Genomic DNA, 63,758 nt, shown 5'->3' with positions numbered 1-63,758 from the left:
ATTATATCAGCAAATTATTCTTTGTCATCATATTATTTTGCCCCAACCTTCTCCTTACACATATAATTAGCTTCCTCTGTATCCTTGCGGAAAACAAATCTTCTTGCTACCCTGTCGGGTAACACTACATAATCTGATTTGGACTTCATATTTTCCCTTCCCTTGCAGTCTTTTTTTAGATGCAACCCAAAGTGGCTGACTACTATGGATGGAGGGTCAATGGTTCGCTGATAAAGTATAACTGACTGGCTAACAGCACACACATCCATATAGTTAAAATATATATAATCGCCTGTTTAACGTCATCCCTCATCTTCTGCAGGAAATGAAGAATCCCTGGACCTCCACGTTTGCTATTAGATATCTAATTTACTTTGTACACACAGTGCTAATCTGCACTAATGAATTCTGCCACCCCAAGCTAGATCGAGATGACTTAAAATTATTACCACTTCCACAGATATGCCTTTCCTCATTTGAGGCTCAATTTGGCGAGCTCGCAAAAACAGTCTGTCACACTAAGATACTAATAATTAGGGGTTTAAGATGATTAGTTTATCTCTCTGCACTTACAGTACTGCTGCCTCTTATCCACCATGGCCAAAACTTAATAAGAGTCTCCAAGTTTTAAACAGCCAACTCCAAATTACCAAGAAATTACAGAAATAATGGGCTGGAGCACATGCCAAGGAGAGAGAGAGAGAGCTCAGAGAGACAATAATTCAACTGTGAAATAGAACACAAAGTCTGGTAATCAATAAAAAAAATATGCAAGCTTCTAATGCCAAAATACTGTTAAATACGTATTCACCCTGACATTGTGGGTCACTCATTTACCTTCAAAGTTCACCCTGCTTTTTTCCCATCAAGTTGTCACATAAGTAATTAAATTGGGAATTATTCTGAGTGATAGCAGCTAATGGTAGCATATTCCAGGGGATAAGATAGAGATTTCACATTTTGGGGAATGACATATTAATATACAAGTCGAGCATAAGCCCCGTCACCCAGGTTTAATATGCATATTACATTTCTCATTAAAGTAGAGAACATTTCCAACAAAGGGCGCAGAGAGGTCAAGAAGAGTACTGGGTCATTCACGTTTGTTTTGATTGAGAGTCACCTTTAAGGAAGATCTGGGTCACTAGTTGTGACTTTCACCCCCGTGCATATTTTGGACGTCGGTAAATAACCATATTTGCTGTCTTCCAATCAGTATAGTCCAGAGAGAACATGCACACATGTACCGTTGTCGGTCACATCCTGCCATACAGAAATCAATAGGAATATAGCCAGTATATACCCGTATAGACATAATTAATGTAGATTATTGGTCTGGCAATCAAATGCAACTAAAAAAGACTGATTTACTGAATGAGCAATTTAAGGGGAGAGGTTCCTTTGCCAATGCCAAGGGCTATACAAGATTTGCATGCTAATTATTCTAATGATAATGTGATGCCCTCGGCTATTTGAATAAATGGTGAACCATTGGTCACAAAATAGAATGCTTATCTTCCCGAGAACACGGCATAAATAACATCGACAGATATTTTTCATCATTGACTTGCCACTTCTCTACAATTACTAACATTAGTTTTGCCTGAATTTCTAGATCGGGAAAGCCAAATAGTTATTAGGGATAGTTTGAAATGGACTTCTCAGAATCAACTCAAAATAATGTTTACGACCACATATAACAATAACTGTAGTGACCGTGTGTTTATAAACGTGGATATTGACTTTGTCACTTCAGCATGCTTTTGTGGCACCGTCGATTCCACACAGGGCAACGGGCCAGAAGGTTGAGGATTCGCTGACCACAAGCTAACTCTCTCTGCCTTGTTTCATTACACTACGGCTGCAGATAATGATCAGCTAGGTAGAAATCAGATTTTCATATTTATATTTATTAATTTATAAAATATATGCAACACATTTTTGATCAACAGGTTTATGTGACAATATAACACACAATCAATAAGCAAGGCATACAGACTTTGGGCGTTTCAACATCATGGTTTGGGTTTGATACGCCACAATCAAATAGACTATGTCAATCTCAACAAACAGAAAATAGGCCCACTCCACTGGGCACAGATGTCAGTTCAATGTCTGGTTTGAATTTACATTTGGAGGAGTTGTCAGCTAATGTGAAATCAACAAAAAAAATCACCATATTATTGGATTTAGGTTTAAAGTTGGATGAAAAAAAAATACAAAATGCCCTTATGTTGATGACTTTTTGCAAATTCAATCACTTTTCCACGTTGATTCCACATCATAACATATTTCTTGGGTTGAAATGACGTTGAAACAACATTGATTCAACCGGATTTTGCCCAGTGGGACATCCCTCCCTACCTTGTAGGCCTACTCAGTATCGAAGGCTTGGCAATCTCCAAATATCATTACACTTTTTGTTTCTTTGTAATAGATGTCTTTTCCCATTCATTTAATGGCCTCTGCACAGTTTATATTTTGGATGAACGTGCTCAGGTAGCCTACATGAGACTTTTGAAGCAACAAAATCTACTCAAACAATGTGACTGATTCTGTGAGTGCCACACATAAACACAACCAGTCACGAGGAATAGAAGAAGGCACACCATGTCATTTATATGGACATTTGGTTCATATTTGGTTGAGATGTTGATCAATGAGATTTCAACCTTCATTCACCCACTCAAAAAGACAGCCAGAAGTGTGTTGAATTCCTAATGTGGAATCACTAAAAGCACAACCAAACTACAATGGAAAAACAATGTCTGATTATTGGTTTACTTGTCATCTAAATGTGTTAACATTGCGCTTTCAATCATTTAAAAGCACAACAAAGTTCAAATGGGAATGCAATGTCAGATATTTAGTATTTATACAACAGCTTAATGTGTTATCACGGTGCTTCATCTACACTGAACTAAAATGTAAACGCAACATGTAAAGTTTCATGAGCTGAAATAAAAGATCGCAGGCATTTTCTATACCCACAAAAAGCGTATTTCTCTCAAATGTTGTGTACAAATGTGTTAACATCCCTGTTAGTGAGCATTTCTGTCTGTAATAAAGCCCTTTTGTGGGGAACAACTCATTCTGATTGGCTGGGCCTGGCTCCCCAGTGGGTAGGTCTATGCCATCCCAGGCCCACCCATGGCTGCGCCCATAGATTACGGCCTAATGAATTTATTTCAATTGGCTGATTTCCTCATATGAACTCTAACTCAGCACATTCTTTGAAATTGTTGCATGTTGCGTTTATATTTTTGTTCAGTATAATAGCACAACCAAAAGACCTGGATTGAAGTTGTGATTACATTGAAAGTACATAGTGCAAGTGATCAATGCTGTTCGAGATTCTGTGCAGATTATAATAGCAATTGTGAAGATCTTCACACTGCCCTACCAAGCAACAGAGCAGTAACTGCTCATAGAGTGAAACTGAAAAAAGTGTTTTATTGTCCAGCCAAATTAATTGTAGGCAGATAATTGGAAATGTGGTTATCTGTTGTTGTCAGAGTTGTGTGTGTGTGTATAGGTGGCAGGGAAGTCAGGCACAGGAGAATCAAACTGAGTGTAATAGAGTTATTTAATAACGATAAACGAAACATATTCCAAACACTAAATGTAAACAAATAACAAAGTGGGTACGAGGACCCGTCGCGCACCAATACAAAAACCACCACAACACTGAATAACAAGCAATCTCTGACAAAGACGTGAGGGGAATAGAGGGTTAAATACACAACAGGTAATGAATGGGATTGAAACCAGGCGTGTAGGAGGAAGACAAGACAAAACCAATGGAAAATGAAAAATGGATCAATGATGGCTAGAAGACCGGTGACGTCGACCGCCGAGCACCGCCCGAACAAGGAGAGGCTTCGACTTCCGAAGTCGTGACAGTCGTATTACTATGAGGTTATTTTTTATTCATATTGACCCTGACCTCTGACCTTTGACCCTAGACGGCAATTTCTGCCTTCTTCCTTGTAACACCCACTGGAATGTTTCCATGATGATTTTATTTGAATACAATCTTGTGTTAGTATATCTATTGGCATGTGGCTGCCAGTGTCATATAGTTTGATACTTGTATCAGCAAAAAAACAATAAATAATACCAAGATTTACCGTAGACATTGCAGCCCAAAGATCAGTGAAACCAAGGTAAAATGCAGTAACTGACATATGTGATGGCAGTTACTGCCTTTTTCCTTGCATTCACTTTAACTTTTTTCAGTTACTGCAAATATGATCCCCAATTTTCTCCATAATACAACACAATTGAGGTAGGATATGTGTCCACATAATAAAGCATGTATTTAACGTATAGAAAAATGTGAATAACATATTTTTGACCAAATATGCAGTTACTGCTCTTTTGCTTGGTAGGGCAGCACAGACCTGCGACCTGCATGCTGTCTTGAACATGCACACTTTCTATGCTTACTTAACAATGGTCCTATGTGGCTCAGTTGGTAGAGCATGGTGCTTCCAATGCTAGGGTTATGAGTTTGTTTCCCACGGGGGACCAGTATGAAAATGTATGCACAGTATATCCCCCCCAAGCAGACACCACGACGGCCCTGAAAGAACTTCATTGGATTCTATGTAAACTGGAAACCACATATCCTGAGGCTGCCTTTATTGTAGTTGGGGATTTTAACAAGGCTAATCTGAAAACAAGGCTCACAAAATTTTATCAGCATATCGAATGCGCGACCCGGGCTGACAAAATTCTGGATCATTGCTTCTCTAACTTAGGTGACGCATACAAAGCCCTCGCTCTCCCTCCTTTCGGCAAATGACCACGACTCCATTTTGTTGCTCCCAGCCTATAGACAGAAACTAAAACATGAAACGCCCGTGCTCAAGTCTGTTCAATGTTGGTCCGACCAATCTGATTCCACGCTTCAAGATTGCTTCGATCACGTGGACTGGGATATGTTCCGGATAGCATCGGACAACAACATTGATGTATACGCTGATTTGGTGAGCGAGTTTATTAGCAAGTGCATCGGTGATGTTCTACGCAATTCAATGGCTCAGACACAAGACGTATGTGGCAGGGTCTACAGACAATCACGGATTACAAAAAGAAAACCAGCCCCATTGCAGACACCGATGTCTTGCTCCCAGACAAACTAAACAACTTTCTCACTTCCGTCATCATGAAGTACTTTGAGAGACTAGTCAAGGATCATATCACCTCCACCCTACCTGACACCCTAGACCCCCTCCAATTTGCTTACCGCCCCAATAGGTCCACAGACGACGCAAACGCAATCACACTGCACACTGCCCTAACCCATCTGGACAAGAGGAATACATATGTAAGAATGCTGTTCATCGATTACAGCTCAGCATTTAACACCATAGTACCCCACCCTGGGCATCTGGGTCCTGGACTTTCTGACGGGCCGCCCCCAGGTGGTGAGGGTAGGAAACAACATCTCCACCCTACTGATCCTCAAAACTGGGGCCCCACAAGGGTGCGTTCTCAGCTCACTCCTGTACTCTCTGTTCACCCATGACCGCATGGCCATGCACACCTCCAACTTAATCATCAAGTTTGCAACACTACAGTGGTAGGCTTGATTACCAACAATGAAGAGATGGCCTACAGGGAGGAGGTGAGGGCCCTCGGAAAATAAGCTCACACTCAACATCAACAAAACAAAGGACAAATATTTTTCTGAGGTCTTGGCTGATTTCTTTTGAGTTTCCTATGATGTCAAGCAAAGAGGCACTGAGTTTGAAGGTAGGCCTTGAAATACATCAAATCAAATCAAAATCTAATCAAATCACAAATCTAATCAAAGCAAATCAAATCTGGGTCTCTGGACCCACTCACTGTCACAGTCATACGCTGGACCTAGTTTTGTCCCATGGAATAAATGTTGTGGATCTTAATGTTTTTCCTCATAATCCTGGACTATCGGACCACCATTTTATTATGTTTGCAATTGCAACAAATAATCTGCTCAGACCCCAACCAAGGAGCATCAAAAGTCGTGCTATAAATTCACAGACAACACAAAGATTTCTTGATGCCCTTCCAGACTCCCTCTGCCTACCCAAGGATGCCAGAGGACCAAAATCAGTTAACCACCTAACTGAGGATCTCAATTTAACCTTGCGCAATACCCTAGATGCAGTTGCACCCCTAAAAACTAAAAACATTTCTTATAAGAAACTAGCTCCCTGGTACACAGAAAATACCCGAGCTCTGAAGCAAGCTTCCAGAAAATTGGAACGGAAATGGCGCCACACCAAACTGGAAGTCTTCCGACTAGCTTGGAAAGACGGTACCATGCAGTACCGAAGAGCCCTTACTGCTGCTCGATCATCCTATTTTTCTAACTTAATTGAGGAAAATAAGAACAATCCGAAATTCCTTTTTGATACTGTCGCAAAGCTAACTAAAAAGCAGCATTCCCCAAGAGAGGATGACTTTCACTTTAGCAGTGATAAATTCATGACCTTCTTTGAGGAAAAGATTATGATTATTAGAAAGCAAATTACGGACTCCTCTTTAAACCTGCGTATTCCTCCAAACCTCAGTTGTCCTGAGGCTGCACAACTCTGCCAGGACCTAGGATCAAGAGAGACGCTCAAGTGTTTTAGTACTATATCTCTTGACACAATGATGAAAATAATCATGGCCTCTAAACCTTCAAGCTGCATACTGGACCCTATTCCAACTAAACTACTGAAAGAGCTGCTTCCTGTGCTTGGCCCTCCTATGTTGAACATAATAAACGGCTCTCTATCCACTGGATGTGTACCAAACTCACTAAAAGTGGCAGTAATAAAGCTTCTCTTGAAAAAGCCAAACCTTGACCCAGAAAATATAAAAAACTATCGGCCTATATCGAATCTTCCATTCCTCTCAAAATGTTTAGTGAAGGCTGTTGCGCAGCAACTCACTGCCTTCCTGAAGACAAACAATGTATACGAAATGCTTCAGTCTGGTTTTAGACCCCATCATAGCACTGAGACGGCACTTGTGAAGGTGGTAAATGACATTTTAATGGCATCGGACCGAGGCTCTGCATCTGTCCTCGTGCTCCTACACCTTAGTGCTGCTTTTAATACCATCGATCACCACATTCTTTTGGAGAGATTGAAAACCCAAATTGGTCTACACGGACATGTTCTGGCCTGGTTTAGATCTTATCTGTCGGAAAGATATCAGTTTGTCTCTGTGAATGGTTTGTCCTCTGACAAATCAACTGTAAATTTCGGTGTTCCTCAAGGTTCCGTTTTAGGACCACTATTGTTTTCACTATATATTTTACCTCTTGGGGATGTTATTCAAAAACATAATGTTACCTTTCACTGCTATGCGGATGACACACAGCTGTACATTTCAATGAAACACGGTGAAGCCCCAAAATTGCCCTCGCTAGAAGCATGTGTTTCAGACATAAGGAAGTGGATGGCTGCAAACTTTCTACTATTAAACTCGGACAAAACAGAGATGCTTGTTCCAGGTCCCAAGAAACAAAGAGATCTTCTGTTGAATCTGATAATTAATCTTAATGGTTGTACAGTCATCTCAAATAAAACTGTGAAGGACCTCGGCGTTACTCTGGACCCTGATCTCTCTTTTGAAGAACATATCATGACCATTTCGAGGACAGCTTTTTTCCATCTACGTAATATTGCAAAAATCAGAAACTTTCTGTCCAAAAATGATGCAGAAAAATTAATCCATGCTTTTGTCACTTCTAGGTTAGACTACTGCAATGCTCTACTTTCCGGCTACCCGGATAAAGCACCAAATAAACTTCAGTTAGTGCTAAATATGGCTGCTAGAATCCTGACTAGAACCAAAAAAATTTATCATATTACTCCAGTGCTAGCCTCTCTACACTGGCTTCCTGTCAAAGCAAGGGCTGATTTCAAGGTTTTACTGCTAACCTACAAAGCATTACATGGGCTTGCTCCTACCTATCTCTCTGATTTGGTCCTGCTGTACATACAGTGCCTTGCGAAAGTATTCGGCCCCCTTGAACTTTGCGACCTTTTGCCACATTTCAGGCTTCAAACGTAAAGATATAAAACTGTATTTTTTGTGAAGAATCAACAACAAGTGGGACACAATCATGAAGTGGAACGACATTTATTGGATATTTCAAACTTTTTTAACAAATCAAAAACTGAAAAATTGGGCGTGCAAAATTATTCAGCACCCTTAAGTTAATACTTTGTAGCGCCACCTTTTGCTGCGATTACAGCTGTAAGTCGCTTGGGGTATGTCTCTATCAGTTTTGCACATCGAGAGACTGAATTTTTTCCCCATTCCTCCTTGCAAAACAGCTCGAGCTCAGTGAGGTTGGATGGAGAGCATTTGTGAACAGCAGTTTTCAGTTCTTTTCACAGATTCTCGATTGGATTCAGGTCTGGACTTTGACTTGGCCATTCTAACACCTGGATATGTTTATTTTTGAACCATTCCATTGTAGATTTTGCTTTATGTTTTGGATCATTGTCTTGTTGGAAGACAAATCTCCGTCCCAGTCTCAGGTTTTTTGCAAACTCCATCAGGTTTTCTTCCAGAATGGTCCTGTATTTGGCTCCATCCATCTTCCCATCAATTTTAACCATCTTCCCTGTCCCTGCTGAAGAAAAGCAGGCCCAAACCATGATGCTGCCACCACCATGTTTGACAGTGGGGATGGTGTGTTCAGGGTGATGAGCTGTGTTGCTTTTACGCCAAACATAACATTTTGCATTGTTGCCAAAAAGTTCAATTTTGGTTTCATCTGACCAGAGCACCTTGTTCCACATGTTTGGTGTGTCTCCCAGGTGGCTTGTGGCAAACTTTAAACAACACTTTTTATGGATATCTTTAAGAAATGGCTTTCTTCTTGCCACTCTTCCATAAAGGCCAGATTTGTGCAATATACGACTGATTGTTGTCCTATGGACAGAGTCTCCCACCTCAGCTGTAGATCTCTGCAGTTCATCCAGAGTGATCATGGGCCTCTTGGCTGCATCTCTGATCAGTCTTCTCCTTGTATGAGCTGAGTTTAGAGGGACGGCCAGGTCTTGGTAGATTTGCAGTGGTCTGATACTCCTTCCATTTCAATATTATCGCTTGCACAGTGCTCCTTGGGATGTTTAAAGCTTGGGAAATATTTTTGTATCCAAATCCGGCTTTAAACTTCTTCACAACCGTATCTCGGACCTGCCTGGTGTGTTCCTTGTTCTTCATGATGCTCTCTGCGCTTTTAACGGACCTCTGAGACTATCACACTGCAGGTGCATTTATACGGAGACTTGATTACACACAGGTGGATTGTATTTATCATCATTAGTCATTTAGGTCAACATTGGATCTTTCAGAGATCCTCACTGAACTTCTGGAGAGAGTTTGCTGCACTGAAAGTAAAGGGGCTGAATAATTTTGCACGCCCAATTTTTCAGTTTTTGATTTGTTAAAAAAGTTTGAAATATCCAATAAATGTCGTTCCACTTCATGATTGTGTCCCACTTGTTGTTGATTCTTCACAAAAAAATACAGTTTTATATCTTTATGTTTGAAGCCTGAAATGTGGCAAAAGGTCGCAAAGTTCAAGGGGGCCGAATACTTTCGCAAGGCACTGTACCTACACGTACGCTACGGTCACAAGACGCAGGCCTCCTAATTGTCCCTAGAATTTCTAAGCAAACAGCTGGAGGCAGGGCTTTCTCCTATAGAGCTACATTTTTATGGAACGGTCTGCCTACCCATGTCAGAGACGCAAACTCGGTCTCAACCTTTAAGTCTTTACTGAAGACTCATCTCTTCAGTGGGTCATATGATTGAGTGTAGTCTGGCCCAGGAGTGGGAAGGTGAACGGAAAGGCTCTGGAGCAACGAACCGCCCTTGCTGTCTCTGCCTGGCCGGTTCCCCTCTTTCCACTGGGATTCTCTGCCTCTAACCCTATCACAGGGGCTGAGTCACTGGCTTACTGGGGCTCTCTCATGCCGTCCCTGGAGGTATTGCGTCACCTGAGTGGGTTGATTCACTGTTGTGGTCATCCTGTCTGGGTTGGCGCCCCCCTTGGGTTGTGCCGTGGCGGAGATCTTTGTGGGCTATACTCAGCCTTGTCTCAGGATGGTAAGTTGGTGGTTGAAGATATCCCTCTAGTGGTGTGGGGGCTGTGCTTTGGCAAAGTGGGTGGGGTTATATCCTTCCTGTTTGGCCCTGTCCGGGGGTGTCCTAGGATGCGGCCACAGTGTCTCCTGACCCCTCCTGTCTCAGCCTCCAGTATTTATGCTGCAGTAGTTTGTGTCGGGGGGCTAGGGTCAGTTTGTTATATCTGGAGTACTTCTCCTGTCCTATTCGGTGTCCTGTGTGAATCTAAGTGTGCATTCTCTAATTCTCTCCTTCTTTCTTTCTCTCTCTCGGAGGACCTGAGCCCTAGGACCATGCCCCAGGACTACCTGACATGATGACTCCTTGCTGTCCCCAGTCCACCTGGCCATGCTGCTGCTCCAGTTTCAACTGACCTGAGCCCTAGGACCATGCCCCAGGACTACCTGACATGATGACTCCTTGCTGTCCCCAGTCCACCTGGCCATGCTGCTGCTCCAGTTTCAACTGTTCTGCCATACTATTATTCGACCATGCTGGTCATTTATGAACATTTGAACATCTTGGCCATGTTCTGTTATAATCTCCACCCGGCACAGCCAGAAGAGGACTGGCCACCCCACATATGCTCTCTCTAATTCTCTCTTTCTTTCTCTCTCTCGGAGGACCTGAGCCCTAGGACCGTGCCCCAGGACTACCTGACATGATGACTCCTTGCTGTCCCAAGTCCACCTGACTGTGCTGCTGCTCCAGTTTCAACTGTTCTGCCTTATTATTATTCGACCATGCTGGTCATTTATGAACATTTGAACATCTTGGCCATGTTCTGTTATAATCTCCACCCGGCACAGCCAGAAGAGGACTGGCCACCCCACATAGCCTGGTTTCTCTCTAGGTTTCTTCCTAGGTTTTGGCCTTTCTAGGGAGCTTTTCCTAGCCACCGTGCTTCTACATCTGCATTGCTTGCTGTTTGGGGTGGGGTTTTAGGCTGGGTTTCTGTACAGCACTTTGAGATATCAGCTGATGTATGAAGGGCTATATAAATAAATTTGATTTGATTTGAAATACATCCACAGGTAAACCTCCAATTGACTCAAATTATGTCAATTAGCCTTTCAGAAGCCTCTAAAGCCATGACATAATTTTCTGGAATTTTCCAAGCTGTTTACATGCACAGTCAACTTTGTGTATGTAAACTTCTGAGTCACTGGAATTGTGATACAGTGAATTATAAGTGAAATAATATGTCTGTAAAAAATTGTTACTTGTGTCATGCACAAAGTAGATGTCCTAACCGACTTGCCAAAACTATAGTTTGTTAACAAGAATTTTGTGCAGTCGTTTAAAAACTAGTTTTAATGACTCCAACCTAAGTGTACGTAAACTTCCGACTTCAACTGTAGTTACAGTAACCTCAAAATGTGGCCATGGATGTGTTACACATTTTAAGGTTGAATAAAAATAATATATTAGTTTGTAAGATATTGATAAGATAAGATATTGTACGGCTATTTACTGTATTACAAAAGTTTTATCATCGACTCTTGTCACGCCCCGAGAGAGCCTTTTTATGTCTCTATTTTGGTTTGGTCAGGGTGTGATTTGGGTGGGTATTCTATGTTCTGTTTTCTATGTTTCTTTATTTCTATGTTTTGGCAGGGTATGGTTCTCAATCAGGGACAGCTGTCTATCTTTGTCTTTGATTGGGAATCATACTTAGGTAGCCCTTTTCCCCTCCTTTCAGTGTAGGTAGTTGACTTGTGTTAGTGGCACTTAGCCCTCGTAAGCTTCACGATTGTGGTTTGTTTCGTTGGTGACATTTTGTATACATAAAAGGAAAATGTACTCTCACCACGCTGCACTTTAGTCTACTTCTTTCGACGGCTGTGACAACTCAACTAAATATCAACATTTGGAGGTGATGCATCTTTTGTGTCACTTAATTAGTCTGTCTTTAATTCCAATTTGCCTCCAAATTAATAATGAATATGTTGGATTCACATTTCCATCTGAACCAAAAATCTAAGTTACAAAATAGGACTAAATCAAATCAAACTTTAAATAGTGCATTTAAGGTTGTTGATTTAGTCCTATTGTTTCACTTAGATTTTTGGTTGAGATGGAGACGTGAATCCAACATATCAAGGTGAATTTGAAACAGGCTGCTGTCTCAGGACATGTAAAGTGCAGCTTCATAAAACAAAAGCACACTTGATGATAGCAGCATGGCTCTGGAACTGGCACGAAAGATATACTGTATACTACCCCACCTAAAAGCCTGCATCAATGACTACTGTTCTGTCACAGGCCCACTACGGTACAGCTCATATCTGTATCTGCTATGTTAGGCAATAAGAGAGTCAGAGTAGAGTGAGGAGGATGAAAGAGGCCAATGATCGGATTGTCTCATGGGAGATCAACCACCTGCCACATTTTCTAAATCTGTGGGCGGCAAGTCAATACAAATGTATCATTTTTAACCAAAAAATGATTGGTTAGTGTTTATGGCTTTGAGTCTGAAATTGAATAGGTAAACATTGTATTTACTATATTGCCCTAAAAACACCACTCAAATGTATCATTCCTCTCTTACTATGTTTTCTACAAACCTTCCAGAAGCCATGAGTAATGTTATACCTTGTTGAAGGCCAAGTGCCGTAAGTTTCCTGTGTTTTGTATCATTATCGTACAACAGCTGATGAAATTAACACTGTAAAAGTGTGAAAAAAATGTGATCAGTGTTATTTCCTGCTAATTTGTGGCTAAAAATATCATCTACACACAGTAGTGGTGTGTGGGTAAAATCACTGGGGAATGATGTGGCTGTCCTTGGTTCTGATATCTGTGTGTGTACGTTCGTGCAAGTAGAAAAACATGTTGACTCACTACTTGTAGAGGAATGCCAATGCCATCCTCTAATGTTGATGCAACGGTCTATCACTTTGTCATACAGTACACACTTTTATTTTTGTTGTTGTCCTACGCTACCTGGCTAAAATGCTTGATCACTAGCCTAACTTCCATTCATGGGCAACATTAGCTAGTTAACATTAGCATTATACATCTAGCTACATATTGAACATCCATCCTCTCAGGCCAGGGGCACAACAATGTATGAATTAATGGTTGGATCAGAATCACTGTTATAATCATTGGCCAGTACGGAGAATTAAGTAAAACCACAAGTCCAAATCCCTATCTCCATCCATGGCTAATTTAGGAAAGGGACATTTTTAGCTTGCTGGCTAGCTAGCCACCGAAGGACAACAACACAACAAGATGCAACAATTCAAGTTTTTCTGTCAATTACATAATGCTTTCATTTGGATTGGATAGGAGTGACACCAAATCCAAGTTGGCATCCCTTGAAACTTTTTTTGGTGCGCCAGGACCATTCACAGTTGAGCTCGCCCAGTTTAGCTCAAAACTGATTGGCTTATTTTGTATACTTTGTCAAGGGCGACGAGATACTCACTGGCTTCCCTTACCTTCAATGCTATGGGCGTCAACAATGTCATACTCGTTTAGACAGACGGCATCTCTACACGTAGAGAGACTGAGGGATGCTGTTTCGCTCGCTCGGATGCTTTCTCCTGTGAGTTACATTCAGCCTCTTCCGAATTTAAGGAAAATTATGAAAAACAGGGAGACAAAATATACATTTTTCAAAAATTATTTTTTACCATTTTTTTTGGGGGGGGGGAAGCCTGGCTTCTCTTTGTATCCATGAATATATGTCACTGTCTACACAGAAACTTCTAATCAGCAGGTTTGCATGAGTGGTGTTTTGGCTTGCCTGGTGACATCACCAGGTGATATAAGTTAATAGACCAATAACAAATAGAGTTCCACCTCTCTGACAATAATAGCTCGTTTTCAGGCTACATATTTCTCCTATTAGGCCTCTCCGCTCGAGTGGATTGATACACACCAAAAAGGAACGGGAGAAGCGAGAGGGATAAATGGGCCCAAAACCTGTCTTCTCCAGCAGGTGGCGATTTTGATTTTTTTTTGTTCACCAAGCGAGGAGTTTTTGTTAGGGAATTGAGGGTGTCGAATTTGGCAAACAAAAAAATGTAATCGCGTATTTGCTACATATGGCTGATTTGATCGAATAGAAGTTTCGTAATGATTAAGTTGTTACGAGTGTACTGATATAAGTAGGACACGTGACATACCGGCAACTTTGAGAGAAAAAACACTTTATATCAGACTTGCGCCTGGTCGTTACTCGTTACCACAGCCACAAAGTCATAAAACCCGCCTACAATTTATCTTCTAAATATGTGATTTTAAACCTTGCTTGAGAAATTTATTTTTTTCAAAGTTTTTTTTTTTTTTTTTTTTACAATTTTAGTGGAAAACAATTACAGTAAGGTACTTAAGTGTTACCAATATAATTTGGTATTGAGAACTTGTTTTTAACACACACACAAATACAGCTCCATATGTTCTGTAAAATGTAGGAAAATACGGCTAAGCCCGTAGACAGTTAAACTGGCAGACTGTATTGTCTTGTGGTATAGTTAGCGCTCGGGAAAACGTAGTACAACACAAGGAAAGTACCAAAACAGCTTGATTTAAAGTGCATTCGGAAAGTATTCAGACCCCTTGACTTCTACATTTTGCTACGTTACAGCCTTATTCTAAAATTGATCAAATTGCTTTTTGAATGCCAAGAGTGTGCAAATATGTTTCAAGGAAAGGGTGGCTACTTCGAATAATCTCAAATATAAAATATATGTTGACGCTTTTTTGGTTACTACATCATTTCATATGTGCTATTTCACAGTTTTGATATCTTCACTTTTATTCTACAATGTGAAAACATAACATAAAGAAAAACCCTTGAATGAGTAGGTGTGTCCAAACTTTTGACTGGCACTCTAACTGTATACATATCTGCCAACATTTCTAGAAACCTGTTTTCGCTTTGTCATTATGGAATATTGTGTGTAGATTGATGAGGACATGTTTTTATTTAATCCGTTTTAGAATAAAGCTGTAACGGAGCAAAATGTAGAAGTCAAGGGGTCTGAATACTTTCCGAATGCACTTTAAATCAAGCTGTTTTGGTACTGTCCTTATGTTGTACTACGTTTTCCCGAGCGCTAACTATACCACAAGACAATACAGTCCGTAATAACATTTGGGTCTGAATACTTTCCGAATGCACTGTAGGGAAGGGGCATGCAAGCAGATGAGGAAATGTGGCTAGAATGGAAGAAAGTATAGTGAACACCTAGTGAACACCTGCATAAGGGCGAAGGTAAACCAAGGAGAAGACTCACTATCCTCCCTGTGCCTAATAAAAAAACACAACCCTCCCCAAAGCATTGTTTGGGTTGTGACAATTCTACCCTTTTTTGGCAAGTTATCGCCCTACAATTCTGTTAATTCTACAAGGGACAAGTGTTCAACATCTCTGTAATAATCTGAGATGCGCATTGCAATTGTAGCCTAATAAAGACGACCTGGAACGCAACCACGGGGTTTGGCGCATCGATAGAAGAACAGTTCTCATTGGTAGAAGTGACATTGTTTTACCCAATCAGAGCGGTTGTTTTTCTTAAGAGTCATAGTGTCCACCAGGAAGTGAAAAGGTTTACAATCTTTGATTTTGTAAAAAAAAAAAAAAAGGTATAACAGTTTGTTTTGGATTATGACTAACACGTCATAACCCGAGCATACATCGTTGTTGATTTGCCCTTCTCAACATGTATAGCGGACTTTTACCGAAAGGTCTGACCGATGCAGAAATTAGTTCAGATGATGAAGACGACCAAGGTGTTGCAAATCAAGAAATAGCCGCCGCTAACGTTCCAGGTCCTGCAGTTGGACTTTCGCGTGGTCTTAAGCAAAATTGTGTTACACTTGGAGACACAAGTTATTCTTGTATCCAGCCCTTCATAGAAAATGACCTGTGTTTGGACTCCTTACCCGGGATTTCCGATGAGAATTGGCAAGAATGTGAAGTGTTGCACCACCTTTCAAAAGCAAGTAAAATGTGGATAGGCTACTCATTTGAAAAGCTACATTGTACGTTTTAAAGTGACTAAAGACACTAACGTGATATACACATCACGCAAACATAATTTGTTAACTGTTAAAAATGAGGGTTTTCATGATTTGGGTTAAATGCTTTTGTTATTTGCTAATTGTGAACGGTTGCACTTCATGTTCTTTAGAAATTTAAAGAGCAACAGAAGAACAAATGTGAGATCAACACAATGAAGCTCCCCCAAAAAAGACAGAGAAAAGGACGATATAAGAAAGGTCAATTGCACTTTTTAACACATACCCACAATAGCCACTGAAGATAAAGATCAATGAAATCTTTGCTCTGGTCAGATGTAAGCCTAACCTACTTGACCTATCTATCACAGAAATAATGGAAAAGGGAAAACCAGAGCAGAGGGGTCATCCTGTGTCCAAGTGTCTCATGATCCTTGTTTTTTAAAGTGCCTATTCACTGACTTTCATTTGTCCTTGTTCAATTCTGATTCTGATTATAATTTAGTTAATAGTCTTCTAGCTATAAAGGTTGAACTGGAATGGATCCACGGGAAGCATAATTAAATTATATACAATTCCATCAAAAGTCACTGAAAAAAAAATAGTCAACCAGTCTACCCCTTTTCATTGTTTTTGAAGGGATATAACCACAGTGCCGTTTATATTTCTGAGGTCATGAGTCATGACACAATACAACAAAGGGTGATTTTTGGAGTTTACTTGACAGTTCACAGGGAACCAAGATTAATGTCTTTGTGTTTCACGTCACTAAACAGATGAAAAATCAGCAACTAAGAACATGGTATCAAACAATGAAAGGTAATGTAGGCTATATCTATTTTTGATAATGTAATTGTATTACATACAGTTGAAGTCGTAAGTTTACATACACTTAGGTTGGAGTCATTAAAACTCATTTTTCAACCACTCCACAAATGCCTTGTTAACAAACTATAGTTTTGGCAAGTCGGTTAGGACATCTACTTTGTGCATGACACAAGTAATTTTTCCAACAATTGTTTACAGACATATTATTTCACGTAATTCACTGTATCACAATTCCAGTGGGAAGTTTACATACACTAAATTGACTGTGCCTTTAAGCAGCTTGGAAAATTATAGAAAATAATGTCATGGCTTAGAAGCTTCTGATAGGCTAATTGACATCATTTGAGGTGAACCTATGGATGTATTTCAAGGCCTACCTTCAAACTCAGTGCCTCTTTGCTTGACATCATGGGAAAATCATAAGAAATCAGTGAAGACCACAGTTGTGATCCTAACTGACCTAAGACAGGGAATTTTTACTAGGATTAAATGTCAGGAATTGTTCAACTGAGTTTAAATGTATTTGGCTCAGGTGTTTGTAAACTTCTGACTTCAACTGTAGTTCTACAATAAACTCTTCAATGCTGAGTCCCAGTACTTCACCCACTACAGCTCGCATACTTTCTTCCATGGATTTTAGAATCATGGAAACTCGCTCTAGTCCATGCTTAGGCTACACCAATCCTATGCTTTTTAATCCATGAAGGAAGGTGTTCAAGTGCAGACTTCTGAAAAATGGTGGTGAATCGGGACATAGCCTTGTTGGTGTAGGCCTACCTAATAGCCTATTTTACTAGGGCTTTCTAAAAATTGGATGGGTACTTATCACCCATGTATATTCTAAACATATGCTGTAGTCTTGTACTGAACCGATAATGAACATGAACACCATTTTTTTTTCTCAGCAGAGAACCTCAAGCGGAGCATGAAAGGCATTGGGATGGGCTTACGCAGTACTTTGGCATCAATGATAGATTTCAACCCCCTGCCTGTAGCAAGCCTGCTCCCAAGGTAACAAAGATGTCTGCCACATTACTCGCCTGCCTGTCTGTGTTTAATGCCGTCAAGTTATGGTAAAAGCATCGAACGTGTTCTGTCTTTCCATATCCATGCATGTGTAACTTCTCATTGTTTTATCAAATATGACAGGTGGATTAAGAGGTTTTTAGACTCAAATCTGACGTTGAGTAAAATATAAAAGATAGTGTTAAATGTAATGATGAGATTACCTTAATCTTGGCATTGGGATGATTCTCCACTGTCCTTTTAGGTTGAGATTAATGTAAGATGTAGATTTGCTCTAGAGAGAAGTGTATGTACTGAATGTCTGTACAAAGACCTGACAGCTCCTGCACACCTTGTTACTGTTTGTGGAAAGCTCCGTATACAACAATAACATAGCCTTTCACACTTTGAGTAGCCTAATTGTCAGACCCATGAATCTAGCCTACAGGGGCATGGATCTAGCCTGCAGAGCACTAGCTTAGGCTATATTTTTGGGAAATGATGTATGGAAAATGGAATCACAGACAGTCACCTGCTTTTGTTTTTGTGTGGAAAGTGCTGGCGAATAGCTGTAGTGTGTGTGTCATAAGATGAGCAACTCTTGGAAAAATGAGTTTATTTCTAAATGGATTCAAGTAAGAAATTAAGTTATGTACTTGATAAGTCTGATGTAATAGAACAAGAAAGAGATATACATATTTTTATATGTAAATTGCCATGTAAGCAAAGTGGTTGCAAATATAATAATGGTGTATAAGATGGAGAATTTGTCCTAATTCAATTGGAAGTTCTAGTAATGCTTATTTGGAGTGTTATTTGAATGCACTATCTCAAAGTACCATAAAATTGAATTTTTGCTGCGTTTTTTTTTCTCATTCTCAAAAGAGGAGGCCTACTTTGAGTGGATAAGATATAATTAACAAGAAGCTGAATTAAACAGAACTTGTCAAGTCAACATAACGAGAAGGTCTTGCTCCTCCATGTTCAAACATTCTCATTAGTGATCAATGTCATTTAGACATTCATATTACATTAACAAATGTTAAGTCAATTACACACTAGGCACAAAATATTTTCTTTGGGACATGCACATTCAGTCTATAATTCAGTTCACATTGCCAGCAAAAAGGCTACTGTAAAGTTGTGGTGGTAGTAGAAGTTTGTATATATGTAGTTATTACTACCATCTTTCATTTCATTATTAGGTTTTTCCAAATTCATTTGAGGGATGAGTGTCCGTCCATAAACAACTTTAGTCTTTATATATATATGTTTATATATGCCATTTAGCAGACACTTTTATCCACAGCAACTTGCAGTCATGCGTGCATACATTTTATATATATGTGGGCCCAGGAATCAAACCCACAATCCTGGCGTTGCAATCGCCATGCTCTACCAACTGAACCACACAGGGCCATGAGTCCTTGTATCATTTTTTTGAAGATGCTTCAGAGCAGGCTCCGCTAATATAGAAGTATAACATCTTGCCTGTCATGTGCCCTGTGAAAGATTTTTGGAGAAATGCTCTTTACTGTACTACTTCAGATAAGTCTCCTTTTTTAGGGAACCACCCTGCCATCAGTGACCAGGGGCATCTTTGCCCTCTCCCCTGCCCCAGTCTGTAATGGAAATGTACAATTAAAGAGCCACATTTATGTTTGGTGGTAACCCCCCCCCCCCAAAAAAAAAAAAAAAAAAAAAAAAAAAAAAAAAAAAGATTTCCCTTCTAATATCCAATCAAAAAGGTTTTCATTTGTGAAAGAAAATCTACATATTTGTATTAATAGCAATCCTATAAAAAATAAGGCCCGGGGGAAGTTACTCTTAGATCCCCCCCCCTTTCTATTTCTAAAATCACAAAATGTTCCCCTTCTCTCCAGTCCAGCCTAGAAAAGAGCATAGAGAGCGCCATCGCTGAAGGGGACTTTGGGAAGGCGGAGGAGATGAGCGACAGACTCGCCACTCGAGAGGTACGTTGCACTGATAAGAGATCTTTGGGGCGCTCCCGCTGTGACAAATCAAACTAATGGATCCGTGGCCATTTCTTCCTGCAAAGACATAGGGGAACAAAAACACACACAGGCACACTTGATTGAGAAGTCCTGCAGCCCTTTTCCATTGAGTTAATGGAAATCCCTCCCCCTTAGTTTTGAAGTGTGGCAGTGTCTAAAGGACTTTTGGCTCTGCTTTTAATGAAGGGGTACATTGCCTTCAAGCCAACTTTTAAAACATTCTCAAGGTGCAAGTTTCATACCTTTGAAGTGCACACGTCCCTAAATGCAATGCCTGCAGTTTTGAAACCACTCGTCTCGGCAGGCATCATGGATCAAGCGGTTTGAAGCTAATTTAGTAGAGAATGTAGCCCACGCACCCATAATTGCAGTTAAAAAGACACAGCTACTACTTTTCATAGTTGGGGATTACAGTATGTTCAATTGTCACAACTAGAGGTGAGAGATGTGATGCTCTTATAGAAGCAGTGATATTCATGCATCTGTACAGCATACACACTAAAGTCTGTCAGCCATGTACCTAAACCTTAATTCAGATAAACACTTGAATTTCAACAAAGGTTAGGCAATGCACAATCGTCATACTCTATCAAACATTAAAACCTAGTTCTCTATTAAAAATGTTGATGAGGGACACGCAGGGTAAGTGATTTGATTTTACATGCCAGCAGACTGATGTTGAAAGCTGATTCTTGTACCCAGCATAAAACAGATGATAAAACACAATAATGCAAATGGACAAAAAAAAGGTTAGAGAAATTAAAATTAAAAACTTGCTTTGTGGCTGACAAAGTGGCACCTGTAGTTCCAGAAAGCCTCTTAGAGTACTAGTGGATTTGGGCAGACTTAGCTGAGGTTCTTTGCCTCTCTGTCACCTCCCTTGTAGCTTGCCAGGAACATGAAGGATGGGCTTGACAGCAGTCTGGCAGCCATAGCTCACTATGTATCTGTGTTTACCTCATGCTCAGAACAGTGAATTGACTGAAGTTTTCAAGAAATTCTCACATACAACAAAATTGGTGAGTAAGAAACTGCATTCATTGTTCTGTAATGCCTGGTAACATTTAGCCCAATATCAGCCTGTCTGTAAAATTGTCTAAATGACAATGAGAGCTAATGACAAGTGACCTACAAATTACACCGAGTTCTTGTAAATAGATATGAAAATACAGCAGCATACAGTACCATGAATGAGTAGGAAATAGACATTTCACCATTTATTCTACTGTAGTATGTTGACCATGTTGCACAGAAGGGGATACTGATGTGTTACTGCTGCAATATCCCTTTTCAAATATGTTTTCCTCCGTCTCTTTAGTGGATGTTGTACCAAATATATTGTATCTACGGTAGAGGATAAACTTGAGAGAAGTGTAGTTTGCTACAGATGGCTCAAGTGGTGGCTGCTGGCAGCGTCAAGGTTGCGGCTTCATTTCCTAGATAAATAATAGCATGTGGCATATTAAACATGCTCTGGGGAAATGTGCGTAGAAGTGGAGCGTTTCATACCCACGTCTAATTCTTCCTGAGTTCAACCTCATTGCACTTTGCAAATGATGATTGAGACACTAGTGTTGACTCTGGACAGTCCTATGGTGACAAACATTTAGTCGATCAATATTCCCAACTGTGGTCAGAATACATTTCAAGGTTATTATTGAAGCGTCTCATTTGATACTGTATGTAATGGCTTATTTGTTTACAGTCATAACACTTGAGACATTATTATGGCAGGCTTTTTAGTGGAGGAATAGTACCATGTTTTCGTAATGGAAAGAATGGAAAAGGATTTAGACAGCTGTGAATTACTAAAGAGAGCTGTGTCTGTCCCCCAGGGCATTGATTGTAAAGAAACACAGTTCACAGTGTACCAGGTTGTCACAGTATTTCAATTCTCAATCTACCAGCATTGCTTTTCGAACCAAAGTGAAATGTCTGACGATGTTCCTCCAATAAAGGAATTGTTTGTTTCTGCTGTGTTTTGAGCTCGCGACAATCAATTCATTATTCTTTTGTTGACTTTGAATCTGAATATTAAAACAATTTGGTAAAACCCTTTTTTAAGGCTTCTTAGAAATTCTCTGATACATGTGCTTTCATCTGTTCGAGTTCTAAAATACACTGCTAGAATATTACAGGTTGCTTTGAGATTGTCTCCATTAAACTATATATTTAAATATTCTCCAAAGTCTGAAATTCTTTGTTTCAAATACTTTTGAAAGCTCGGTTCTTCTTAAAAGTTCAAGTTAAGTATTAAGTCCACCAAAATATGACACAAAGCAATCACATTTCTTCTTAGGTATCTGTTCATATTATTAACTGGTACCTTACTGAGGCAGTGTTGTTTCGAAGGAAGCTCTTTCGTTTTCATCCCTAATAACCTTTACATTTTAGAAAACCATTGTTTGCAGATAGGTTTGGCAATGTTTCTTCTTTTCTCACGTGCAGTTTGGTTTGTTGATCTTTTGCAGAGCTGTACTTTTCTTGTTGTTTCTCAAAGGCTGGCTTAGAAGTCCCAAAATACTAGGAATAGCTTCTGGCCCCTAAAGTACTTCTTAATATTAGTTCAGTAGATTGAGTGGTGCAAGTCTTCCAATTAGGGCACTTGCGACGCCATCCTTTGATTATTGAACATTATTTTACACAGCTGTAAGTTGCATATGGAGTAATTAATTTCCTTAATTAGCATAATATTAAGTGCTATATATAACTCGCTCACCCTCTGTCAGGAGAGTTGATAGGATCCTGCAGCTCATATTTAAAAGATGGATTCCAGAAAGCATTCCTAAAAAATCAAACAAAGAAGACTGTAGTCAGTTAAAACATATATCCAATAATACAGAAACTGTTATAAGCATTCATAACAGCTCATAGCTTCTTATAACTGCCTACACAAGTGCATAAATGCCCATTATTCATTCATAATACACTATGAATGAGTTTAACAGCTAGCCTTATGTAAAATAGCTAAGCACAACTTAATCCAATGGTGATTGTAATTCACTCTCTTCAGCGGACTTCCATCCTGCAACAATTGAGCACATCCCTCTCCTCTACAAACCGAGCAATAAGCTCCCTTTTTTAAATATTTTGTTTTTTACTCTGAGGCAGTACTTTTTATATAATAAGTGAAAATAATACAAGACAAAAGACTGTCACACCGTGTTAGTGCTTCCAGTTTCCCCTTAGCAGTGATCACAGCTATTAGCGTACATTACCACTTCAAAACAGAAACTCTATATTCTGACACAATAGGGGGGTGTCATGTCCTTTTCATGAGTTCCAGAAGCTAAAGAATATGGAAATGATGGAAAGAAACACCTGCATGGTTCATCATAAACACTTGGCTAACCACTGGTAGTCTAAAGTACAGAACCCAGAGAAATTACACTCTTCAACACACCATAGAGAGATGGTTAGGAGTGACATTTCTGAACACAGAAAGACAAGCCAAATTATCCACAGGTGCTGCTCGTGGCAATAAATAGCAAATTAAGTCACCTGACGTTAGATCATTTTATGACTGAGATATAGGCCTAGAGACATGCAAATGGTGGTTGCCTGAAGGCCCAGATATATTGTGTCCACAGGCTAACTTGCATCTTTACATTACATTTACATTTAAGTCATTTAGCAGACGCTCTTATCCAGAGCGACTTACAAATTGGTGCATTCACCTTATGACATCCAGTGGAACAGCCACTTTACAATAGTGCATCTAAATCTTTTAAGGGGGGGTGAGAAGGATTACTTTATCCTATCCTAGGTATTCCTTAAAGAGGTGGGGTTTCAGGTGTCTCCGGAAGGTGGTGATTGACTCCGCTGTCCTGGCGTCGTGGGGGAGTTTGTTCCACCATTGGGGGGCCATCTTTACTTCTCATACCACTCAAAATGGTATGATATTATTATGAACCTAATTTATTCTACCATTTCAATGAAGCCAGAGATACAGTATCAGTCAAAAGTTTGGACACACCTACTCATTCCAGTTTTTTATTTATTTTAATTTGGACTATTTCCTAGATTGTAGAATAATAGTGAAGATATCAAAACTCTGAAATAACACATGGAATCATGTAGTAACCAAAATAGTGTTAAACAAATCAAAATATATTTTAGATTTTAAATTCTTCAAAGTAGCCACCTGCCTTGATGACAGCTTGGCACACTCTTCGCATTCTCTCAACCAGCTTCATGAGGATTGCTTTTCCAGTCGTCTTGAAGTAGTTCCCACATATGCTAAGCACTTTGTTGGTTGCTTTTCCTTCACTCTGCGGTCCAATTCATCCCAAACCATCTCAATTGGAGGCCAGGTCATCTGATGCAGCACTCCATCATTCTCCTTGGTCAAATAGCCCTTACACAGCCTGGAGGTGTGTTTTGGGTCATTGTCCTGTTGAAAAGCAAATGATAGTCCCACTAAGTGCAAACGAGATGGAATGGTGTATCGCTGCTGAATGCTGTGGTAGCTATGCTGGTTAAGTGTGCCTTGAATTCTAAATAAATCACACAGTGTCACCATCAAAGCACTATCACACCACCACCTCCGTGTTTCACGGTGGGAAGCACACATGTGGAGATCTGTTCACCTACTCTGTGTTCACAAAGACACAACGGTTGAAACCAAAAGTCTCCAATTTGGAATCATCAGACCAAAGGACTGATTTCCACCGGTCTAATGTCCATTGCTTGTGTTTCTTGGCCCAAGCAAGTCTCTTCTTATTATTGGTGTCCTTTAGTAGTGGTTTCTTTGCAGCAATTCGACCATGAAGGCCTGATTCACGTAGTCTCCTCTGAACAGTTGATGTGTCTGTTACTTGACCTCTGTGAAGCATTTTTTGGGGGCTGCAATCTGAGGTGCAGTTAACTCTAATGAACTTATACTCTGCAGCAGAGGTACAGTGGGGCAAAAAAGTATTTAGTCAGCCACCAATTGTGCTAGTTCTCCCACTTAAAAAGATGAGAGGCCTGTAAATTTAAGCAAAAGTACACTTCAACTATGACAGACAAAATGAGGGGAAAAAAATCCAGAAAATCACAAGATTTTTAATGAATTTATTTGCAAATTATGGTGGAAAATAAGTATTTGGTCACCTACAAACAAGCAAGATTTCTGGCTCCTCTGTCCTCCACTCGTTACCTGTATTAATGGCACCTGTTTGAACTTGTTATTAGTATAAAATACACCTGTCCACAACCTCAAACAGTCACACTCCAGACTCCACTATGGCCAAGACAAAAGAGCTTTCAAAGGACACCAGAAACAAAATTGTGGTCCTGCACCAGGCTGGGAAGACTGAATCTGCAATAGGTAAGCAGCTTGGTTTGAATAAATCAACTGTGGGAGCAATTATTAGGAAATGGAAGACCTATACAAGACCACTGATAATCTCCCTCAATCTGGGGCTCCATGCAAGATCTCAACCCGTGGCGTCAAAATGATCACAAGAACGGTGAGAAAAAATCCCAGAACCACACGGGGGGACCTAGTGAATGACCTGCAGAGAGCTGGGACCAAAGTAACAAAGACTACCATCAGTAACACACTACGCCGCCAGGGACTCAAATCCTGCAGTGCCAGACGTGTCTCCCTGCTTAAGCCAGTACATGTCCAGGCCCGTCTGAAGTTTGCTAGAGAGCATTTGGATGATCCAGAAGAAGATTGGGAGAATGTCAGATGAAACCAAAATATAACTTTTTGGTAAAAACAACTCGTTGTGTTTGGAGGACAAAGAATGCTGAGTTGCATCCAAAGAACACCATACCTACTGTGAAGCATGGGGGTGGAAACATTATGCTTTGGGGCTGTTTTTCTGCAAAGGGACCAAAACGACTGATCCGTTTAAATGAAAGAATGAATGGGTCCATGTATCGTGAGATTTTGAGTGAAAACCTCCTTCCATCAGCAAGGGCATTGAAGATGAAACGTGGCTGTGTCTTTCAGCATGACAATGATCCCAAACACACCGCCCAGGCAATGAAGGAGTGGCTTCGTAAGAAGCATTTCAAGGTCCTGGAGTGGCCTAGCCAGTCTCCAGATCTCAACCTTATAGAAAATCTTCGGAGGGAGTTGAAAGTCCGTGTTGCCCAGCAACAGCCCCAAAACATCACTGCTCTAGAGGAGATCTGCATGGAGGAGTGGACCAAAATATCAGCAACCGTGTGTGAAAACCTTGTGAAGACTTACAGAAAACATTTCACCTCTGTCATTGCCAACATAGGGTATATAACAAAGTATTGAAAAACTTTTGTTATTGACCAAATACTTATTTTCCACCATAATTTGCAAATAAATTCATTAAAAATCCTACAAAGTGATTTTTCAGGATTTTTTTCTTCTCATTTTGTCTGTCATAGTTGAAGTGTACCTATGATTAAAATGACAGGCATCTCATCTTTAAGTGGGAACATGCACAATTGGTGGCTGACTAAATACTTTTTTGCCCCACTAACTCTGGGTCTTCCTCTCCAGTTTCATCATAGCGCTTGATGGTTTTTGCGACTGCACTTGAAGAAACTTCTTGTTTCTTACACTTTCTTGAAATGTTTGATATTGACTGACCTTCATGTCTTAAGGTAATGATTGACTATCGTTTCTCATTGCTTATTTGAGCTCTTCTTGCCATAATATGGACTTGGTGTTTTACCAAATAGGGTTGTCTTCTGTATACCACCCCTACCTTGTTGCAACACAACTGATTGGCTCAAACACATTAAGAAGGAAAGAAATCCCACAAATGAACTTTTAATGAGGCACTCCTGTTAATTGGAGTGCATTCCAGGTGACTACCTCATGATGCTGGTTGAGAAAATGTCAAGAGTGTGCCAAGCTGTCATCAAGGCTACTTTGAAGAATCTCAAATATACACTTCTACAATGTAGAAAATAGTTTTAAAAAATAAAGAAAAACCCTGGAATGAGGCGGTTTGTCAACTTTTTACTGGTACTGTATATTAGGAAAGAAACCCATACCACCATGGCATGCATTGCTTTGGTAACCACTGTTTAAGTACTGTAAAGCAAAGGTGGCACAACGTGGCTATTTAGGTGAGAAGAGGAGCTGATGTTTTCTCTTTTCAGTACCTTTCCCTGTAATGCCACATTTTTTTTAATGAGCATTGCTTTTGTGCAAAACACTCGTTATCAGATTTAAGCTGTGCCCGCCCCACATCAGAAAATGAGGCTCTCTTCCTCTCTCCTGCAAGGCCCCCGGGCGACTGAGAAACAGTTAAGGAAAGTCTCTTCTTCGTTCCTTTTTCCTTCAGCATAAGCAATTCATCACAGAATGAACTCTTATTGTATGTATCTCTGGATGACTCACATGCAATTTCTGCTCATTAATTTTGAAATGGATTTTGTGAAATGGTACTAAGCTTTTATCAAATGCTTGGGAATCTCATTTAGATTATTGTATTTCATTAATTACTTGATAGGCAAAGCATACTTTTCAATGTAGATTTTTTTTTTTGTGCTGTTTAATTAATTAGCATGTTTTCTCTTTTAATTAAAGCCATTTTTTTTATTAAAGCCCACAGCAAAACACATATATAATTTGTTTGTAATTAGACCTTAATTGGTGGTAGTGGAAGCTTAGCACCCTTAGTTTCTTTTTTCATGATTGCCATTTTATTGCCAGTCAGTCATTAATTAAACTGTTTTTCTAATTAGCTTATAAAACTGTTGATGGCACATTATTGTAAGTATGAGTTCAAAGCTTGCTAATAAGCCTTCCCTACTCAGAAGAGGCAAGATAATGGAATATGCACAAAGCGGGCAAACTTTCAGACTCTTTTTCAGTCCCTAAAGATGACAGTATCTAGCATCAGATTATTAGGGAACAGAAAAATAGAGACATGCATTATACCACTGGCAGTTCGGCAATATCTTCCCAGGAGTGGCTCTCTTTTTGCATGTCATGTAATGCTGTTTGTCAAATTGGCAGCAAGATGACATAAACCTCTTACACGACTGCCCCCTGAATGACAATAATGCTCATCTTTATTGAGAGAATATGGCAATGCATCCTGAATAAAAAACAATTATAAGGGGAGGATATACAGCTCATGGCTTTGATTAGATAAGCAGTCAAATGGTCTCACCAGACAACCAATGCCAGTAATGCTTTGATGTACTTAGATGTTTTTTAACAGCTACAGAATAAGGACTATTCGTCATCACAAAAAATAGGACTGAAATTCCGTATTGACCAAGGTTCGCCCACGTCCCAGGAACCGGTTCCAGCGACTGCCAACACAACACCTTAGCTGTTACACCAAGAGATCTAAAACCTCTTGATGAGGTTGCTATGTGTTGGATTAAAGTCGTGTCACTACCCCTCTTCTTCCCCATCTCAAGTTCCTAATGCCTGGGCACACCTTCGATGGCCTCACGGTAGCGCCATCACACTTCTGACACCAATTCGCAAATTAGGTGGTAGCCCTGACCGTGACTCAAACTTGGGTCATTGGCTTGTCAATCCAACTCCTCGTAGCCTTTATGCCAAGATAAACTCAGGACCTCTTGATGAGGTAGCTACTCACTACAATATATTGCATACAGTGTTTTCAGCTTACATATTGAACACTTTAACATACTTGATTACATTGTATGTTTATTCATACTGTAATTATTGTTTAACATGTTCTCACCTGAGATTTTGACTCACCACCTCTTGGTTCACGGCAGTCCAATCTTCCTGCTACGTGTTATAAACGTCCCTGGGACAAACCGGGAACCAGACAACTGCCAGGGTCCATGACACAATGTCCCAATAACGTTCAGGGGACCATTGGACAAACCGGGAACTATTAAAAACATCCCGGAGAGAACGTTCCCTTGAGACCATCACACAACATCCTAAGGAGTAGTAAAATTAAAGTCCTGCGAATGTCCTGACATGGTCCTCTGTGACGTCCTGGGAACTTACAGGGAACTAGACCAAGGTCCCCTCAGAGAACATTCCTTTGGGACCATCACGCAATGTTAGAATGTTTTTAGAAAGTCCAGTGGGATAATAATCGCTTCGTAACCATTGAGGGACCTAATGGGAACATTGCCGCATGTCTCCAGGACGTCCCCAGTTTGCTGGGCTTCACTCAAATCATTGTCAGGACTTGTTCTGATCAACATAGTCATTTCTTTGTTTAACTTGCACCGATAGGACAACCAATAATTGGAAATAGATTAAATGGCATCAAAGCAATTTAGTGGACAGACTGCCTTATGCTTCATTGTCGCAGTAATGCTTTTACATGGCATAAACAAGGTCAAGTTGAAGTATAGCAATCTGACTTTTCAGACTAGAAACCCATTTTCCTTTTTTCTCTCCCTACCTCGATTCTTCGAAATTAGACTGAAATTACATATGAGCTGCCTAATCTGATATTTATTCCATTCTTATATAGCCCTGCTTTCCAAAGTTGACTAAGGCCACATTATTTAGGCATTAAGGTAGTGTGATAAGGGAATTAGGCTGGTCATTAATCGTTTACACGTCAAATGCAGCGGAGCAGCTCGGGGTGGTGATTTAGCGAGGCAAAGCCACATAGCCCCTGTTAATCCACCTCTCACATGTTTTAATTGGAAGAGGCTTCCCAGGATAGGACATTTTATGAATGGGTTTAAGGCCATTTCTTCCTTAAAGCCATCGTTTATTTCATATTGTTAATACCAGCCTGAACACTTTATTAATATAGAGAAGCATTTACGTTAAGTTGAATCTTCTCTTCCTACCATTGTCTTTTGAAGCTGCTGTTGTTTTTCTAATGTGTATCTTGGAATATCCAAGGATTCTGAGAAATGCACAGAGTTATCAGTAAATCATTGTGATGACAATGAACTCATGTTGGTAAACTGGTTGAAATACCTGCAGGATCCCCAATATCTTGAATACTTTGGAAGGGATTCCATTTGTCACTGAGAGAAGCCACATCCCTGCTGTCTATGCAGTAGGCTGTGCCGCAGCATAGAAGTCAACTCAAAGGGGACTGTGATCGATAACTTTCATTGTGTCAATACAATGGACATGCCTTATCACGGCCTTATCTTTAACATGGCCTGTGCTGAAGTGATATATAGTATAGCGAGGCCACATATTTGGGATTCCACTTGAATCTCTGACAACCCAAACATGAGTGACAACAGGAAGTGGTACTATTGATTTAACTTTCCTAGTGGTTCTAAGCTACTGCAGCAGCGGCAGTATAATGCAGCAAAGAATTTGCCGCCTGCAAACCTTCCAAAGGTCACAGTATTAATCCTTTGAATAAACCTTGTGAAAATGGTTTTGGGAAAAAAAGTGAAGGTATCGGACACTAAATCTTCATTTTAACATTGGTCTTACGGAAACATGGAATAGGCTTGTATGACTGCCTTAAACAAAGAACGGATGAGGTTTTTGTGTCGAATAGGCCCATTTCTTTTCTAGCTTTGTATTTTTATTCTGGCAGCAAATGTTTTCATTTCTGCTGGCTTGTGATTTGAAAGGATTTGGCACTAAGACACACACAAGGGGAGGGGGAGAAAAAAATCCTGAAAAGTGGATCAAAAAAGTAAATGAAAAATAATGTCATATTACAGAAAATATGAGAGGCTAATTTGTGCCGACTTTTTGCTAATTTTGTTCTCGCCACAGAAAGAGGAGCCGTCACCTGCTCGGCGCCACAGCGCTGACAGTGCCAGTGATCCATGAAATAAGCTGCCGCTGGCTTTGTTCAGATAAGAATGAACAAATCTGCACAATGTACTGCTCTCGGAATCTCATTTTCATACTTGCATGCAGGCTAAAAGAAATAAGCTGTTTGCAGGCTTGATTAATCAGACATTTGAGGGCTTTTTTTGTCTCTTTGATCTGTTCTGTCGCCTAGGTAACTTGGTTGACATTAATGTTGAGCCCCAGTAAAGACAATCAGGGATGTAGACTGCATTGCTAAAAAAAAAAAAAATGTAAAGACCTTTACCTCTTTAACTGCTCAGCGGCTGAAAGAGAAGAGGGGGGAGGGGGTTTTAATTATGTCAATGTGTCAGTGTCTTTTTTGGGGGGTTTAAGGAAGGTGTGGTTTCTAGACATTTTGAATTTCAAATGCTCCCCACAGGAGAGCAGGTTAATGTGGGTAATCCTTGTGTTACAAAAAATATACATATCTGGTTGTAAAGCTCAAGGAGCCATTTAGCATCTTCCAATTTCATTATATTTTCTCTCAAAACAGATGCCTTTTATCCAACGACTTTATTTTTGGCAAATGTGTGAACGCAGGAGAATTGTCAACAATTGAATAAACCTTCAGATTTATGATCCCAGCCTGTGCCACATCCAAGCAAAAGCATTTAGCACATACACCACTTAAACATGGTGCTCAAAACACCCTGGTATTATCTGCTGGCAAATCTACTCTCAACATGAGAATGATCACCCATTGTAACTTTCCCTTTCTCCAGAGTTCTGCCTAGAAAACATGATTTTATAGGCCTTTAAAACCTATAAAAAATTGCAAGGAATTAGAAAACTGTCATAGTATGTTAGCTTCAGGTTATGCAGACGCTTTTACAAATCTTCCAAGTGACTGTATAGATGAATGCCTCGAGGGCCCAGCCGGAGCCCAGTACTTGCAGCCAGCTGAAGCCCTTATCTTAAATCCAAGCAAAGTACCATTAATCTTTTTGAAAGACCTTTATGGCTTTTAATGTATCCCAAATTAGAACATTTTACACCCTTGGTTCCTGAAATATGGTGATAAAAAGCCTTTAGAGTTAAATGTTTCCTGGCTACTTGCACTGTCCTGCTTAATCCCAACATTTAGTCTTTCTAATAAAGTTTACCCCACTTAATTATAATTATTTTTTAAATTGACTAGCATGTTTTTGTTGTTGAGAAATTGTGGCACATTTCTTCACTAACTTTTTTTTTTAGACTTTTTTTCCCTGATTGTACTCTATGAATGTTAGAAATAATTACCTAAAGGTTTGGAGATTTGTTCCAAGTGTGGAGTGACTGGATGTAGCTTTTTGTTTCCTGTGCTTCTGTGTGACTGGGGTTATTGGGATTATTCTGCTCAACAATACATGCACTTCCTCACTGATATTTGAACAAAATGTTTTTGCCACTTGCAGTCATGGTCATTCCTTTAACTTCTGATTTTAAAGATCTGCACGTTTCATATAAAATCTTGCCTTTTACTGTACATTCAAACGATTAAATATTATGATAGTCATGGTAAATGGTTGACTGTCTTATTTTCGATTACTGTTAAGCAGTTGAATGTGTGTTTTACTATGTTTTTTTTCTTCACCAACCCACAATCTAGGTGCCGTCATTGCATCATGGTCAGGGTGAGACAAAACGGGAACCGGAGGCACTCATGAGAAGCCACCCTGACATATCAGTTGGAAGAGCTCTGCTTGCCAGAGAGACTGATTTACATCATCTAATGGGTCTTCTCTTTCAATAGTTGGCTGTGAAAATCGCGCAAGCCACCGATTGCCGTGACTTTGTGCAAAGCAAACAGGAAGTGGAGGCTTCGCGGGCAGCCCAGAAAAGGAAGAAACAAATCGCTTGGGGGTTTGTCTTTTTACTCTCTTCCCCACAATTATCTCCCTAATTTACACTAAATCGCAGTTTGTTAGCGACATTTGTTATGCGTATTTGGCTAGCTTGCCAGATTCTTTCTTACTTATTTCATGCACAGGTATAAATACATGCTAGGGTTTGACTATACAGAGAAAGTGTGTACTGTAGCCATCACTTAACATTAGACGGGCACTTTTGAACTGTCACAGTGGATGTCATGGTAAGAATATGTGTATAATGTGTTATGCTAATGTCTATGAACAAGCTCTCAAGAACATGGAAATATGTTTCATTCAGATTCATTTTTGTCGTTATAATTTATAAGTTTTGCTAAATCAGTATTTTAACTTCGATTCAGGTTTGAAGCCAAGCAAAGATGGGAAACCAAAAGCAACATGGGCTATATGTGACTTTGTCTTCACTGAAGAGAAAGAAAATGAAGATTTGTGTATTTTCTCAGTTAATTTAATGACGTTTGTGTTAACATTTTTCTTTTGCATATTATGTTTTCTTCACGTTTGTACCATCATGTTTGTGAAATTGTCAAGATACTGTACACAACTAACAATAAAACATCTGTAAAAAAAAAAAAAAAATGAATTTATGGAATGTTCAAATAAATTCTGAGCACTCCATGGTGGCAGCTTTATGTGCTGTTTTCATTACATATCTCTGATTATTTTCTTTTAGCATTTCGGTGGGATTTTTTCCCCTTCAAATTAAATCTGGTGTACATTACTGGATGATGCGTTTATTCATTGCTGTAAAGTGGGTTAATCATGAAGGTGCTCCTTTCTTCTGAGGAGGTAGAGAAAGAAAAGATTAGGTTCCTAATGCAATCTACAGGATAATGTGCGATAGGATTTGCCAGTGCAAAATGAAATTTGGCTGCTGTAAACTGTTGTGAGCAGTCGTAAACTGTGTGAACAGAGGGACATGAAACAGAGGCTTTGCTGTTGGCCTTCACCCATGCTGAGAGAGATGTCATTGTTCCTCCGCTTAAACAAGAAGCACAGGATATTTCTAAGGAGCCTACTCTATAGTTGTAAAGAGTATGAGCGGTGATTATGTTGTTGTTTATTCCGAAGATTTGATGCTCTTCTTTACAGTTTCTTTGCACTATGATCTTCTTTTGCTCTGCAACGACCTGCTCTCCAACTGGTCCGTCCCAAATGCTTCCCCCAATGCAGATTGCGATTAATTATTGTAATTTCAAATTGCATGCGGAAGAAGTGCACGACTGGTAATTGCCATTATTCATAAACCTATATTATTTTGTTAACAATGCAAAATGATTGCTTTGCTCCAAGGCAATCTGGATTAATCCACCTCAGTTGTTTGCTCTTCACACATTTTTGCACCTACTCCTATTCTCATAGTCTTGCTGTGTATGCTGAATCACTCTAGCACTGCAAGAAAAATAGGCAGAACATCAGCATAAAAAGTTTACTTGACCGAAGCGGCTTAAAACTGTGAATATCTGAAAAGGGCTGAGAACTACAATGAATTCCACAGAAAAAGATAACCTGGTTCTGCTTGTCAAAGTGTTAAGGGTATAACTTACTGTCACTGGCAATAGTTTTCAGAATTGTACATGATACTATTTATTTGTGGGTGCACATTTTGTGAGAAAAAACTGCCAGAATAATGTAAACACTTGAGTAAAAAACAGATACAGAGTATATTGAAAGCCGGTGCTTCCAATATATAATAATAATATAGGTGTGGTTCCTGAGTTAATTAAGCAAATAACATCCCATCATGCTTATGGTCATGTATAAAAAATGTTGGGCAAGCCATTATTTTGACATTAATTTGGCTACCATGGCTATACCCCATAAGATGGCAATGCCCCCATCCACAGGGCACGAGTGGTCACAATGTTTTGATGAGCATGAAAATGATGTTAACCATGGCCATCTCAGTCACCAGATCTTAAACCAATTGAACACTGATGGGAGTTTCTGGAATGGTGCCTGAGACAGCATTTTCAACCACCATCAACAAAATCTATTGTTGAAAAATGGTGTCCCTTGTAGCTCACTTGGTAGTAGTGCCCTCCAAGCTCATTACTAAGCTCTGGACCCTGGGACTGAACTCTTCCGTTGCATTTGGATCATGGAATTCGTGACGAGCCACCCCCAGGTGTTGAGTGTAGGCAACAACATATCCGCCACGCTGAACATCAGCCCAGGGGCCCCTTGGGTCCATTCTTAGTCCCCTCCTGTACTCCCTGTTCACCCACGACTGCATGGCTGCGCACAACTCCAACATCATTAAGTTTCCTGATGACACGACAGTGGTTGGCCTGATCACCGATGATGATGAGACAGCCTATAGGGTAGATGTCAGTGACCTGGCAATGTGGTCTCCCTCAATGTCAGCAAGAAAAAGGAGCTGATCGCGGACCTTAGGAAATGGAGGGCTGGTCACGCCCCCATCCACATTGACAGGGCTGTTGTGGAGTGGGTCGAGAGCTTCAAGTTCCTTGGTGTCCACATCACTAAGGAATTACTATGGTCCACCAACACAGTCATGAAGAACACACGACAAGCCTCTTCTCCTTCAGGAGGCTGAAAAGATTTGGCATGGGCCCTCAAATCCTCTAAATGATCTCAAGCTGTACCATTGAGAGCATCTTTACTGACTGCATCACCACTTGGTATGGCAACTACTTGGCATCCAACCGCAAAGTGTAACAGAAGGTAATGTGTATGGCCCAGTACATTACTGGGGCTGAGCTCCCTGTCATTCAGGACCTCTATACCAGGTGGTGTTAGAGGAAGGCCCTAAAAATTGTCAGTCTAAAGCCACCCTAGTCATAGACTGTTCTCTCTTCTAGCACACGGCAAGTGGTACTGATCCACTAAGTCTGGAACCAACGGGATACTGAACAGCTTCCACCCCCAATCCATAAGACTGCTAAATAATTAGATAAATAGTTAACCAATAGCTACCCGGAATATCTGCATTGACCCTTTTTTCACTAACTTTTTTGACTCATCACATACACTGCTGCTACTGTATATTTTCTATACTGTTGCCTCGTAACTTTATCCCTACATGTGTAAGGACCGACGCTGGAGATGAGAAGCAAGTACAGGGAGTGAACATTTAATGGAAAACGGACATCAAACAGAACAAAAACCGCATCTGGACGGGGGACCAAAACGACAAGACGACAATAATGCTGACACAGGAAACAAAACTGAGGAACAGACAGAGGGGGCAATCAACAATGTGACAAAGTCCAGATGAGTCCAATGAGCACTTAATGATGGTGACAGGTGTGCGTAATGAAGGGCAGCCTGGTGCCCTAAAACACCAGAGAGGGAGAGCGGGAGCTGGCATGACAGTACGCCCCCCCCAGGGGCACCACCTGTCTTCCCACCTGGGCGGGCCTGACGGGCCGGCTGAGGCATGGGCGCTGGACAAGCTGGCTGAAGCGTAGAAGCCCGACGAGCCGGCTGGGGCGTGGGAGCCTGACAGTCCCGCTGAGGCGTGGGAGCCTGCTGTGGCGTGGGAGTCCAGTTGAGTCCAATGAGTGCAGATGCGGGTAATGATGGTGACAGGTGTGCGTAATGAAGGGCGCCCTTGTGCGCTAGAGAGGGAGAGCGGGAGTAGGCATGCAGTTGAAGTCGGAAATGTACATACACCGTAGCCAAATACATTTAAACTCAGTTTATCACAATTCTTGACATTTAATCCTAGTAAAAATTCCCTGTCTTAGGTCAGTTAGGATCATCACTTTATTTTAAGAATGTGAAATGTCAGAATAATAGTAGAGAGAATGATTTATTTCAGCTTTTATTTCATTCATCACATTCCCAGTGCGTCAAGTTTACATACATACACTCAATAAGTATTTGGTAGCATTGCTTTTAAAATGTTTAACTTGGGTCAAACGTTTTGGGTAGCCTTCTACAAGCTTCCCACAATAAGTTGGGTGAATTTTGGCCCATTCCTCCTGACAGAGCTGGTGTAACTGAGTCAGGTTTCTAGACCTCCTTGCTCGCACACGGTTTTTCAGTTCTGCCCACAAATTTTCTATAGGATTGAGGTCAGGGCTTTGTGATGGCCACTCCAATACCTTGACTTTGATGTCCTTAAGCCACACAACTTTGGAAGTATGCTTGGAGTCATTGTTCATTTGGAAGACCCATTTGCAACAAGGCTTTAACTTCCTGACTGATGTCTTGGGATGTTGCTTCAATATATCCACATCATCTTCCTTCCTCATGGTGCCATCCATTTTGTGAAGTGCACCAGTCCCTCCTGCAGCAAAGCACCCCCACATCATGATGCTGCCATGCTGCCACCCCCATGCTTCACGGTTGGGATGAAGTTATTCGGCTTGCAAGCATCCCCCTTTTCCTCCAAACATAGAAATGGTTCTATTTTTGTTTCATCAGACATTTCTCCAAAAAGTATGACCTTTGTCCCCATGTGCAGTTGCAAATCGTAGTCTGGCATTTTTTATGGCGGTTTTGGATCAGTGCCTTCTTCCTTGCTGAGTGGCCTTTCAGGTTATGTCGATATAGGATGTGTTTTACTGTGAATATAGATACGTTTGTACCTGTCTCCTCCAGCATCTTCACAAGGTCCTTTGCTGTTGTTCTGGGATTGATTTGCACTTTTCGCACCAAACTACATTCATCTCTAGAAGACAGAACGCATCTCCTTCTTGAGCGGTATGACAGCTGCGTGGTCCCATGGTTTTTACACTTGCGTACTATTATTTGTACAGATGAACGTGGTACCTACAGGCATGTGGAAATTGCTTCCAAGGATGAACCAGACTTATGGAAGTCTACATTTTTTTCTGAGGTCTTGGCTGATTTATTTTGATTTTCCCATGATATCAAGCAAAGAGGCACTGAGTTTGAAGGTAGGCCTTGAAAAACATCCACAGGTACACCTCCAACTGACTCAAATTATGCCAATTAGCTTATCAGAAGCTTCTAAAGCCATGACATCATTTTCTGTAATTTTCCAAGTTGTTTAAAGGCACAGTCAACTTGGTGTATGTAAACTTCTGACCCACTGGAATTGTGATACAGTGAATTATAAGTGAAATAATCTTGTCTGTAAAACAATTGTTGGATAAATGACTTGTGTCATGCACAAAGTAGATGTCCTAAACGACTTACCAAAACTATAGTTTGTTAACATGAAATTTGTGGAGTGGTTGAATAGCTAGTTTTAATGACTCCAACCAAAGTGTATGTAAACTTCCGACTTGGTACTGGTACCGTGTGTATATCGCTAAGATATTTTTGCTCATTGTGTATTTATTCCTTATTATTTTTCTCTTTTTTCTTTCGGCATTGTTGAGAACGGCCCGTAAAGTAAGCATTTCACTGTTTCTTCACACATGTTGTTTACAAAGCACGTGACACATATATTTTGTTTTAAACTGATATTTTAAAAGGAACAGTTATTCAATAAAGAACGATTGACAGGCATCTAAACACTGTCTGGATGATCATAACTAAAAAAAACGTACTGTAATTTAACTGGTGTCACCATGGTAAAATCTCTATGGGTGTCACAGGAACTTGCGCTGCTGGCACTGTGTGGTTATTGTAGTTTATTTCATAAACATTGCATAAGCCCCCAACTCTCGGAGAAAATAACTGCTTTACACAGGGGTGATATTCCATTTGACCCGTTCTCAGATTATGTTTACCTTCTCTTGGAAAGGCACTTTTATATGTATGTCATCTCATTCTGTGTCCTTGGCATAATTCTGTTGCACCAATTGACTCAGAACAATGGCCAGAAGCAATACGCATCTGTGAATATGATTTTGATATATGTAAAAAGAAAGAAAAAAGAAACGAAAAAAAGGGGGGGGGGGGGAGAAGAAGTGATAGAGCCATTTAAATGTTAGCAAGATGAGGGTTTTCATTGAACATGGCCAGCATACAGCCAAGAGCGGTGCAGCCACCGTATCAATAGCATCTCAGTTTATTAATCTCTTTGAACACTGCATAATGCCTTGGAGCAAAGAAGAGCTTGCTTTTTAAGCAGCAGTAAAATCCTGTTTCCTTCTCTCCATGTTAAAAGGAGCTGTTTTCAATGGGTTTTTACTGCAAGCCAGGCTTGGCCCCTGACCTACGTTGATTTGTTGTGAAATGCATAGACAAACTCCTTGGGCACATGTTGAAACACTTTATGGGGGGAGTGGTTGTTCTCAGCAGTAGAATGAAAACAACAACAATCCTATTAAATGGTTGGGGGAAAAAGTTGTTGCGCATTGTTGTGTAGGTTCTACCATGAAAAGGGACCCATGTACCTTGTAATAACATATCAATAGGATCCCGAGCTGGTATAACTAGATTAAAAGCAAACAAATATAAAAACAGACATAACTCCAGGACATGACCCCAGGAAAATAGCTCAATGTCTCAACTGAGATGCCACAGATAAGGGAACTATTCTAAATAGCTGACACACCATAGACTGGTTTCTTAGAAGAGGGATCTCTCATAGGCTCGCGTACATCTATGGATAGCTGGATATAACAGTGCATTTGTTCTAGAATTGTATTATTTCAAATTGTAGTCAAATTTAAAAAAATGAATTACAAAAAAACAATTGTTGCATTTTGTGCCACTGCTGATGCTTCCTCATTGAAGGAGTTCAGTTGTGTTTCATATTCATTCTCCTGATGAATGTAAACTAGCCTCAGAGCGACAGGCGGTGTGGATGTTGACATTTTCCTCGGCTGATTTAATGACCTGTTTAATTCTGGCACATCCACAGCCCTCACAGATGTTATGCAGTTTTAATTAGCGTAATCATCACTCTTGAAAAAGGCCACAGGGTTATTTAGTGGGTCTTGTTTGTCAAGATGTGCAGAATTATAACACTAAATACATGCCATTTATTCTAATGCAACAATCATTAAATGATTATGGTTCTGTCACAATTAATCACAGCAAAATAGATTAATCTCCAAGCCAAATTAACCCCATGTCCTTTGAAAAGATTTATTTGACAGTGTTTGGGTGTTCCTTCTTTTTCAGTCCATGGAGTGGTCTTTCTTAAAGACTGTAGGTATAAATCTTTATAATGTATTACAGTATAAGCATGTATGAGCCTTTTTTCTATGTTATAATAAGACTTTATTATATTTCATTATATGTCTCTTTCACTGCATGGGAATAGTAATCTCAGAACTGTGTTGAATGTCAATGTGCAGCAATCAATAGCTTAATTTCAAAGAATCAAGAGAATTCTCAAAGAATTGAAAACCATTGTAGGTTGTATCAGAGAGAGTGAAAGACAATGGACTTAAGTGTAAAAATGGTCTATAACGTGTTTATATCGACCATATTATCACTTACTGAGTCTATTGTCTATATCAGGGTCGTCAAACATATGGCCCACGGGCTGGGACGCGGGTGGTTTGATAACAAAAAAATACCTCCCCCAGGGAAAAATGAGTTTGACGCCACTGGTCTATATAATAGGGATGTGGAAGGAAAATGAAGTAGTTAATGAGGACCTGAGAATCATATGACTGTTTTCATATAAAATCCAGGACAAGAACAGAGGACCTCTTGGGTGACCACAAAGCTTCACATCAAATTATGAATGTATGTTATTTCAAATTTCTTTCACTAATTGAAGTTTGGAACTCCATGATAAATTCCAAGACCCAAGCTGCCAAGTACCAAGCAAGAAATATTCCCACTGTATCATACTTCGATTTGCTGTAATATAATGCTCTCTTAATTTTTCTAAAACTACAACTTGTTTGAAGCTATGGGAGTGAGGTCAAGTAGACATAACATTTATAAAATCTGATAAAGGATTGTTTAAATACAATCCCACAATAATAAAACAGTGTTTGTGGATTACTTATATTACATTACATGAGCTGCAAATTGCAAAATCATTTGAAATAATATATTCAAATTTGACATATCTTAAAGAAGACTAAATGAAAATGAGCTTTTAATTGAAAAAAAACTACTATCTGGAAATAGAATAAAATGTTCCCAAGAACAAATATGCTGAGCATGCAGTCATTAGGCATTCATCTTCACTAAGCAAACTGCATATTGCATTTTAACTGTATGAATTATTATTAACTAACTAAATTAATATTACATTTTTCTTTTAAATAACTATTTAACAATTCCCACAAAGGTAATGACATATTAAGCAACATCAGAGCAACACCTGGTTAAGGAGACATTATATATATATATTTATCTACCTGCTTGCTTTGTTTTACAGTCAGTAGTATACAATGCAATGTTTTACTAATTTGTTCTGTTCAGTACCTTAACTGAAAACATGTTCTTAAATATGCCACTTTTCGAAAAACTGTAGTCCAAGAACAATGCAACAGGGCTTTTATTGTGAAAAGTTGTAACTATAAATGGGAGAGTAGAGGGCATTGCTGAATGAATGTTATGTATGTATTGCCTTTCACTGTTTCATAAAAAAAATCTAACATTGGATGAAGCCCATTGTCGCCAATAAGGATTTAAAAAATTCCCACCTGAAAGTTGATCAAATCTAATTGTATTTACCACATGCTGTGTAAACAAAGGGTCCTTTTCTAACAATGCAGAGTGAAAGATAAACAATGAATCGTGAATAATGATGAGTGAGAAAGTTACAGACGCACAAATATCATACCCCCCAAAAAAATGCTAACCTCCCCTGTTATTGTAATGGTTAAAGGTTAGCAGGTCTTGGGGGGTATGATATTTGTGCGTCTGAAACTTTCTCACTCATCATTATTCATGATTCATTCATGATTATCCGTGATCATGGTAGCATCCACATGAATGTAGATGTGTTTAGAAACATTCTATTGTTATTTAAAATAAAAATGACTCCAAAATGACACATTACATTATTTAGCGTTCATTTCTATTGGGATTTTTATTTCTGAAACAGAACCAAAACAAACAACAAATGCATCCAACAAATGTGTAGAGTCACACGCTTGTTGTAGTCACTGCATGCTATGAATATGGGACCAAATACTTCACTTTCTACTACTTTAATACACATATAAAAGTGAATTTGTCCCAATACTTTTCATCCCCATCCCTATGTACAAAAAGTGAAAATACCCTCAAATTAAAGCTGACAGTCTTCACTTTATCCTCATAGTCAATGTATAATTTCAAATCCAAAGTGCTGGAGTACATTTGCTTTTGGAGCTCGAAGGCAGCAGTATTTGGTGTATTTGGTGAGGGGGGGGGGGTACATACAGTCAGTAATAAAAAGGGTCAATGCAGGTAGTCTGGGTAGCCATTTGATTAGCTGTAGCAGTCTTATGGCTTGGGGGTCCTGTTGGTTGATGTAATGTACACACGAGTAAATGTTTATATTATGGTTGTCTTCAACTGATTGGAGAAAATACATTTGTGTAAAATGTAGTGCTTCTTTAAACAATTTATCAGTCTCGTCTGCAGCTTTGTGACACTCCTCTCCTTGCTGTTATAGCCGTGGCAGAAGGTTGTGGTTAAAGGCTCTCTGACTGTTAGTGAAGGCCTGATGAGCATGGAACAAATTTATCTTCAAAGCCCAAGTAACTTCTCAAAACGCTCCAAAAGTATTCCCTAAATTCTGACTTCCTAAAACCTTGTGTCGACACAAACAATATAGCAAAGCTTTGTAAAAGCCATTCTAAAACCTCTGCCAAGCATAATTTTATCATTTGAATGACAATAGGCCACTTAACACTGCTTAAATCATTTAAATCATCAGCTACTTGACTGGCTTTGTGTTGTAACAACGGACTATCATTAACTACATGGGTTATGTGGCCGTCCCTTATTAGAGGCTGAGTCCTGTGAGTTTGGTTTGGAAACAACTGCGGTACCATGACAGAATGCAATTTTATTTCTAAAAAACGCAGTGCTAAAAGTAATATCTTTTCGATTTTCTTGGATGTTTTTATGCAAAACATTCAATTGAAGAAAAAAAAGGACCATGTGGGATGTTACATGATTTATGTTTATGTCAAGTGCGATTGGCATAGTACACTTGGTAGGGTTAATGTACAGTACCGAGAAGTTGTAAATGAAGACAATAACCCACATTAGATGATAAAATAGTTATGTTGAGTAGATATATTTATGGTGCCTGGTATGTCCTTCATTAACAAGATTGATCTGAATATCATTCAAACTGAATATCATTCAAACACAAGTTGTGTTTAAGCCATTTGAATCACATTTATAGAAATGTTTTATTTTGTTCCTTAAATGGTGTAGAGCCCTGCATCCCATCTTTCTTGCTATTGGGACATTTCAGGGTTTGCTGCTTGAAGATGCAGTGCAGAACCAAAGAGAGAGAGAGAGAGGAGATGAATCATCTTCAAAAGGATGAGACAATGCTGTCCTGGGTTGTCTTAGAGTTTCTGAACATGTTTGATGCTCACATCACACCCATCTATGATGATGAATGCCGATACTAACACATGCATTAGCTAAAGGAAGTATTTTGGAAAACAGCAAGAATTCCAGCTAACTTATTGGTAAGGGTACAAGCGAGCGCCTCAATGAAAATGGGAAATGTGTTTGTTTGCATGGATTGATATTGACTGACAGCTGAGATACACTGTTCTGTTTAACTCATGGAAAGTGTGACTTTAGTGTAATGAGCCGTCCTAGTATGTCCTATCAACTGTAATGCAATGCTTACGGCAGTGTAAGGCTTTGTGGCAGATCATTGAAGTCATGTTGTCCACAATGTTCAGCTGGCAAAACTCTTCTAATAAGATTTGCCATTCAGAATGAGTGAAAAAGACTGATCCTTTCTAGTGTTTGGATTGTTAGAGGACTGAACTGAATACTAAGAAGCTGACATTAGCTTTAAAGGCATTATACCTCCTTTGTAGGACCAGTGACCAGAGGTGTCTTCACCCTATACCTATTTCAAAAGGCTGCCATTTTAATTAGTTCTCATATGTTGAAAAATTCATGAATTTATCCCAGATTCCCCCCCCCCCTTTCCTTGTTTGGATGTGACTTAAAGCAGTGGTGTGAGGCTTTCAGGCAGTTTTGGCAAAATAGACCCCGACAAAAAAGAAACAACTCTTTATGTAAATAGAGACCGTGTGTTTACTCTGTGGAAGAAAGAGCGGGCCTCGAACGCAGCGCTAAGCTGAGCCAGGCCCCGCCAAAGGGGACCTCTCACCATCAACTTCAGACTTATTAAACTGATTACCAACTCCAGCTAATTAATCAGAGACAGTGCCCTTTCTTGTCATGCAGGGAGGGAGCTGTGTGTGTCTCACAGAGTTTCCCTCTCTCAGCAACACCCCACTCCCATCTGCTTTCTCCTGTTCCCCTTTCTCCCTTTTTCTTTTCTCCGCTTTGATTGAAGTAGGGGAACGGTAATTTTCATGCATCATCTGGGCCGGCAGGATGGGAGGACAAGTAGTAATTACCTTAAACAAACAAGGCCAAGATTGCTTGAAAAGCTACCTCTTTATTTAAGCTGGTGAAAAAAAATGAAATGGAGCGAGAACATAATGATTTCAAAACAAACTAAATAGTCTTTGTTTTTAGCTTTGTTCCTTACAATTTTTTATTTTGAAATGGAACTAAAAGATTAATCAACAGACATCACTAAAGCCATCTAGAGTTTGAAGCTTGGCCAGGTGGTGGGAGAAAGCATCCCCAAAGATAGTTTAGTATGAAGATATCTTCAAACTGCTTCTCCAATAGAAATCCCTGATCACGCTTGTAGCCAATGTCATGGCGATGTTAGCTAGCTAAGGTCATGCACAGAAACATGTCATCGAGTCTAACTGTCGTGTCACACCGAACTCTGCATGTCCATGTCATCAAATCATGGGCACTCCTTAGATATAAAGTTGTTTCTTTACGAGGTTGGAGCAATAACATGCTCAGCTACTTAAAGGGATAGCGCACCCAAATTAGAAAATGACCCCATTGGTTTCCTTTCCCTGTAAGCAAGCAGTCTGTGGACAAGACATGACAGCAATCTATGCTTCGGTTAGTTTCCCTGGCACTGTTTCCACATGCTAACGTTTTAACCTGTGGCACAAATCCCATTCAAGTCATGGAAACAGTGTCAGAGAAACTAAACCAAGGCATGCCCATATGACCATAGACTGCTTACAGGGTAAAGAAACCAATGTCATTTAGTAATTTGGTTGAACTGTCCCTTTAAGACATTGGCTCGAATCTAGGTTGTGCCTTTAGAAATCGAGAAAATTGAAAAATAAATGTCACTTCTCTCATTGATTTCTCAAAGGATTGAACCTGCGATGCTCAGAGCTGTAGTTCACAGTTTATGCCCATCCTCAACCACATCCCCAACACACTGAATGGTAACAGGCACTTGCATTGCCCCTAGTGGACGGTTGAAAATTGGCATGTAAAAAATGTTGAAGCCATCCCATACCTTTTCCATTTTAATAAGGTCTAGACAGCGCATAATCCACTGGAGTCTGGGCTCATTATTTTTTAATAGAACAGTGTTCTAGGCTGTGCCAGTGTGGGTTTCCAGTGTGGCTCTGCATTAAGGAAATATCAGCATTGTGTGGGACTTTCATGAGCCCAGATCCTCTTTTCCCCAACCCTCACTTCCTGCTGTTCTGTATGATTGTGGAGCCTTTGTTTTAGCCTGATGTGTTTGCCTCTTCCTCTGGAGAGGCTAATGGAGGGGTTTTTCTCCCCCAATCTTCCAAAATGCCAAGTGTAACTGGTGCCCCTATTGCTCCTAATTAATGTGTGATTAAAGAGTGAAATAAGGGATTCTACCCGAGATTTGTTTTTCAAGGAGTGAGAAATTAATCCCCTTTGGATCTTGCAGAATCATTTAAGGATTCTTCTTGTTCTGTTTATCAAATAAACCAAGTAATTAGAGACTTTAGATAAGTAGGCTAAATTGATGCCCACCCTATGTCTTCCTAGGCTGTTCCCTGATAGACTGCAGTGTTGCTCTGGTAATATCTGGCATTATACTTGTCCAATAACAATGCCTTTGTGTTTGGGGTATTAGTAATTACGCTTGGGAGTTTCCTTGACCTTGGTAAGCACTGTCTACAGTATCGTATTCCTGGTTCAATGTACTGTATTATATTGTTAATGCAAGGAGTTCACCAGGGAGTTTACTGGATCTAACCAGTGAGGAAGTCCAATGTAATTCCTGTAAGTGGCAGCATAACTAACAATGCCATTGGTAACAAAGTATTGCCAAAGCATTTGATACCATTGGTTATAATATTCTATTGCAAAAGCTTAGAACTATAAGTGTGAGTGATCCGTCCTTGCTGTGGTTCTCCAGGTATTTAAAAGGAAGAATGCAATCTGTCACTTTCAAAGGAGTAAACTTCTGCCGCTCTTGAGATCAAATGTGGCGTTCCACAGAGATTGCTTCTTGGACCTCTATTATTTCTAGTTTATATTAAAGGGATAGTGCAGTGTCGGACTCGACGACAGTTGCTATCCATTGGAGCTCTGTAATTGGTTTTCCAAAATTTGGGAGAGGTGCATTGCGAAGGGCCAATTGCTCAGAGAAAGAGATTTTTGGGCAACCAATCGCAGCGCTCCAATGGATAGCAGCTGTTGTCGAGTCCGACACCTCGGACAAGCTCACGTTTGAAATACAGTGAATTCGGAAAGTATTTAGACCCACATTTTGTTACTTTACAGCCTTATTCTACAATTGATTAAACCTAAAAACAGGTTTTTAGAAATATTTGCGAATTTATTAAAATACATGTTTTAAATATGATTACAGTAAGTATTCAGACCCTTGACTGAGTACTTTGTTGAAGCACCTTTGGCAGCGATTACAGCCTCGAATCTTCTTGGGTATGACGCCACAAGCTTGGCATTTGGGGAGTTTCTCCCGTTCTTCACTGCAGATCCACTCAATTTCTGTCAGGTTGGATGGGGAGCGTCGTTGCGCAGCTATTTTCAGGTCTCTCCAGAGATGTTTGATCGGGTTCAAGTCTGGGCTCTAGCTGGGCCACTCAATGATATTCAGAGACTTGTCCCGAAGCCGCTCCTGCGTTGTTGTTGTCTTATTTGGAGGTGAACCTTCGCCCCAGTCTGAGGTCCTGAGCACTCTGGAGCAGGTTTTCATCAAGGATCTCTCTGTACTTTGCTCTGTTCATCTTTCCCTTGATCCTGACTAGTCTCCCAGTCCCCTGCTGCTGAAAAACATCCCCACAGCATGGTGCTGCCACCAACATGCTTCATCGTACGGATGGTGCCAGGTTTCATCCAGACGCGACACTTGGCATTCAGGCCAAAAAGTTCAATCTTGGTTTCATCAGACCAGAGAATCTTGTTTCTCATGGTCTGAGAGTCTTTAGGTGCCTTTTGGCAAACTCCAAGTGAACTGTCATGTGACTTTTACTGAGGGATTGGTCGAGTGCAGCAGAGATTGGTTGTCCTTCTGGAAGGTTCTCCCATGTACACAGAGGAGCTCTGTCAGATTTACCATCGGGTTCGTGGTCACCTCCCTGACCAAGGCCCTTCTCCCCCGATTTCTTAGTTTGGCCAGGCAGCCAGCTCTAGGAAGAGTCTTGGTGGTTCCAAACTTTCTCCATTTAAGAATGATGGCCACTGTGTTCTTACCCTTTCCCAGATCTGTGCCTCAACACAATCCTGTCTTGGAGCTCTATGGACAATTCCTTCGACCTCATGGCTTGGTTTTTGCGCTGACATGCATTGCCAACTGTGGGACCTTGTATAGACAGGTGTGTGCCTTTCCAAATCATGTCCAATCAATTGTATTTACCACAGGTGGAAACATCTCAAGGATGATCCGTGGAAACAGGATGCACCTGAGCTCAATTTCGTGTCTCATAGCAAAGGGTCTGAATATTAATGTAAACAAAGTATTATTTTTTTTTTTTAATATACATTTGCAAAAATGTCTAAAAACCTGTTTTTAGTGTATAGATTGATGAGGGGGGAAATTATTTCAATTTTAGAGTTGGGCTATAACACAATAAAATTGGGATAAAGTCAAGGGTTCTGAATACTTTCTGAATGCACTGTACATGAAAGGCAGTGAAGACACCCCTGTTTTCAATATCTTTCAAAACCTCACCTTGTGAGGATAACGGCACTGACCCTTTTTCTAAATGAATGTGTTATGAGTTGGAGAACACATTGAACCCCTGCTGTAGAATACTATACTATACTACACACTCTCGTGTCCCACTAACTTGTCCCACTAACGTGTAGTACTTACTATAGAATGTTGTAGTATAATGTAGAATACTATTAGTAAATACTACAGCAATGTCCTCAAAAACAATACAGTTCGCAAATACACTACACTTTTTTTAACCACAGTATTTAATTTGCATATACCCTGCCCATAAGTGAGAATCCTACATGCTCGGTATAGACCATATATTGTATCCCTACAGGTTATAGAAAAGAGCAGAAGCTCTGAACTATCTGTTCAGACCCCAGTCATGCCTACCTACAGGTTATGGAACATTTGATCTAGTATTCCTCCGGTAGGTTTCCTCAATGAGAAATCCTCAACTTCTATGTCAAAGATCCTAAAACAAAAGCACTATATAGAGTAAATACTACATTAACATCCGCAAAAACACACTACAGTAAATACGTTGGTATACTACAGTCTACAATAATACTACATTAAATACTGAGGAATACCACAGTCCACAAAAACACTACAGTAAATACTACAATCAACAAAAGACTGCATTAATTACTGTAGCCGTTTTCCTCACAAGGTGAGTTTTTGAGAAAGGTACAGTATTTTTTGAGAATTTTTTTGTATTACTTGTTTAACAAAATATTTTTCTCTGTATTAGTATAACATACTATAATGTCCCAAAAGTTTTTGCATACAATGTAACTCAGTATTTAAATTCTTTATTTTATACAGTCATTTCTGCTCATCTTTATCAATCATTTCTGACCCCACTGATGAATTGTGTATAAGGTTGGCCAAGCTATAATGACTCAATGGGCTGTTAACTTTATAATCTAACCTCTTCTTCATCAGACCACACATTTTGGCTATAAAATACCTCTCTATATAGAAATGTACTAAACCTCATCCTATGCTGCATTAACTCTGGACATTCCAACATAGCAAGTGCCCCTGTTTGATCTTTATTAGTAGACAAGCACTTTGAAGCCAAGAAAGTTTTTGTATTTGCGTTACATAAGTCTGAAAGGATGAAAGAGCTATGGATCGCTTCTTAGACCTTCCATTTACCTCTTCTATTATATGTACTGTATGTACCTTATTCAAATAAGAACATCTATGAAGGTGAGCCACAGTGGAATTATAAATCAAAATGCATTATTATTATTTAGATCGTGTATTCTTTGCTAAAGAAATCCAATGTAAAACTCTAAATGCAAGAACGTTGCACTGCTTATTGATTTATTCAGTCATTTCATTTTCCATTGTTTTGTTGTTGCATCGTTGGGGAGGCATGTTTGTTCCTATTTTGCCCTTGTTCAGATGCTTTTCAACCCTAAATAGATGAAAGACTCTCAATCGAGTCAATTGAATGAATTTAAACGGATCTAAATCGAAAGGATCAAGACATATGGTGTTGTCGATATAATGGGCTCTGCTCCTGAGTGGTGCAGCGGTCTAAGGCACTGCATCGCAGCGATAGAGGTGTCACCACAGACCCTGGTTCGATCCCGGGCTGTATCACAACCGGCCGTGATCGAGAGTGTCATTAGGGTGGCGCACAATTGGCCCAGCGTCGTCCGGGTTAGGGAAGGGTTTGGCCGGGGCTAGGCCGTCATTGTAAATAAGAATTTATTGAACTTTTATATAACTGGCTTGCCTAGTTAAATGAAGGTTAAATAAATAAATACAAAATGTTAATGATGTAAACATTTCAAATAACAAATTAGTTCTTCTTTATGAAATAGCCATAGGTTACAGGACTCGAGAGCTAAGTAGGTCAACATTTGATTATGCCCTGGTGAAGTGATTTATGATTATTCAATAGTCCCGTTTTGCCAGATGCTCTTTATTCCATCAGCACTGTCTTTTAATTACTGCATGTTAATTATTGGATTGACAGGCCTCCAATCTTGCATCTATTGCGTCATTGTAAGCGAGGGGTAATAAAAAAATGCTTGGTGAATATGCACTGTTGTGTTGTTTGTCTATTTCCTTTGCCTTCCATAACGTTTGTGCTGTCTACTAAAATCTTGTAAAACCTACTTGTACAGTACATAATAAGCTCCATAGCAGTAGATGCTACAGGGAATTTGGTATCAAGAGACTACATGGTGGCACGACAGAGGCTGATTGAAAACAGGTTTCATGTCCACCAGCTGTCCACTGAGTGGAAGTTGCAGTTAGATGAGATTAATCATGATGATCTCTCATGGTAAAAATGATCGGTCGACGTAGCAGCCGCTGAGCTTGTCCCCAGCGATGGTTCGCAACGCCTTGACACATCCATGTCTTCCTCAACCGCAACCCCATCTCCTCTTTCCATTCTTTCCCTCCTCCTCTCTCACAATCCATCCTCCTCCCGTGTTTTTGCGGCAGCCTAGCTAGTGCAAAGCCTCCCTCTAATTAGATAAGGAATTACGGTGTGGATTAGGTGATGGAGGGGGATGCCAGTTCTTCTGACCACGGTAGCTATTTCAAGTCACCATTTCAAAGTTGTACGCTCGTAGCTTTTTTCCCTCTCCCCTCCTTGTTTTGCATTATAATACAGCTGCAGGGAGAATGACAAACACTGTTAATCTCCTTGCTCGCTGGCAATACATTACAAAGTGGGTAAAGCAGGGTTTTTCACCAGGACTGTAAACACTCAAAATTCAGCATTGTCCATTACCTCTTAAACACAGCTGATAACAAGCATCATTAATTAAACTGTGGGAGTAAGTGGGGTTACATAAATTGAAATTAATAATCGTCTGCATACATACATTGAATGCACATTTCTGCACATTTTTGCTCCGCCCCCCCACCCCCCCCAATGTAGATTAATAGGTTTGGCTTCCATGTACTGTAAATGCGATGTTTCAACCCTATCCTAGGATAGGTTTAGTCATGGAGTGCTCTTTTAATTTGTTTGCCACGTTCTCATATTTTCCCTGAAACAATGATCAAGTAGGCATTTAATTGCTTTCAGAAAATAAATCACTTCCCATAGTTATTGCATTGATGCCAAGTCTATTGCACATGAGCTGCAAAAGAACATGACATATTTTGACACTTGTATTTGGAATACCCGCTGTTGAAGGAACAACATAGACAATGCTTTGACTTGCTGATCAAATGATTACTTCATAGAGTATATTTAGTCAAACCCCTTTTCTTCTTTCTAACCTCTTGCTCCACTTCCTGTTACCTCCGTTTAATCTGTCGGATGTTTCCTTACGACTCTACGACGATTATCTCCTGCATTACAAGAATTGTAATGATCTGATCCATGATTTAAATCATGTATAGCATGTTGTGGCTAGAATGTTGACATTACATGAGACACTCCTGAATTCTCTAAAGGCTTTAGCATGCCTGAGTGACTATAACAACCACGAGCTGTGTTGTCAGGGAGAATCAAGTTTGGACATGCCCACCATCATCTGGCAAGGAGGAGAGATATATTCTACTTTTTAAATGCTTTGTAATTGAATTAACTCTTTCCTCTGGAAATGACCCATTTAGAGGATGGTGAAGATGATGTAAATATGGAAGATGCTTGTGTTACTTTGTAAGTCCATATGTGCGCTGCAGCCTATAACTGTTCAGGTTTTGCCTTCAGGTCTTGATGAATGTATATATATATTTTTTTTTTTTTTTTGGGGGGCAGGGACTTCCAGGTGAATCTCTCGAGCAAAAGTCACAGAGGTGACATGCTATTATTGTCTGACTATTACCATTGATAAAAACCTATACATACAAGAGGCCTTAGAGGAACAAGACTTGTTGTACGATAGGTCTAATACTATGGTAACAGGGACATGCAAACTGCTTCTGAGATACAACATCCACAGTAGTGCATTATTTGATCATTTGCAAGATATATAGTTAGCCAACACTAATTGTGACCTACTGTATGTAATTGCATGGAACTGAACCTCAAGTGAATATTATTGTATATGTTTATCTCAGTGGGATAACCAGCATAGACACATTGTAAATGAATAACATTCAACCACAAGCATTTCATGCTGGTTAAAGCATGACTCAACAGAGAGAGGGTAGTAATAGCTTTTACATTCCCATTGTCACTTCAAAATCCCTCTGAAATACAGACAAATACATAAGGGCTTTGACATACATCTGCCATAAGTCACAGGTTACATCCATAGATGATTCGGAGATAATCGGTCTGCACACATGAAGACATGAGGATGGATACATAACTGCCTCATTGCCTATGTGGGTGGGCAAAGGTGGCTCAAGGTTGGAGGTGTCCTTTTTCAAGTCATTTCACATGGGTATCCATTTTCTTATTGGTCTGGGAGATGGGATTTCTCACTGTACTTCCTGTATATGGAACGTTAAATGTCTCAGTACTATTGATGACTTCTGCTCTGTTCATACTTCCTAATAATTAAAACACACAAATAGTAGCATTTGACGGCAATGGACAAATGAGTGTCTTTTTTTTGTCATTTACACAAATCTTGACACGACCGTGATAATATCATAGGTTGAAATCAGATCCCTGGTTAGCTGGTGGTTTATGCTGATGCCACAGTGCTAGAAAACCATAGTGTTTTCCCCAGGTCTTCCATTCTTTTGTGGTCCCTGATTTATTAGGACAGCAGGTCTCAGTGGAAACTCTTCTGGGTCCCCTCAGCAACAGACTGAGGCTGTAACTCACAGCAGTCATAGTCATCTGCCAATATTAGACTTCAGCATCGCTAGGACACTGCAACCTAAACAAGAGGGCTAAAACAATGACTTGAATGGCATAATTTATGTGGTCTTTTTACAACTCTCTTCTCTCAGTTACTAATGAGATAGCCGACAACACATTGTCATACCACCTTGCTCATATACTGCCATGGGAATTTCCATTAAAGGCGTTTGAGTTGGAATCAGCGAATAAATAAATGATGTCCTCGTGGGAAATCAATGTAACAAGCAGATACATGTTAAAACTCTGGAGAGACTTCCCGTGGAAGCTGAAGTGGGCTTCACAAAATGCAGATGTGATGGAACCACAGACGGTGCTCAACGGGGCTCAGGCCTTAAAATAAGTAATGAAGCAATTAGTCAGACAATTATGAACACCTGTGATGCTGATTGGCACAATGCTGCTCCGTCTGTTTTCCTGACTCTAAAGATGTCTTAATGTTGCTAAGTTAACCTCTAACAAGGTTTGTAATGATGAGGAGGGCCAAACACACCACACACACACACACACACACACACACACACACACACACACACACACACACACACACACACACACACACACACACACACACACACACACACACACACACACACACACACACACACACACACACACAGGAGGTTCACATTAGGAAGAGGAGTTCATCCCAAAGAGCAGGTTGCGTCATGTATTATTGAAGCCAGCTCTTGTATAAACACCAATAAATTGGGGTCTCAATTTTTCCGATTCATTAAGGTTAATGCAGTTTTAATTAGTACTTGATTTGAAGCCTATTAGATGTAATTTCTAAGTCTTTTCTAAGACCTGCAAACTGCATTGCATGGGATTAAAAAGATAAAAGGCACAACTTGGAATTAGTCACTGTTGGTTCATGCGTGGACGCAGGGATTCCTTTCTATCCAATGTAACTGACTGTTTATTTGCACAAGTGCTTTCAGTCATATTAAAACAATCTAATGAATGGAGGGCTTTGGACTGCAGGGATTGCATCACCAGTCAGATGAACAAATGGAATGGAGGTTCTGGGCTGATTAAAATAAATCTTTTGAAAAAAAGGCTTTAAGTACTGAGTTCTCTTTTTCTCTGCTATACAATGAGGTGTCTTGTGACACCTTTTTATTTCACACTGAGAGAAGGGTTTCACTCTCTCCTTGTTGTCCTGGTTGATTCCCAGGCATGGCTATTGATTATAACTGTTAGAGCAAAACCATAATGTAAAATTGAACTATAGACCAATATGTCACCTTCTGTAGACATAAAATGTGAATATGTTTGTGTTCAAATGATATTGTTGGAAGAGAGTGCATCCTCTGTAGTTGTTATATGTAAGAGCTGTAATGTAGCGTTATCAGAGTGGTTTCTGTTCTCCTATAAAAGTATTTCTGTTCTACAAAAGTACGTCCATAAACTCTATAAGGTTGCTGTTACAAACACCATAGATTCTCCCCTCCCTGGTTTGACTTAAATCATTGTGCACACGTTTTTGAAAGCACACCATAACAGCGAAGATGGGTGGAAATTACAGGACGAGAGCACAGAGCTGAGCCGTTGACAGCAGGAGTCACAATCCATTAGGAGATCCAACAAGTGGGGGCTCTTTTACCATGACATGCTTACTGTACAGGGAGGAATCGTCAAACATACCCTGTTTGACATTGTCACACCAAGACATGTTCTTCCAGAGATGTGAAGTCAGACAAAATGGTGGTCCAGCTTCAACAAGGTTATGAAACAGGTGGAACACTTCTGGCTCACAGGTTCTCTCTGCAAGAGATCCGTTTTTCAGTGTGTAAATTGCCACCAGTGGTGAATAAAATGGTCCCATCTGTAACTCAAACTCCTCAGCCTCCACTTTCGAGACCCGAGATCAATTCTGTGCATTTCTTCTTTGAGAGAGGCACACAATGGGAGTTAACTAAGGATCCGTTTTCAATTGGATAATCGGCTTGTGAAATGAGGGGATGGCGAGGGCACTGCTTTCACACATTCTCATGGCTTCATATCTCTGTAACGTGAACCACATTCTGCTCAAATCTCAATACCTCTCGCTGTATCCTTTTTAGAGATCACGTTCAATTCACACATCATGTTTCAAAGCAACCTAGACTGGACAACCCGAGTCTCATATCTCAACACCTCTAAAGTGATACAGATAACATTAAACTGACATGTTTATACCATTCCCCTTGAACCTGTAGGCAACGTTCTGCGTACACCATTATACTATACCGAGTCCTTATATTAATCTCCTCAACTAATACTTTATCTCAATCACCTTTACTCCTTTCAACTCATGGTGACCTATAATTGTGTAAACCCATGTTGAGATTAGCATCATAGTGATTAGGCTGAGGGTTAGGAGAGTTATGCTCGCTGAGTGCCTATATGTACCTCTATAGCAACAAACGATGCCTTTCATGTCTGTATTTTAGTCCTGTATGAATTCAGTATGATCTCATTAGCCGTATGGCATGTGAACATTTGACCAACTACTTTCAGTAAAACAGACCATGTATTTGCACGGCACATGTATTTTACCACATATGTTTACTTACAGGTAAAAGGTCACGTAAGACTTTGCCAAATAGAAATATAATTTTGAATTGTTTATGTGATGAACTGTTATTTTCTCCTAATTGTGAACAACTACTATTATAACGCATGCAAATATTTCCCAAACAATTGTTTTCTACTCCAACCATCACATCAATATCATCTGCCATTTTTCTTAGCTGTCACTTGACTAACATAGAACTAGAACACAGAACATAATACTGCAACTGGCTGTAATGTTGAGCTTCAGCAGTGCATCCTCACCAGCCCCGTTCATTCCTTTTCCATGAATGGAAGCTCCTCTCCACAACTGCCACTTTACAGCAGAGAGTTGCTGGCCAAGGTGGCCTGCTGCATCTCCTTTAACCCGCTGTAGCCACTAGATGGTGTATGATAACCACAGAGAGACTCATCCCACTGGGGCTGACGCCAACTCTGGTGGGGTGGGGTGCCGCTGGCTAGAGGAGAGACCACGGGATGAGAGACAGGAGTGGAGAACAGTCTGGAGATTTTATGATAGATTCCAATCTACCTTCTCACAGGTTCCGTACATGATTTGTCAATATTTCTTTAGCAAATGAAAACTTTGCAATTGCAGTACACTGTTATCATTTTTATGCTTGTCTTTATAAATGGGAAATGTAATCGTTAGGGGACATACCAATAAAAGCCAGTTGTAAATTGCTTTAACAATATGATGGCTGGTGTACATTTCTGTCCCTCACACCTGATTGTCAGAGTGGCCTATTGATTTTCAAATGACTCGTACTGTATTCTCGGAGTAGCAGAGGGACTTGACACACCTTTTCATTTTGGCTCTTTTCATTTTGGCTCACAACTGTTGCCTTAATGTCTGAGCTCTTTCATCACACGTGTGACACATTTGGTTTCCCCTATACTGGATTCTTATATAGGCCACTTTGTCTCATATGTTGTACAGCATATTACCCTCTAATGTCCTGTAACTTTTAGTTAGACTGAATGCGCAAGCTTTGATGTTAAAATTGTATTATTAATATTATTATTATTCATAATAATATACGTATCATTAACCTGTTACAAACTGCAAAATATAATACAAAATCACATGGGCTAAAATGCATAGTACTTTGGAAGAGGGGTTAACACGCACTACCAAGTGCATCTCATTTGTAGTGCTGAGAGTCACTGTCCCATGTGTAATTTTACAGCGTATGTTCACTGGGAGAGTGCTGTCTTTTATTGTTGTGTTTGATAGGGATGACCTGTCAAGCGATTTGAATAACATGCAGATTAAGTAACGATGGATATTATATAATAGCATGATCAATGTTTAATAAATAATAGGATGTATACATAAAGGAAGATGGTGTTTTTCAATAGGTACAGTATATGGGGGAAGTGGGCATGTGTGCTTGCACATGCATTCATAAGTTTGCATTTCTATCCTATATATAGTACCATCATTGACACCAGCCTAGTAATTTCCACACATTTTTCAGACATTCATATCTTTAGTCAAAACAAATTAAGACGGTAAATTCTGCAGCTTTTTTCAACACATACATAAAAGTAAATGTCCATATATATGTACTGACAATAGCTATACTATTTTCACACTGATTTGTGGTACACTAATATATCTATGGCCAGGTACTAGAGTACATTTAGGCGGGGAAATGTATAGTCCATCATCTGCATTAGTGCTTTCTTTGGGTTCAGTCAAGGGTCACTCATACCAATAGCTAAACCAGATTTATTTTCCTGGGGGCACCTCTGTCAACAATAGTGACAGGAATCACTCTGGAAAAAGATCCCATTATAATATGTCAAATATTTTTATGCCTTTGGTAAATGGCAGGACTGTTTTGGGGGACAACAATGAGAAGTCAATTCCAACATTTTTGACCAGAGATATTCCCTGTACTGGTCACCTTTAGACCATCAATGTTATGCTTGAACTCAATGAATTTGAAATAAGTCAAACATTTGCTTCATGCTCTTCCTCAGTTTAAACAATATCTTTTGGATGAAACGTGTGGATTAATTGTAAGTAAGAGATATATAAGAGGGAAAACCTAATCCCCCATCCAATTGTAAAGCCCTCCTCCACTCTATATTACCCCATCCCATCCCTACCAATCACTTATTTGACCTTTTATCAAGTTTTTCCCCAAATAATACATGTTTTCAGACTATATCAGAGGAAAATGTACGCGTGATCCACAGTACTGTAATGTCATATCACAAAAGCACACAGTCAGCATGCGGGGGCCCGAGAGCAAACAGAGAGTAAGGCCCTAGCCCACTGAGAACAGTGGTGAACAGAGCCCTCTGGATGTCAGTGTAATAGACTGGCCTATGATGTGTAAATAACACACCACATAATGGCACTCTCAGGTCTGACAATTCCCTTCTAGCATGCTGAGATAGCGTTTGAATCACAGGGGGGATGGAGAAGGAAAGGGAGGTAGAGGAACACAGCTCTTTGGGGCAGTGTCTGTCTTCTACCGTGGTCCTGACTCCAGAGCCTCCCCTCGTCTACACCATTACTCCTGTTGACGTAAACAGACAGAAGGAAATCAGATGTAATATTATTTGCCTTTCAAATACAGACTGTTTATCAATGAATTTGTGAAGAAAGGACAGAAATGGTTCTTTATCTTATCTTGAAATCTTGAAGAGGATCTTCTTATGAAATCTAAAATGGGCATGACAATCTTTACTTTTCAAATTGATTGTTCCTTTGAAATCTGTACAAAAGTGACCCCCCTTTTAAACAATACCTTTCAATGACTTTGCGCACCAGCTCATCATAGCTATGTTCTGATCAGGCACTGTAGCACACAGTTAGAGAAATACACTCCAGTACATATTTAGCCAATAGAGTGACAACCTATTTACACTTTGTAATTGTATTTATTTTTTTCTTTGAAATACAGATATATATGTACAATGCATATATATAATTGGGCTATGGACAGTCAAAGCTATATGATAAATGTTTTGTAAAGACCCTAGAATGAATATTTGCTATATCAATTTAATCAATGTGATAACCTAAAGTAATTTTAACATATGCTTTTAGAGACACCCTGCACAAAACCAACGCTATTTAAAAAAAAAAAAAATGGCATTACTTTAGTTTCAAAGTATAAGAAAAATACAGATATTGCATATCGAAGTTATATACCTTCAATACTCATCATTATTCAAAAGACCAATATTAAAATCATATAAATCACAAAAGTTCAAACTTACTACAAGGTTAAAGAGAAACATGTGCAAAGCATAAACTTGACCAGATTAAGCAATATTGCATACTGAACAAAACATGTTCATTTACCAAATACAGTATATACATATACACATCTGTACATTTTCAGTAGTTAATAATATTTCTTGAATACACGTTAGTCAATACAGATTTACAGGAAGTTGTGGTTGGTGATGGTTCTTTAAATCAAGAAGAACCAAAGACAATCTTATCCAAACTTACGGCTAACTATTTTAAAATGGCTTATGTCAGCATAAACTGCTTCCTGTGACTATACTTACCACTTGTCATGGTCGTTATTTCTAATTGTCTTCAATTGCGAATACTGACGATAGTAATACGATGCAATCCATTTTCAGATGCATTTAATAAAGTTTCTGCACATTTTGAATGAAAGATATATGACTGATAAACACCGGTAATATGATGGGTGTACGGGTGTTAAAACAACTGGATTTGAGAAAATGGCATTTCATTCATCCACCATTTCAGACGCTCTGTTTTCATATTTTAAGTTGTATGAGTATTTATATTCTTACTTACGTAATTGTTAGTGTGACTATTGTAAGAGATATTTCAGTTGTGCAGAAATGTAAGCGCTGAGTTACAGTAAGTAAGTGATAAGAATGTCTTATGAGAAAGTATGTCTCATCTTGTTGTTTATCAACCTGACACCTGACATTATCAACCTTGAACAAATCATTAGCAATTTGCACTTTTTGGATTCCTACTAGTGTGCAATTACCTTCATAGTTTTTCAATATAAAAAAGTGTCTTTCTTAAGCTTCAAACACTGGATAGAATTGATGACCAATTTAAGCTATTGCATTGTAGTCAAGCATTGCATCGTAAATGCCTCAACTTTTAAAGATTCAAAATGGTGAGAAAGGTGAACATTTTAACATTTACTGTAATAATTTCGCTGAAACAATTGTGGAAACAACAGTAGCTACTTGCCCAGTAAATACTTTGATAACCCAGTCATTTACACAGCATAATAAAGCAGAGGTTATCATATACATTATCTGTCAATGTGGATGCTAGCTTCTGTATTGTATATGTCATACTTTCTGCCTGCAGTAATACATGAGCTCCTTTGAAATATCAGTCATGAGCTGCCTTTGATTCGGACACTGTTTTCCGTCAGGCTCGGGACAGACATCAGTTCCTACATCAACTGACCTTGGCATCGCTTTAGAACTCGCTCAAACCTCATTTGCTGGTGCTGAAGTTTGCGTTGCATTTGTCTGTTGTTTCGTTACGTTACCGAACTTCCACCCCTATGCCCCACAAGAGCCCCTCTTAAGAAATTACATGAGTCTAAGTTCTAGGTTGAGGTGGCATGGGAGTACAGGTTAAGGTGGGTCAGTTAGGGTGATCAAAAACAAAGCAGAAGGATACTAAATATCATTTTACCTCCCCCATAATCCTAGGCTTCCAAGAATGACCTTTGATCTTGCAGCATGTGTGGTATGCTGAGCCGCCTGCTCTTGGCGTTCGCTGCTCTGATCCTGGGAAGCAATCACGGCGAGGACTGCTATCAGAAAGGCTGTTGGGAAACACTCTAAGCCTGACTCCGGAGGTGAGTGCCAAAGCAAAAAGAAAATGTGTGGGGATGGAACAAAATAGCAAAGTGCAGCCAACCACATAGAGAGCCTGATGGGCCCCAGCATATAGAATGATAAAAAGTACTGAGGAAATCGACAACACTTTTTGAGGCCTGGTGTGAGTCAATACTACTAAACGCACAACAACATCTTTAGACATCTTCTCTGGTGTTATGTAAGCAAAGGGAGATCAACATTCAACTGACCACTTTCCTAAGGTAGGAATCATTTTAGTGCACTGTCTTTGAACTTGATGTCACTGCACCCTTTTCTAACTGCATTATGACCATAACAGCGTTTTCACAGCCTTTATAGGATTTCTGTGAAATGGCAACTGAATGCTGAGTAGCCCATTACATTGGGTGACACGTAGTGAATTCTTGAACTATACTTAATCTGTTTTAGCCTGACTGTTGATGTTTCATACGCCTAGTGAACACGACAACTCTATATTTGTTTAGCAAACGAACGGCAATACTAAGCTTACTAATGACTATTCTGTCAAAATATATTTTGTATACGATGTCCAAAATGGCCTTAAGATTTTAGAAAATTCCCCCATAATTTGTCATGTGTCGTTCCTCTGGTCGAAACCCTAAGAAAATCAGCGAGTGTGCCCACACAAACTCTCTCTCAGGCCTTGGGCATAGCGAATTTCGTGCATGTGCGTTTATTTGATTGTTTAAGAGCGATTTCCGGAAACTAGGTTTTTGAGGGCCAGGAGCTGCCTTGTAACAATTAGGGGGTTAAATGGCAGCTGGCCACACAGGATGGCACAGGCTCACTGGTTTGCTGGCAGCCCCTTCCTGCTCCTCAGAGATCAGAGGTCAGGGGACTTTTCAGGAAAAGTTAATTTCTCAAGCAGCCTGAAACAGGTGGAGGCCTGGACACCACTATTTACCCAAACTAAATGAGGAAAGTGGAAGCACTGCTGAAGAAATATAGGGTTTCACAATAAGAAAGTGGGAGTTTGGGTGGGTACACAAACTCCTGTACAGAAGCGTACACAAAAAACAACGACATTTCGCTGACCTCTTGTGTGAAAGAGTGAGTGCAGCACTTACAAGTAAAACATGCAAGACGTGTTAAGAAATGAAAATGGTGACTGTTACTTTGCATGGTTATAAAAGTAAAGCATACATTTAAATGCATACATGACAACATCCAAGGCATCTGATAGTTCCAGGAATGTGTGGCCCAATGTTCGTTTGTATGATGTGTGTATTCATTCATAATGTATGTTTGCATGTTTAAACAAACATAGGCTGTCCCAGTCCGTTAGCTGGAATCTAAGAGCATGTACTATACAGTATGTTTACATTATGTACCTGTATACTCACATTCTGTACACACACACACACACACACACACACACACACACACACACACACACACACACACACACACACACACACACACACACACACACACACACACACACACACACACACACACACACACACACACACACACACACACACACACACACACACGCAAACACACGTGCATGTGAGAACACACACACTTGTGCTATAACAATAACTCTAGAGATCTAGAGATTATTCCCTAGAAGAATTAAGTTATGACAGCAAATAATAATACAAAAAGGTTAAAGGTAGGTAGAATTTCTTTGGATTGGTTAAACAGCAGGACCTTGAGTTGAACCCATCAGGAAGGGCTTAAATGTTTGGGATTAGGGATCTAAAAGGCATTTGTAGGCCCTGAATCAGTTTGAGAATTGGGTTAGATGCTTAGCCCTAAGAAGCCCTAAGCATTGGGCCTGCGAGGTAATCAAACAGAGGGGAGGTAGAGGGCCCTAGCACACCTGAAGGAAGGGCCGACATAATAGACAAGAGAACGCCCATGCAAGTGAGACAAACTGGTCAGTTTTCCCCCTGCCACAGATCGACAGCAGCTGGGCATGTTGGTGTTGCCCAAGGGCAAGGTCGACCAGGGGGTGGGTTGTTTTCTCTTCAGTAGTGAAAACACCGGCCATGGAGTTTCTGTATCTGCCAGCTGTGGCCGAGGGTTTTTAGTCCACAGCCTGACCCCATATTAACACTATAAAGGGAAGCCGGATTGCTAATGACCACTGGCCTCTGGCCCAACCTGAGCAAAACACCCCTTCCATACAATGCACATGCCTCTGGACGCTGGTTTCTCATATTGGAGACAGGTTGGTGATAACTTTGGGAAAGAGCAACAGAGAAAGTCTGAACCAGTTTTAAGTTAAAACTAGACTTAGTGATGTACAGTGGTTGCACATACTTAATTTTAGACCGTACAGTTTGCAAAGTGTGATATCCCTTCCTTGACAGCTTTTTATTTCTTTACACCTGCTTACAGTGGAGGTTAATTTGACCATTTATGAGCTATTCCATTGTAGACATGATCCTTTGCATAAACGTAGCAACATAAAATTCTGTAAAGAAAGTTACTGTAACAACTTTTAATAAATCACCTATTCTCAACAACAAGAAAAAACTTTCTACATATATATATATATATGTTTTATAGACATTTGATTTAATTTCAGCCAAGTCTCAGCAGATTGGTTGGTTTTCCAGTGAAGAATAGCACAGTGAAAACTCATGCTGCAACCTGAAACCGTGAAACCATCAGAAATCACTGATGTCCTCAGGCCTAATTGGTCTGGACAGTTAACATCAAAGGAGATAGGCTTTATATGTAATCTGTTCATGCCTTTACCGCATTCTCATAGAGACCATTTTCTTTTTTATATTCAAACATTGTAATGAAGGTCATTCTCCATTAATTCACTTTGATGTAAATGCACTAAGTTTAGCATTTTAATAAGAATCTTTTACTGTACAGACCCCCCCACACACACACACACGGAAAATATGAATTTGTGGCTATGTCGAATTACTGCTACTGTAAGCAATTGGGAGCATTAGAAAAACACCATAATGCATAAGAAACAAAGAATTTGACGTTCATTGCAGTTACTGTATACATTTACTCAGGACATATTTAAATGATACACAATCACATTTTGCTTGCTACCACAAGGGTGTATAGCATGTTTGTGAATGTACCATAGACTGTTAACTACCCTATGTGTTGTGTTGTAGAAATTCATTTGTTATCCCAGAAAACTAAAATCTAAAAATATATTATACTTAAAAATCAGATGCTGATTTATTTTAAGGTTTGCAACATGCATGCATTAATATTGTTATCAATGGATGTGGTACAAATGTACAGTTTTCCATTATCAAGAAGTATACACACAGAAGGATATTTGCTAGCTGCACAAACGATTGTTGTCTGTAACGACCCATAAACCCATAAAGACTTGTAATCATAAGGGGAATTTTCTCTCTTATACCACATTTTTGTCACAATATGTGGGTATCAAGGCATTAGGTTGACACTTGACTGTGGTGACCTTTGTAAATACTCTGAGGTCGCACTAAAGTTAGTCATTTGCCTCGAAATTAGAAACCATTCCTCTGTACAATAGAGTCATAACCCATGTGGAAATCCCTACATAGCCGATTAATTAATTAATTATTGTCATTTTGCCACAGTAATCACGGAGGCGTGTGAAAAGACTGTCAATTTGTACCACAATCTTACCGTAGGATGTTGAAAACAACTGAGTTTTACAGTAGTCTCGAAAATGACAATAACTACACACGTGTGTTCATGAAGTGTGCTCTTATAGCAGTTTTGAGTATTTGCAGACAGAGCAAGTTCAACGTTTAAGATGATGGTAGTCATTAATTGTTTGCAAATGAAAGGTTAAGGAAAAATATGATACTCATAACTTTATATGGAAAATACAAAATATACAGTGGGGCCCGAAATGATTGACACCCTTGATCAAGATGAGCAATAATGACTGTATAAAATAAATCATTCAAATATTGAGCTTATATTGTATGATCAAAATGTTGGGAAATTACATTATTTTACACTAAAACAATTGCTTAGC

General features: G+C 39.7%; 1 protein-coding gene across 3 annotated transcripts; it reads left to right on the top strand.

The window, feature by feature from the left end:
- Positions 1-15,651: 15,651 nt before the first annotated feature.
- On the top strand, positions 15,652-33,252 carry LOC118401986 (protein FAM204A-like). 3 transcript variants are annotated; one of them, XR_004829410.2, is made up of 7 exons: positions 15,652-16,082; positions 16,275-16,362; positions 16,878-16,920; positions 17,835-17,940; positions 19,818-19,907; positions 32,252-32,505; positions 32,873-32,912. XR_004829410.2 is itself a non-coding variant. In XM_035799763.2 (7 exons), exons 1-7 carry the CDS (start codon positions 15,804-15,806, stop codon positions 32,922-32,924), a joined length of 765 nt encoding a protein of 254 aa, XP_035655656.1. In that variant the 5' UTR covers positions 15,654-15,803; the 3' UTR covers positions 32,925-33,252. The 3 variants fall into 3 exon arrangements, 2 of the variants coding, with proteins under 2 accessions (XP_035655656.1, XP_035655647.1); XM_035799763.2 differs by having other exon boundaries at positions 15,654-16,082; positions 17,838-17,940; positions 32,396-32,505; positions 32,873-33,252; XM_035799754.2 differs by having other exon boundaries at positions 15,654-16,082; positions 32,396-32,505; positions 32,873-33,252.
- Positions 33,253-63,758: the final 30,506 nt, after the last annotated feature.

Source organism: Oncorhynchus keta, chromosome 2, assembly GCF_023373465.1.
Source record: "Oncorhynchus keta strain PuntledgeMale-10-30-2019 chromosome 2, Oket_V2, whole genome shotgun sequence".
Lineage (NCBI taxonomy): Eukaryota > Metazoa > Chordata > Actinopteri > Salmoniformes > Salmonidae > Oncorhynchus > Oncorhynchus keta.
Note: the sequence above shows the minus strand (reverse complement) of the source record. Positions and strands in the feature narration are given on the sequence as shown.

Bases quoted from the DNA above. Each gene is read 5' to 3' on its own strand.
- LOC118401986 (XM_035799754.2), top strand. From the start codon at position 15,804: ATGTATAGCGGACTTTTACCGAAAGGTCTGACCGATGCAGAAATTAGT. The intron at 17,941-19,817 runs GTAACAAAGATG...CCTTCTCTCCAG, and splicing joins GTAGCAAGCCTGCTCCCAAG to TCCAGCCTAGAAAAGAGCAT. The intron at 32,506-32,872 runs GTTTGTCTTTTT...ACTTCGATTCAG, and splicing joins AAGAAACAAATCGCTTGGGG to GTTTGAAGCCAAGCAAAGAT.